This window comes from Strongylocentrotus purpuratus, unplaced genomic scaffold (assembly GCF_000002235.5).
Source record: "Strongylocentrotus purpuratus isolate Spur 01 unplaced genomic scaffold, Spur_5.0 spur5_scaffold_1, whole genome shotgun sequence".
Taxonomy (NCBI): Eukaryota; Metazoa; Echinodermata; class Echinoidea; order Camarodonta; family Strongylocentrotidae; genus Strongylocentrotus; species Strongylocentrotus purpuratus.
The window spans coordinates 49079185-49151273 of NW_022145594.1; the positions used below are offsets into that span (position 1 = coordinate 49079185).

Here is a 72089-nt window from a genome sequence, read left to right on the forward strand (position 1 = left end):
GTAGGGTAGTGGACTTTGCATTTAATGAACCTAGAAGAGGTCTTTCCGGCGTCGGCGTCGGAGCTTCCTGGAGTTAGTGTATTACAAGCTTCTGAAGGGAGTAGGACTCACCTCTGATGTTTGTTTTGTAATTTAACGCCATGTTTAGGTACTGAAGTTCAAGTAAAAATCGGAGAAGTTATCAAGAATATTGACAAAATATTAATTATCTTCTATTATAGTTTCACATTATGTGATTATTGCATGTTAATTTTAGGTCAGTCACATGCAAAGTATCTTTAAAAAACAAAGAAAATGCAATCAATTATCATTAATTCATTGCATTTTACCCCGGTCCCCGTTCATTTTTTTTTTTTTTTCAATTAAAAAAAAAAAAAAAATACCAAAGGGGGGGGGGGGGGTTGAACCCCCCCCCCCCCCCCCCTGCGTACGTCCCTGAAACGATGTCTTAAGTTTCTTAAGTCTAAACCTGGGCAAGAATAAGGCATTTTGGCTCTGGTAACGTATGGAACATCATCTTCTTCGAAGCGGCTCCCTAAAGATGTCCGGTAGGGTAGTGGACTTTGCATTTAATGAACCTAGAAGAGGTCTTTCCGGCGTCGGCGTCGGAGCTTCCTGGAGTTAGTGTATTACAAGCTTCTGAAGGGAGTAGGACTCACCTCTGATGTTTGTTTTGTAATTTAACGCCATGTTTAGGTACTGAAGTTCAAGTAAAAATCGGAGAAGTTATCAAGAATATTGACAAAATATTAATTATCTTCTATTATAGTTTCACATTATGTGATTATTGCATGTTAATTTTAGGTCAGTCACATGCAAAGTATCTTTAAAAAACAAAGAAAATGCAATCAATTATCATTAATTCATTGCATTTTACCCCGGTCCCCGTTCAATTTTTTTTTTTTTCATAATTAAAAAAAAAAAAAAAAATACCAAAGGGGGGGGGGGGTCGAACCCCCCCCCCTGTGTACGTCCCTGAAACGATGTCTTAAGTTTCTTAAGTCTAAACCTGGGCAAGAATAAGGCATTTTGGCTCTGGTAACGTATGGAACATCATCTTCTTCGAAGCGGCTCCCTAAAGATGTCCGGTAGGGTAGTGGACTTTGCATTTAATGAACCTAGAAGAGGTCTTTCCGGCGTCGGCGTCGGAGCTTCCTGGAGTTAGTGTATTACAAGCTTCTGAAGGGAGTAGGACTCACCTCTGATGTTTGTTTTGTAATTTAACGCCATGTTTAGGTACTGAAGTTCAAGTAAAAATCGGAGAAGTTATCAAGAATATTGACAAAATATTAATTATCTTCTATTATAGTTTCACATTATGTGATTATTGCATGTTAATTTTAGGTCAGTCACATGCAAAGTATCTTTAAAAAACAAAGAAAATGCAATCAATTATCATTAATTCATTGCATTTTACCCCGGTCCCCGTTCAGAAAAAAAAAAAATCCTCTGTAGGGCCATGCATTATGGTTCAAGGCATGCCCACATAGAGGATTTGTTTATGTTGGGGGTAGGGGCAAAATGCAATGAATTATTGATAATTGTTTGCATTTTATTTTTTTATTTTTTTACTTGTGGGAACTGCCCCCTACCCTAGCCTCCGCTGCGTACAGTCATGGTATAGTGGCATAGCAATGGCCTCACGATCAACACCGTGTCGATGTGCTATATTAGTGCCCTTTTGGGGGGCATTAAGATACAAGATACAAGATATTTTATTTGGTCTTTGCAAACAAGTTACATAGAAAATTGTTTTCCACTGGCGTTACAGTCATATTCAACAAAATACATAATTACAAGAAATAAATACATCACGTTTATAGAATGAAATAGATGAAATAAGGAACAAATACATGCAAAAGATAATGAAGCGACAAAAATGGTCATTGGTACATGTACTTCAAATCATGAGTTTCAGAATTAAGCCTTGGTCATTGGTATTTCAAATCATACAATTAATTTCCGACGCAGAAGTTTAACGTTTAACCTGTGAGTTGAATTTATGAACAGAGTCGGGTACAAATGAATATCTGAATCGTGAAAGCCGGGTTGGGGTGGGGCGAAGTCGGATACCAGAACGATTAAATGAATAAAATAAATGAAGTGGATGGGTATTGTTTTATGCTTTTGTTTGACTCTACATAATAGGCAATAAAGTCTGTTTAAAGTTTACAACTTCAACTGGTTAGTGCTTTATTCTAGTAATCTTCATTCTGGTTGTCAAGTCAGTACATAACACAAGAGGGCGCACTGCCACTCTAAACCATATATAACAGGTATTGTCTTTCATGATTGCACAGACCTTATCAACAATTTGCTCAGTACAAAGAGACTCGACAGAAGCTAATTCTACCCCAATTATGCGTTGTGCTATTTTACGTGGCCTTTCCAATTTCCTCTTGTCCTGTTTTGAGAGATTGCCAAATGAACAAATAATATTGAAAAGCATATTGAATTGTAGAACAGGGTCAGGATAGTTGCATCTATATGGAAACTTTTCAACTTACGCAGAAAAAAACAACCTCTTGTTAGCTTTCTTATACACCGATTGTGTGTTATCCCTTTAATCCTCTTTACTGTCATTTATGACTTAATGGCGTAGGTCCCCTAGTTGATAAGCATAGTAGCATACACATGCTTTAGCAGTCACGCGAAACAAACACTGGCAAATTATTATTCAATAAAATCTGTGAATGTATACTTTTATCTAGATCTATTAGGAATAAATCATTGTCAAAATAATTCCATAAATTGGGGTAAAAAAAAATATTCCAAATTTAAAAGCAACAGAGTATTTCGTATCGAGGACGGAAGAATGTAATCTGACCATTTCAAATGGCAAAAAGTGAAGTATTGAAATATGGACCCATGTGTTTTCACCGTATACATAGTATCTATGCCTCGATTTACTTTGTCTACATTTGATATTCCTTTAATTATGTACAACGCTGCATAAAGAAATGTTTCTATAAAATTCAGGTTTTCCCAGTCTATTCAACATCAGCTTAACGGTTAAAAGCCCTCTTAGGTTAAGGTATAGCATGCCATACATAAATACATAAATGTAGTTCCAATCGGCACTTACGTTTTAGGGTTTTCACTTGTTTCCTGAATTACATTATGATACATATATGTATATGCGAAATCTTGTTAAGGGTGGTGGTCCTGAACATAAAGGTACTATGTCCCATTTGCAGGCCAACAAAATGAAAAGGTTAAAATCCAACGGCTTTTGAAAGACAATAATAATTTAGAACTTCCCTCAAAACTAAAGGGCTTGAAAATTGCTATTAGTGGGGAAAAATGACCCTTTAATAGTTGTCGAATCGACTTAAGTGATTACAATCACCTGAGTAATAATACGATTTTTAGACCCTATTACTGAATAGTTGTAAGTTTTGTGCTGCACACAGATTCAATCAGTTTAATTTTGACCATTACAAGTAGTGGGTTATTGACAAATGCTCATGTACCAAGTATGTACCTGTTACAGCTCATGTTATATATGTTATTACCAAAAATAAAATATGTCAGTCAGTCACTCAATAATAGGGACTTTTAGATTTGCACGAAGACAATGTGGATTGCTACGGTCGACGTCCTTTTAATGCACTGCCTTGAATGGACGTCACACGTATCAGTCCATGCAAATCTAAAAGTCCCTAGTGTCTGACAGTGAAGTCTAGAAGGTAAACGGGCTTCCTTGCATAATTTGAATACTAGGACAATGTAATGTTTAAATTTCACAGACATACATGACATATTCACAATTCCTGCAAAGTTCTACAGAATTTGACGTTGGTTACAAAAGGGACATAGTACCTTTAAGTGTCATAAAAAGAAACCAAAATATTGTTTCCATTTTCCAGTATTATAATGTCTGTTTTAGTTTTCTCGTATATTATTCAGCAAAGAATGTTTGTATCAAATTGGAACGAAGTAATACCAAATTTGGACATGCTTACACTTCAAATAGTTTTCTATTGTAATTTTGCTCTAAAGAATCTATTCGACAAACCTGTTTTGAGCTTCTAGGAACCCACGCGCCTGACGTCACAATCAGTGATCATAAAATGATTTTATTTTTAAATTAAAAAAACCTACCAGCGTGAACATCATTACAAATGATTTCAATCAAGGTACGTTTCCTTTCAGAATATTCCTTTCAAATGCGGTTTTCTTTCTTCTTTTACCAGGCAAAGTCCATCTTCTTTCTCTCTCTCTCTCTCTCTCTCTCTCTCTCTTAAAAAAAGAATCCAGGGTCCATACGCAAATCTATATCCTTTACAAAATATATACAAAGAAGAAGAAAAAACACACTACACTCAAAATCAGTAACAGAACACAATGGCCCGAATTCACAAAGGAGGTTTGTCGACAAACCAAGGTTTGTTTCGCCAAACCTCCTTTTGTTCTTTACAAACAAGGTTTGTGAAATACGCGTGAAAACGCGTCATATATGACGTACGAAAACCAAGGGGTGTCGACAAACCTCCTTTGTGAATTCTGGCCTATGTTTTTAACTTAGGGAAGAAAATTCGTAATGCTGCGAGCAAGGTTACTTGTAGAATCGTCAAATGTAGGGTGATGATTTTGTCTTCAACTTGACATAGAGATCCTCCTTCCTACATGATGTTATACTTTAATAATTATTACATGGCTATAGTAATTTATAAATAATATTAAAATCATCCCTCTTACACGTCAACGTGGTCAATCGCCCCATGTTGTTCATTCCAATGATCTACTTTAAGCACAATGTTAAGTTGATTCACCCTCCCGCCACAAGTCAGGAAAGTAATTGCACACAATGTCATTGGCAGACTAAAATATAATAATAATGAGTCCTGCAGGAATTTCCATCTTGAAAACAAATGTCAAAAGGACGTCAGGATTCGCTGATTGTTTGCTTGGTGTATCACTACACAGGCACCAACCCACACATTCTCATTTTTGCTATTCCGTAACGTTTATTACAAAATTATTAAATATTGGAACAATACAAATAATTCTTCGAAATACATTTTTGTTCATCATAATAACATAATTCGATTCCCTCAATACAGGTACAATTTACAAATAACAATCGATTTTTGTGTGGAATGAAATCAGCTATGATAAGAAAGAAACTATAACCCCTGCCCTTACTACCTAACCCTAACAAAACACCACCCCACAAATGCAAAAGAACACATACACAAACACACGCACACGCACACAAACACACCCACACACACACACCACAGCAATGCGTTCCCAGTCATGCACACTCACTACCACCATCGCTGGGGACAAAAATGAAGGGAAAAAAGTAAGGCAAGGGCTACATTACGCTTCGATATATATTTTATCTGCTTCATTCGAATTTCATGAATGAGTTCTCCAACATTGTGGGTCAATTATCGTTTGGTTTAAGCTCCTAATTTTAGTATAAATTTCCTTATATTAACAACATTAACAATTATAATAAAACGAAACTCAGATTCAAAATTTAAAAAAAAAATTAGATAGTGACTGGGAAACCAAAGCTTATATTCTCAATCACGTGAGTAGATTTGAGGTCACAAAGTCACGGTCAAAGGTCATTTCAGGTCAACAAACTAAGACTATGTATGGGGAGGGGGGGGGGCTAAAGTATTTACGCTCAGGAAGAGCGAGTAGAGAATAAATTGGCGTGGGCTCCAGGGGCAAAGCCCAGGTGGGGATCAAAGGATGGAGCCCCCGAAAGCTCAGGGGTTTTAGGCATTTAATTACGGTCAGATGGGCATATTTTGATACCTTATTTGTGACACCTACTAGTCACTAATTGGCTTGGGGTACAGGGGCGGAGCCCCCAGAAGCTCAGGGATTTTAGGCAATACATTACGGTCCTAGATGAGCATTTTTGATATCTCATTATTTTGTGACACTGGCAGGTCGCTATTCCTTCTTTCTTTCTTTTCATTTCTCTTTTTCAAAAAAGTGAGAGGAGGGGGGCTCTAGCCCCCCCCCCCCGATTACCGCCGTTCCGCATGTCCTAACATGTAGGCTTCTTAATAAGCATATTTTTTGCCCGACTGTATACTTGGGAATGAGTCATTGTCCATCAAACGCATACAAAAGTATACATTATAAAAAAGTGAGAAAAAAAATCCGGAAAATCATGTCATTTCAGCAACATTTGTAAATCACGGGTATCGAATTAGAAGTAAACCACGTTTGAATTTCATTTGGGGAGTCAACTGCCCCCTCCCTTCAGCCCCCCCCCCCTCCTTATCAGTGCGCCAGTGCCCTAAACCTAACCCTCACCTTCACGGCTTGAACCTAAACCTAACACTAACAATGCGTAACTATTATCTTTCCTGGCCTTTTCTCTACTTTGGGCAGAATCCGGAGAATTACCAAAGATTGGATTGTGATTATTCTGGCCATGTATAATGAATTTTGATAATCGTTTTCATTAAGTTTTTACAATAAATTCTAACTTTGAGACGGGGTGAGAGTGGTTGTAAATCTCTATATCCCTATCCCCCGCCCCGCCCCCAGTCAGTGTTATTTAGGGTACGCATATGCGTGTTCCAAGCAACCCCCCCCCCCCTTACAGCATAAGTCCGGTGTGTAAATTCAATACGGATAGACCTTTTTCTTTTGTTATACGAGCCTTTTCAGCACCCCCCTCCCTTTCAGCATATACATAATATATTCCTTTCCTTCTCTCGCGCGCTCTAGCGTATCAGCCTCTGCCATTTACATTACCCCTGTACCCCCTTTTCTCTCTCTCTCTCTCTCTCGATTCCCTTATAATCGACACCCCATCTTCTTTTACGTTTTCTTATTTTTCTCATTCCTTTCCAGTCTATTCTGCCTCTCCTCTCCTTTATTCTACACATTCCAGGAGAGAAAGAGAAAGAGAGAGAGAAAGAGAGAGAGAGGGGAGGTGCGGTCATTTACATTCTATGTCCTTCTGTATCATTTCTCTCTCTCTCTCTCTCTCTCTCTCTCGCTTTCCCTCTCTCCCCCCTCATCCGACTATATATCCCAAACTCTCTCTATGTTTTATCTCTGTCTCTCTCTCGATCAACAACATTAGAAAGAATGATAATAATACTAATATGGTACAACTTTTGATCACAGTCTCAAATTTGATTTAATTTTGATTTGATTTTAAAAGGAAGTTCAGATGATGCCTATATGTTTTGTCAATACATCAATAAAAACAAATAAGGCGGTGTCAGACAGAGGCCAATTATCTAGAAAATAGCTATCTTAGCAGAGAGGTACAGGTGACGGCGGCCTGCGGTAATGAGTTCCAGAGCCTGGTGGCATCTGGAAAGAAGCTCCTTTGAAGAACTTGTGTCCGAGCATATGGCACTTGGAGTTTCTGGTCGTGGCCTCTTAGCAAAGCAGGTAGTGATGGAGTCAGAACTGTCTGGGGGATGGATATCAGCGAGTTCTTGAAACAGAACATCATCGCTACCTTCGCCTGGGCTTTCCTTTCTTGCAGAGATGGCCATTGTAGTTGGTCGAGCATGGCTGTGACACTGGTTGTTCTGCGATGTTCATTGCAAACAAAGCGTGCATATCTTCTCTGGATCATCTCTAGCTTCCTGGTATTGGCTTGGGTAAAGGGATCCCAGATGATGCTTCCATATTCTATGACCGGTCTTAGTAGGGTGAGGTAGCAGAGTACTTTGACTTTTCGTGGGCATGACCTGATGTTCCTCTGGAGGAAGGCTCGGGTGGAGTTAGCCTTCCTTGTTACTTGGTCGATGTGGTGGTTCCAACTCAGCTTCTTGTGCAGATGAATTCCAAGATATTTCGCTGTATCTGCATGCTCCAGAGTTTGTCCATGAACGATGTAGTATTTGATGATAGGCTTGCGTTTTTTTGACACATGGAGGACCTGGCATTTCTTCGGGTTGAACTCCATTAGCCAGTCGGCTTCCCATTGCTCCAGTGAATTGATGTCTTCCTGGAGTTGTGCACTGTCAGCTTCTGACCCGATGCTGCGATAAACTAGGCAGTCATCTGCAAAGAGTCTAACAGTGGTGTCAGGAGACAGGTACTCTGGTAGGTCATTAATGAACAGCAGGAATAACATTGGGCCGATGATGCTACCCTGCGAAACTCCAGATGTTACTTGGGTCTTGGTAGAGACGGTTCTTTCAAAGATTACCTGCTGCATACGATCACAAAGAAAGTCAGCTATCCATGCATGGGTGCAATTACGTATGCCGTAGAAGTTCAGTTTGTGAAGAAGCCTTCCATGTGGCACCTTGTCAAAGGCCTTGGCAAAATCTAGGAGGATGACATCAAGTTGTTCCCTGTTATCTGATCCATATTATCCTGATTATCTTTTGCAAAACGTCTAGACGATAAACTCATGACAATTGACAATTTGTCATGAATCATTGTCTTTAAGCTTACCATTATATGAATCTGGCTCGAATTTTGCTTAGATCTTTGGTACTGGATGATATAAATGGTTAAAAATGAACTTGTGTCCTATTCATTCTAGTCTTATTGATTTGCATTATGTTTTATTCATTCAAGTTTGAATGCTTCTGACTGTTTTCAAGACAATATCTTTTTTGTCGATCATAGTTCTATGTACATGTAGTTTGATATCTCATGGTAATATTGATAGAAAACCAATCCAAGCATCGATTTCTGAATTGCAGCGACAATCGTTCGCCTTTGCTGCTCTTCAATAAAAACTATAACAAGCAGTATTAATTAATTTTTCAAGGATAAATTTGTTTAACAGTTGATTACCCTCGGTTGATTCTTTTGTTCGGATTATTCGGCTGGGAGAAATAAAAGTGAACGGTCTCAAACTTAACGACGTTGTATTATTATTCTTATTTGTTCATCGTCTCAACGATGCTCTTTGAATCAAAAACAGATTTTATTGTTAGGCTTCCTGAAAGAAATTTCAATTGTTGTTAAGAAATTTTTGGTTGCACTCTGTAGATTATGATGATGTGTTTGATCTATTTTTCAATAACAAGATCTAACACATGATGAAAATCTACTGGGTGCAAGCTAATAAGTTCTTTACAACAATAAACAAAATTGAGGTGATATTCGGTGTGGCGTAAACATGGCAATCACATGGTAGATAAAATTATGACCATCAGTACTGGGTCTAATAAATTAAAAAGAATTGAATTTATACCCGGGTCATAGGCTAACCCCCCCCCCTCTTTCTCTTTTGTCATTGCCCTCTCCCTCGCTTATTTCCTTTTTGCCACGGAGTATGTACATGTGCATGTGCAGGCGCGTACACGAAGGGAGGGGGGGGGGGGTAACCCCCCCCCCCTCTTCATCAATTTTTGTTTTCTTTTTTGTCCAAGGGGGGATGTGACTCTAAGTGAGGCGAAACGCTGAATAATTACAACGAATCGGGTTTTTACGGGAGTGTCAGTTTATTTCAAGTCATAACCATCAAGGAGAATGCATTCTGTCTTTGATGAACGAATCTTTTATCCTTACTCATTCCACAGCTCTATTCCGTTCTTGTTTCCTACACTCTGTGAAAACTGTACATGATAAAGCATAACAGGAATGCATAACAAGTACGTGCTCATGAATATAAGTTTCACAATATTATAGCAGCTATTTTAAATAGCATTCTATAAATCAAAGGCATTGTCTGAATTCAGTGTCTAACTCCTTTCAATGTTTGCTTGTAAAGCTTATAATTATAAGTCAGACACTTGACCAATCTCTTTGAATTTCATATAGAATGTCACAGCTAACACACAATTAAACTTATATCATCTTTATCATGTCTAACTCAGATTTAACACGGTTTCAACTGAAAATGAGACCATATTTAGCGAGCTTGAATGACTTTGTCATAGTCAAGGAATACAATAACAAAGTCATAACCTTGACCTGTCATTCACACAAATTAATATGCTAACATTTCTCATCCATTTTCATCATAGAATGTTTTATTCTGCATCATACATTTTACTTGACTATTTCTCTCGACTTTAAGTAAAACTAAACATCAATTATAGATGTAATGACATGTTAGATATTCAATAGATATCTCCGGTAAGGTAATCATATGTGTGAGTACACAAGTTATACATTTGCTATACAAATTACTGCTGCTACTGTGAAGTTTCATACAATGTAAACAACTTAAAAACTACCTTTCTTACATCATCATCATCAACTTCAGGTGGCGCTGTAAAGCGCTGCTGTGGCCTTCACGAGAGCACGTCATGCAACTCTTTCACCTGCCATTTGTGCTGCACCTTTCATTCCTGGTCCAGACACTTTCTTGATATCATCAGTCCAAGATATTGGTGGACGACCTCTGCCCCGTTTTCCTTCTATCCTTGCAGTATTTGCTTCTCAATACCTTCAGATCTCCTAACAATGTGCCCAAAATAGTTAAGTTTTCTTTCCATGATTCCCCTTCTGATGGTCAAGTCTGTTCCAATCTTTTCCAGGACCCACACATTTGTCTTTTTATCTTTCCATGACACCTGCAACAGCCTCCTGTAGGACCACCTTTCTTACATTCATTTTCATAATGTTCAAATATGTGTTTTAACTATAACCTCTGTGCCTCCATAATACTGTAGAAACAGCTCTCAGGAACAAAGGATCCAGAAAACCACAGATTTTCCTCACAAAACAGAAATCATGTTGCAAACATGATCATTGTAAATCAGCCAACAACAGGTGGCTCCAAACCAGTTTTTGACCTTCAAACTAGAAAAACTTAAGAACTGTCAAAGTAATCTTTGACAAAACGCCCTCTGTAGTTTATAATGGCAATGTAAAGCTAAATCAATAAATACTAAATAAATTGACTTTAACTGGCAAATACAAACTTACAACTTTTACAGGGGGTGGGCTCAGTGGAAGAAAAAAAGAAGATTATCAGTTGATTCCCCTCAGTTGACTCTTTTTCGGATTATTTGGCGGGGAAAGATAGAAGTGAACGGTCTCAAGCTTAATGACGTTGTATTATTATTCTTATTTGTTCATTGTCTCTACGATGCTATTTGAATTTAAAAAAAAAGCTTTTAATGTTAGGCTTCCTGAAAGAAATTTCAATTGTTGTTAAGAAATTTTGGGTTGCACTCTGTAGATTATGATGATATGTTTGATCTTGTGTTAAATAAGAAGATCAAACATGGTGAAAATCTACTGGGTGCATGCCAATTTTAACACAAGATCAAACATATCATCATAATCTACAGAGTGCAACCCAACAATAAACAAATATGAGGTAAACATAAATTTAAAATATCAAATAATGCATACCAAACATATCATCATCAATCATCCTCAATACTACATTGCATTTTGAAACATACATTTAGGGTTTACAGTAGGCTTACGGATGCACCATGTGTGAGAGAGAGGGAGGATTGAGGAGTCACATGGTGCATCCGCAAGCCTACTGTATATCTACATTACCATGCAAGCCAATACTTACATGCAGCATTTAGGGTTTTGTGGAAAAGACTCATCAGGTATACATCCACGGAATACAAAGGTTATTTCAAACATTATACAGTACTTATAAATATGCTAAAATGTATTTATCTTTTGCATCATCTTCCTCATCATCTGCATAGATTGTTTACCTGAAGACAAAAGAGGTATACAAAACAGTACTATGTGGTATAGTCTCTTTCTTGCACGCCATTGTTATCATGTTCTAGCTGAAAGGTTTATATGTTGATCGTAACAAAACAAGGCAGGTTTTGAAGAAAAAAAAGGTGGTGGAGTTTTCAATGGAAAATATGACTAATATAATCATCAACGTTACTTTTTTGTTCATCTCTGTTTTTCATAAATGTTTTGTGAGTAGAGTATCAAAAGCAAGTCAGTTTACACAATCTCATTTTAGGGTATTTCAATAAAACTTAGTACACAGTCTCAAACGCTTCAAAGTTTACCAATGCTAACGAGTGACGAGTGACTGTACTTTCGCGCAAAGTTTAAATGTAATTTTGGACTTTGTCTCGGCAATGACACGCACATCCCCTCGGGCCTGTCTATAGTTATAAACGTAAAATATATATTGACCATGAAACCCGGCCCCCCACTCAGAGGTCGAAATGACCGCATTCGTGTTGCCAAAATGTACGGTAAAGGGGTACTTTTCGTGCGACAAAGTCCGGCCCGAGAATTGTAAAAAAAGGGGTGTATTTGACTTTTCACCCGGAGATTTCTTTAAAAAGGGGGTGTTTTTTCGTTTTTTCTCTCATCTCTTTGGACTCCTGAGAAATTATTCAGAATTTAAAGGGGGACCATGAGCATTTTTCCCGATTTAGGGGGGTCTCCAAGGCAGGAAAAGCCCGGGAAAAGCCCGCGAAAGGGGGGTTCGGAAATGTTGGCAGTCCTCAGATAGGGGGTGCTTTCAAAAAGAGGGAACAAGCATATACCCTTAATAACACTGAGTGGGGGGGGGGGGGGGCCGGGCCATGAAATTAATTTTTTTCAAGGCTCTTACAGACGGATTAGCCTAGAAGGAATCCCCAACTTTGGAGCTGGATATCTCCTATTTTATGACATTTCTGGAGTCAGCAGATGGGTTGTCGTAGTTAAGATAATTGCTTTCTTTTAAAAATAGTTCTAACGTTGAGAAATGAGTAATTAAAATGTTAGATTTTGGCATTGGACTCCCTACTTCTATTGTTAACACATTATTGTAAATTGTTGTTTGTTTTGTGTACATTTCATTTTACCTTTAAATTACCTGAGCATCTGGAAGAATGCTGTTGGGCTGAGCGTAGACCGAAATTTCCGTCTCTTTCGTTCGCTCGCCTCTGAATTGGGTAGGGTCGGCTCCTCTCTTTAGAGACAGAAGCCAACCATAGGCGCTCCTATGCAAACTCGGTGGAGCGGATCTGACCACCAAACTTGGCTATCAAGTTCCGTACCCCCACTAAAATTAAAAACAAATATATTGATATGTTTCAGAGTGATATACCTAATAATAATGTAATATATAACACATGGGAAACTAGGGTTAGACAATGAGAGATAGAAAGAAAGTGTAATAATATTTAGCGGGGTACATATGGAACTCTTTCCCCAAACTTATGCCCGAATACTATATTTTAGCGGATGCATATCAGACGCATTTATAGGCCTAGGCTAAACTACATCGGGTCCACTTACCAAAGTTCTTGACTGTATAATACGTTTAATGGTCCCTTTTCAGGATATGGGTCAAAATCGACATCCATGTTGAAAAACTTACAGCCGTATTATAAACTCTCGCTGCGCATGACGCCATCTAAATCTCATCCCTTCTAGTCTACGCGCAAGGCAAAATGATTATGAAGGAAAACTGTGATAAGTTGATTTTTTGGTATGTTTTAGTGGGGTATTTCCACGCTGAAGTCACTGGTCAAAAATGGATATGAAAGTACACGAGCGCCAGATCTTGTACACAACTTGCAACTTTCTCAAAAATATCTATGATATTCTAAGCAGTAATATAAATTGATCACTATATACATTTTTTTTTCGTGAAGCAATGTGTGATTCAAAATACCTTGTCTGTTTGTAACATACAGTGACCAGCGCACGTGAGTTAACAAAGTCTCTGAAAATTGAATCTAGAATTTTACGGATATACTGTATACATGTATATGCCCCAGGAAAACCATAAACCGCCATATAGTGTTCCCCATGTTTGTGATTATATTTCATATATGTATCTATATTTATATGTTGACATTTCTCCTCAGCCTGAATACCATTCACGATGGCAAAGAGGCTGCGAACAGAAGAGATGACTGAACCCCCGAGTGATGTCACAACAAGTAAAAGGTACAGACATGTTTAGCTGCACTTTAGCATTTCACTGTGCACTGTGATACATGTTTATTAAGGCCCCCCGCCCCGCCCCCCCCCCTCAAATTTGTTTTTTTGGTTGTCCTCGATTGCTTTTCTGGAGTAGGGGCGGGCGGGCTGATTTTTTATTTTTTTTTGTCTGCGGCAATGCGAAACCTTGTGCTTGGGTCATGAGAATGGTCAGCGCATTCTGCCTGGGAGCCTCTACGGGTAGTACCAGCACCACATCATCATCCACTCTGCCATGGTCACAGGAATCCTGTAACGTTGAGCCAATGTCAATACTCAGCGCACTTATGCTCTCCCCTACTGCTTACAATTACAATTTTTAGCTCATCTTTCTCCGGGAGATTCTCAATATTTAAATTGTACAAATCTGAAATTGTTGCAATTGCAATTAACACGGCAACTCGGTCGAATAAAATGTTTGTACCGAGCTTGCAATGGGTAGACACTGTATAAGTCGCCATTTTGTTTATTTTGCAGAGCAAAACAGCGTTGCGTTGAAGTGCAAGTTTGGTTAAAAATTTATACATGACAATGTTAGTAAACCCAATTTTCTTGTGCTGAATGCAGCAAACATGGCTTTAAATAATGTTTAACTTAATGTTTATGATGTTGTGAAATAATTTTGGAAAATACCAAACGTACATTGTAAGTGTTTTTTTATTTTTTTATCACGCCACTTTTTTAGTATGAATATAACATTCATTGTGTGTGCACTACTATTTTAGGGAAATTATAGGGAATAATTTAAATGACAAACAACCCAGCCTCCAAGATACACCAACCCCTTTATAGGTACACTCAAAACAGGAACAATTATATAGGCCCTACAATTGAACATTTTTTAAAGGTAAAATATTAATAATAATAATAATAATATTGGATTCTTACATGTATATAGCGCACATATCGACCTTGCAAGGTTCTCAAGGCGCTCCAACATTACCCGGCTATGCTAGGCTGCCGATTTCAACGCTCTCAGCATTTTAAGGCATTTTCTTCATACCGGTACCGATTTAACACCTAGGTAGAGAGTGGCAAATGTAGATCAATGTCTTGCCAAAGTACATTAGTGCCGCGGCGGGACTCAAACTGCGGACCTAGTGATCGACAGTCGGGCGACGTATCCACTCATCCACGACACCTCTTCATAAATTTTTCCTCCTTTCAAATTTTTCAAAGCTTTAGTATGTAAACATATTACTTACCGGTATTATTTTTTTCAATATCACTTTAATAACGAACATGCATGATTATTAAAACAATATTCACATTTTTCTTCAACACAATACCACTAAAAAAGATGCATGAACATGTACGTACTTTGCATTAATTGATGTGATATATGTTTTTAGGTCTTACTTCTTGTGCAAGTGGGATAGGGTTATGATATTTAATTTTTTTTTTTTTTACCCAGGGAAGCCTCTCATCAGCATTAATGCTGCTCTTCCTGAGGGCCCTGCAATTGTATTACCCTAGCAGTTGGTAGAGAGTGGCAAATGTGGATAAGGTCTTGGGGGAGGGGAATACAAAAGCAATCTGAAGAGCAGGCACACAAAACAAAGGAAAGAACAGTTACCCCATTCTCTTAATATTTTTGAAGGGGGAAATTTGTGGGTGGTTGTGTACTTAACGTATTCCACTTTGACTTAACTATGCGTATATTTCTTGCTCCCTCGACGAGATGACTCCACTCAACAACCCCCCTCTCTCTTACTCTTACCTTCTCTCTCTCCTCTCTTTTTAACCCCTTGTTTCCTTTGTTTTCCCCTTTCTTTTCCTTTCTTTCCTCTCCTTCCTTTTTTTCTTGTTCCCAATGGCAGTGCAATTTTACCGAAAATATCCTGACAGGTGGGGGGGGGGGGGTGTCAGCCCCACACCCCTTCTTTAGCGACGCCCCTGCTAGGAGTCCAGATTCCTGATATCAAACAGGCATTAGATAAAAATGGGGCTGGAGGTAGAAAGACAAGTAATGGTAACGTGATGATGCTTCAGAACTGGGCAGAGATATTCAAACCATCCAAGCAACTTCCAATTCTTAGAGCTGCTTTCAAAAAGGCTGGCTTACTAGAGGTGGAAGAGACATGTTCACAAGCAGCTGCAGTGACTTTTGCTGATGTTGTTGCTGTTGCAATTTAACTATGTCATGATTACATTTAATCAACACAGCTTTCTTTCCTACCTATACATATTCTAAATACAGAATGAGCTCAGTGGCCAATGTTGATTTTGATGACATCTTGAAGGAGATAGCCAAGGCCCTACACAGAGATTCAGACATCGATGATCTCGGAAAAGCCTTGGGATTTGGGCCCGGAGAAATCGGTCGCAAGATTGCACAAAACGAAAGGCAAGGAGGGAATTACATGGGAACATTGGATTTGCTCAGGATGTGGCAAAAGGGACAAACACCTACGACTGAAAAGGCGTCATTGAGGTCGGCACTATTAGAAGCTCGATTGGATAACCTGGCAGACCAATATCTAAGCACTCCCGTACCTGGTAAGAGATTCTTTGTATACGATGGTTTAATGATGCGTTTCATACAGAAACAAAAAGAGAATCCGAATTACAATAACAATAACATTTTTTTGACTACTCAAAAGTTTCAAAGCAGATCACGGACATGATAATGGGGCGGCATAACGTTGAATTTTTAGCCCAATTGTGCATCTTGTGATAAAAGCACCAACTTTGGCACATAGGTAGTCCAACATTTTCGAAGCAAAACTTGATGTTGAGACACCTCAAATTTGGCCCTTCGGGCTTGCTGTGCGTATTTTAAAAAATGACTCCTTCGGGGTACCTTTCCGTGTATTAAACATGCTTTGTTTTCAAAATCGTTATTGTCAGTTTCCAACCAAGAACGTTCCTCCATACTTACGGTAGCCATTCTCTCTAATAGGAAGAAAAAGGAAACGTGGAAGTCAATGGTAATTTGGAATGTACTGTCTCTGAACCTAGATTCTAATTCATACATCTTGAAAAATAAATGGCATATTGCTCTGTTAATCTATACCTCTGTGCCAAATAGGGTGCTTTAATCACAAAATACACAATTTAATTGCTTTGCCACCCCGCTTTTAGCGATGTCAAAAGACGAGCAATACATGTGTTGGTACATTTTTTTATTCAAAGCAGTAAGAAAATTAATTTGCCTAAAAACAAGAAATATATGCACGTCAGGATAAGTTGAATGAATCATATTTACACGGAATAATAATTTTTCGTTTTGTACTGAATGAAAAGTAAACAAGTGTAGTGTTGTCAGGGCTGGTAGTAGTTTTAATGTTTTGTTGTTGATTGTTTTAAAAAACAATCAACAACACAAAAATATCAAATTTTCCTTAGGATTCACAATATTAAACGCTGTTAGAAGATTCAGGTCAAAGTTCCAATGAATCTTTTTTGTGAAGCAGAGATACAAGAGAATTATAACATCAAGTACATGATAATAATATATTCAAACCTTTAATTTCCACAATAATTTTCCTTATGAAGTACTCATTACAAGACATTTCCTTTTACCGGTAATTTTTTGTTTACATCAGCAGAATCTGCACAATACACTGTACAACAAACAGAGGACTGTTCCAAAAATAAAGGTGAGATATCTTTCTTGTTTCATATGAATATTAAAAGAGGGAAAACATTTTCTCTTTGTATTTAAGTGTCTTTTTTAAAGCTCAAACTCAAGGCAGTCCAGAGAGGAGCACTCCGCTTGATTGCACATGCAATTATTACAAAAGAAACTGGCTTAAAACAAATCAACCTCTCTATCATCGAGTTAACATACAAAATTCTGTGAGGTAATATTGATAATATTAACAAAATTATCTTTGAACCAATCTAGCTTTATTTACTAAAGATAGTAAATGCGCAACTTATGAACGAGGCACTTCCGGAATTATTGTCAATGTTTTCCAGAACAATATTCATCTTCAAATACATGTTAGGGGTAAATCTTTGCAGAAGTGTGTGTTTTATGACATCCTCTTTCACATCATTATAGAGATTGAAGTGAAATTTTGCCATCAAGTTCACGTGTTCAAATTTTTGGAATTTTTGGCTCCCAACGCTTTAAATCTCTCATTATTGTTAAAAATCATCAATTGATAACACATATTAAATATAATGTAATGAACAATGTTCATATTTTGTGAACAGTTTCTGTCTTTGACACCTGTATTTGCTTAAATAAATGTACTTTTAACAGTATAATTGCCTTTACAGCGTTGTTGAGCAGGATACCTTTCATGATTTGACGTGTTTGAAATGTTTGTTTGGGGATTTAACAGATTTTCCCCATTTAATGTGTTTTCTCTGAATTCGCTAATTGAAACTAAAATTTAGGAATATATTAAATTGTGAGATGTACCCTTTTCAAACTCACTTGTTTAAGTAAGGTTTTTAAGTAACTTCCTACTGTCCTACTTTCACACTGCACGGTGAAACAAAAACAATGACACACCATTATTGATAATTTATCTCATAAGGGTCTCTTTACAAAGAGAGTATTGCCATAATGTGAGCTTTCAGAAACAATTTGCTGTTCAATTCTCACTAGAAACTGTTATTTCTGGTTTTCAGTTAATATCTGGTCAAAATGTCCATACACATGGCGTCTTGACAACCATTCTCTCACTCACACTGTCTTTGCATTTCTTTTCCTACCCCTCTGAAATTGCGCTTTTAAAAGCAAAGTCCCACAATCATTAACTTTTACACATATAAATCTGAGCCAGTGGCATATCCAACTGGAATTGATAAACCAAGAGAGAATCCCATCCGACTGAAAAACAGCCCTGCATATACCCACTGCAAATTGATTTCATTAATTTTAAGGGGAGGGGGTTCAAATGCGCGGATCTGCATCTGTATGCCGTGTTTATCCTTTGCCCAGTACTTAATATCAGCAGAACCTGTTTAAACAGAAACAGCAGTACGTTATCAACTTCCTCGGCAGTGATTTCAAAGTTCAAACCAAGTATCTAATTTTCTTATTTACATCATTATTTTGCAATAATGCTCTTCTCTTTTTCCTCAGGTGACGATGAGGCGATGCCAAGTGAAATAATGAAGTTAAGAGAACAACTGAAAAGAAGATATCGCAAGAAATTTGGTGAGATCAAAACATCGCCTGTGGACTCTCAGTCACGGACATGGCTTCAGCACATCTACGTCAATCTCGTCTTGATGTTGGGATTGGAAGGGGATAAGGAGGAGCCAATAGATTATGATGGATTGTTTAAATTCATAAAAACTGATACACCGAAAGGTTTTGTAACACGATTAGCTTTCATTGGAGAAGCTGGTGTAGGGAAGTCAACGCTGTTTGCTAAGATAGCTCTTGATTGGGCTGAGGGTAAAATTCTTCAAGAAATCAATCTGCTTTTTCTTGAATCATTTCGAGAGATTAAAGAGAGCGGATTCTTCGGTGATACTGTCATGGCGCATTTCCCAGATGACTCAAAAATAAAAGGGGAACGGGTGGATGCATATGTGAGGAAAAATCCGAGAAAAGTCCTAATCTTATTGGATGGACTAGATGAGGCACATATTGACATCAAAAAGCCAGACTGCAATGACGCTATCGTATCGATCGTAAGAGGAGAACGATTCATTGATACCCCAGTGGTCATCACAACCCGTCCTTTTGGAGCTGATCAGATCAAGAGCATCATGACGATTAATGAGCACTACACGTTTGGTAAGGTTAAGGGCTTCACAAAGAAAAACATGTCAACATACATCAAAAACTTTTTCAAAGATGATTCTCAGTCTGCTTCGACCCTCATTAACTTCATTAATACAAACCACGTGGTTTCTGAGTACATGGCAACCTTCCCGATATTCTGCTGTATGCTATGTTGCCTGTGGAAAACACCATCTGGGCGGGAAAATATTCAGACAATGGAAACATTCTCACAACTCTTGAAGTTTCTCGTCTTTTCACTTCAAGAGCAATACTCTTCCAAACGAAATGAATTAGAAGAGGGCTATGGAAGCCGCATGAACAAAGCTCATGAAAGTATGAAAGAGCTTGGTTGTATTGCATTTCAAGGTCTGTTGGTTAAACAGCTCATCTTCGATGAAAAGGCGCTCGACTCATGCATAGAGGCTGCAAGGACTGCATGCGAGGTCGGGATTCTTAGCATGGAAAAAAAGCAATTTATCCAGGAATTCTCTTTCCCTCATAAGTTACTGCAGGAGTACATAGCAAGTTTCTACCTTGCATCGCTGTTCCACGAAGATTGTCGAGAATTCAACAGAATCCTGGCAGACACTCTTTTAGTAGACTACAAGGAATTCAGATATGTCTTTTACTTCACTGCAGCTCATGGAGGCGAAGTAGGAAAGTCGGTTCTGGAAGCCCTATGCAATAAAGTTGATGACATGAAATTCATCATTCAGGTTGCTTTTGAATGTCATGATTCGGAAGCCATTGATCCCGTCAGGAATCTTTTGAAGACGAAGACATATCTTAGTTTTATAGATCATCCAATTCCTGCACTTATCTTCACACTGGAGTCAATAAAGCAAGAAATAGTAAGTTCCGTGAATAGAATTATAGACAGATCTCATTTGTATTTATCTAGTTGTGAAATGTTATCATGTTGAGGGAATACTAGCTGTCATCTGTTGAGCCTCCAGTGATTATATATGCAAATTGTGCTTTAAAAAAATACAAATACAAGAGACCTACACAATATATTGTCTGTTTTTCTGTTCTACTGACCGATAATCTTTTAGAACCTGCCATGTTCTCCTGTTGTTATTGGGTATTATAGCAGGCTGCAAGGTGTAATTATAGTCTCATACAAGAGCAAGAGTCATATCATTCGTTTACCTCTTCCTCTTGTAAGTGTAAAACTTGAGTTTCTTTTAAAAAAAGAAAGAAAAACAATATTACATGGCAATTTTAGAGCAATGAAACACACACACAGACACGCACCCATACTCACATCCTTCACAGGAAATAGGTCACCCAACCAAACAAACTAAATATCTGATGTAGGTCATGTTATATTTTGAATATGCCTTTATTATTGTTATTGGTCGTTCATGTACTTCTTACATTCACATTATGATTATATATAACTCAAATTTGATTCAATTTTTGATTCATTCTTTTCTTGGTCTTGGTATATTCATATCCTTGCCATCTGTCTGAGTGAAAATAATATATACCATGGTCTTATTTTTTTTTAAACTCTATACTGCAAATAGACACACGCAAAACTACTTTAAAGTTTAAACAAAAATTATATCGGAAATAAAATTTACAGATCGAATGCTAAAATTCTATTTGTTCTATTTGTTGTACAGGTAAGAAGAAGTTCTCCGATTCGTGAAACATTGGGTATTAGCAAGTCCTTCGAAGCTAACGCATCATCGTCACATGTACATGTAGCAGCAGCAGTAGGACTCTTCACATTGCCGAACTTACGAAGCTTGACCTTTCAAAACGTGCGCCTGGATGATGAATTCTACACAGGAATGTCTGCTGCAGCTTCACAGTCCAAGGTATCAGGGGCCTGTTTATTATATTACACTGATAAATCCTAAACCATAATTACAATTATTTCTTAATCGATGCATATTCATATTTGTTGCTTAATAAAATGAAATACAATCATGAACCAAAATCGGTTATTCACATTTATAATTTTGTTTACTGCTTTTCACAAAGGTGGGAAATCTAAGCATTTTGAAAGGCTTGAAAAAGGGTCTTGCTCGCCTCTTTTTCTTCCTTTTCCTTTTTACATATCACAAATATGTATCTTCCTTTGTCATTTTTCTCTTAATTTGTCACAATTTGGCGGTGCTTTGGACATCATGATGTGACTAGGCTAAATCCGCCCTTTCCTTCCATAAGAAGTCTATGCAGCTATTCTATTTCATAGGCATTTCACAGTAAATCAACTCCATGGGTAAATTACATATAAGTGTATTATTTTGAACATTTTAGAAAATTTTACGTTTGTACTTTGGACCATTTTAAACCACAGATATATCTTCAGGGAAGGAGCCCTCTCGAACTATGTTATAACAATGGATTACACTTCTTTTCTTTTTAAACTCAAATTATATTGCGAGAAAGTGTATCCAGAGAGAGAGAAGATCATTTTTCAATTGTGAAACTTTGCATTCTAGACGACCTCAGAATCTGAATAGTATGTCACATTGCTTTGTAAAACTTTAACTCGTTATTTATCATATAAATAATGATCATTTAAAAAAAAAATTATTATTCATCGGTAGGGAGACCACTTACAAAGACTTCCAGTGGATATATCCTGTAGTGTACCCAGAATTATCGCATCTTTTTGCAGTACTATTTCACCCGTCTTCCCTCAGTTTTGAAAGAAAAATCATGATATTGTATATAAACTTATTGTAAAGGCGGCTCGGTGGGGTATGAGAGGAGTTCCCCTTTCCTTATAAGGAAATTCTTCAAGACTGCCCTAAGAAGTTGCGAAGTTTGCTATATAATGATGGTTTTCATCAGGAAACTTGACTCACCTCTGATTAATTTGTGTTACAAAATTCCTCAGGACGAAAGGAAGTTCCAAGGTTCGCTAGATAAAAAAAGGTTTTAATCATGAAACTCGACTCACCTCTGATTCAGTTTTGCTTCACAATTCTTTAAATGGCACTAAAGAGGCAGAGGCAGAGCAACGAGCCCAGATCAGACTGGAGCATGATTTCTCGTAGGGGAGCAAGGGGACACACCGTCCTATGCACCTAAGTCAAGTCAAGTCAAGAAGTCGTGAAGTTTGTTAGATAAGGAAGGGTTTCTTCGTAAAAATCGTGATTCATTTTCGTATCAGAATTCTTCAAGATGAAATGAAGTACCGATGTCCATGAGATAAACGAGGGTTTAATCATGGAACTCGACTCAACTTTAATATGTTTTTGCTTTGAAATTCTTCAAGACAGCCCACAAAACAAAACGCAACAATAATAAATAATCACCAAGTTATCATTGTTACAATTTGTTTTTTCTGCATTTCCGCTGCGGCGTGCCGAGCCAGCAAGTCAGACGTTGGAGCATTGCATTACGTACACATCCTGCTAGGTCGCTAGTTTTCATCAGGTCGCGCCACATGTTTTGAATTCCTGAGCGAAGGGGACCTGTACAGGGGGCAGCAGCGCCAGGCCCCCCTCTCTCTGTCTCTTTCTCTCTCAGTCATTGTCAATATCCCCCATATTGCTTTATTTCCCTCATTTCTCTAATTGAAAGAAAATGCTAAGTAGGAACTATTGATTATCATACATCAGTTTGCTCTATTTTTCATATGGCATATGACAATAGAACAATTATGTAATGATTATCAATAAGTTCTCATCTTTTAGTTATATTTCATCGTATTGCACATTATTGTCTTATGTTATCGTAGATTTAATTAATATCTGTTTATATTATTGAGTTTTTATACTTGAATGGAAGAACACACTCTTTTATCTTTCTAATTTGATAAAGGTGAAAGAAAAATTCAAAAAGGATGCAATAAGTATTAAGACTTTAATTGAAGAAAAATAATGAAATTTTATGATCTATTTTACTCTCCTTTCCCTGTACACAATATTTGGTTTACTCATTCTGTGTGTTTCTTTCAATTTAGCTTAAAAAGCCCAGTATAGTCAAAGTATATATATATATTGATGACATAACATCATGATGTTAAAGTACTGAACATAAGTAATACTTCAATTAAACACATTGATATTACTATTCACTTTATTCAACCTGTCCTGTCACATCGCCAGACTGAGAAGCTAACGCACTACCTCTCAGATCTATAGGCTTGTTTAAAAGCACTTATCCTATAAATAGTATTTTGCACGTTTTTTGAAATGATTTATTGTCATGAGTCAGAAGCATGTTCATATCAATATGATAGTGTGAACTTGCTGACAACAAGAAAAATGAACTATGTGAATAATTATTCATATAAATGTGTGGTTTAGAAAATAATTTATAGTTTGTCATTAGTTTCGAGGAGATATTTCATGTACGCTGTAGATAGAAAAAATAACATCTTTATTCTGATTGAACAGAAACACTCTTTTTTTTTTTTAACTTTTCATAATCACATTCGATTTTCTTCATCTCGTGTTTTTTTTTCTTACCACACGGTGACACCCATTTCACTTTTGGCCTTTTTCTCTCTATCTCTGTCCCTCTTCTCTTTTTTTTTTCTCTCTCTCTCTCTCTCTCTTTCTCTTTCTCTTGCATTAAAAGACTAAGTGGAGGGTATAATGATGTAACATTAATGACAATGAAAAATATTTAAATTAGACATTTATACTTGATATAACTATTCACTCTATTCAACCTGTCGTGTCACATCACCAGATCGAGAAGCTACATCATTATTACTCGCAGGAAGATCTGGGTTCTGCTGCGTCCTCTCATTACGCGAGAGGTCTCTGCTCAATGCCTCATCTTCGATCACTGAATCTGATCAGTATAGAGCTGAGTGATGAGTTCTACTCAACGATGGCCTCTGAGGCATCAACATCAAAGATATACCCAAACACGATTTGTATTGGAAACATTTTTTTTCCCCCAATAGTTTTGCAATCTTCAAACTGAACATAATTATGTCGATAAATGCTTTTCACATTAAAACAAAAAGAAGAAATAATTAATTGTCATTAGTCACAATTATCCTCATATCAATATAAAACTTGTACAATACTGATAATAAGAAGCATGAGTGAATAGACTAGATTTTAATGTCATAATGATATAAATTCATGTAAATGTGTGTTTTTAAAGCATGTATCCTATAAATAGAATTTTGCATTTTGTTTTTAGAAATTATTTATAGTTTGTCAATAGTCTCAAAGAGATATTACATGTACACTGTAAATAGAAAGAAATAGCATCTTTATCATTCTGCTTGATCAGATACTCCATTTCTTTTCTAACTATTCATAATTAATCACATTTGTTTGTCTTTCTTCATCTCATCTTCATTGCTCTTACAACCCCCCATTTTCCTTGGGCTTTTTAACCCCTCTCTCTCTCTCTCTCTCCATCTCTCTCTCCCTTCTTTTCTTTTTCCCTTCTTTTCTTTTCCCCTTACTTTAAAAGTCTATTTAGAGGTTAATGATGTTACATTAATGACAATGACAAATATTTAAATAAGACATGTCGTCTTTTCTTGATAATACTATTCACTCTATTCAACCTGTCCTGTCACATCACCAGATTGAGGAGCTAAAGCACCGGGAAGCAGATCTGGGTTCTGCTGCATCCTCTCATTACGCGAGAGGTCTCTGCTTCATGCCTCATCTTCGATCACTGTGTCTGTACAGTGTAGAGCTGAGTGATGAGTTCTACTCAACGATGGCCTCTGAGGCATCAAAATCAAAGGTATACTCAAACACGATTAGTATTGGAATCATTTTTTTTCCCCGATAGTTTTGCAAACTTCAAACTGAACACATGTGGATAAATGTTTTTCACATTTAAAAAAAGAAATAGAAATCATTTTATTGTCAGTAGTCACTATTATGCTAATAACGATATAATTGACTTTCAATACTGATAATAAGAAGCATGAGTCATGTGAATATACTGGATTTTAATGTGATAATGATATCAATTCGTATAAATGCATATGTTTAAAGCAGGTTTCCTACAAATACTACTTCGCATTATATATTTTTAGAAATTATTTAAATTTTGTCGATAGTCGCCAGAAATTGATTTTAAATGTGCATATAAATAGACGGATATAAACGCATAATTTTAAGCGCATATGATATCCTGTAGATAGGCCTAGTATTCCGCTTTTTTGTGTGTGGATTATTCATTGTCCCAATAAGATATTACATGCACAGTAGATACACAGATATAACATTTTATTTTGCTTGACAAGACAAGGTCTCCTTTTCAACTATTTGAGACATTTATTTGTCTTTTTTTGCTCGTACCACAGCAATGTCCCTTGGTTGTTTTTTCTCTCTCTCTCTATCCCTCTCTGTCTCTCTTTCTCTCTCCCTGCTATTGAAAACGATTTCCTTCATAAGTTTATATATTGCATTCTCCAAACTAAACATAATATTAATTCATCCTTTTTTTCAAAATAATGTTTGGTTAATAGTCAAAACCACGCTCATTATAAAACAATAGTCTGACCATGCTTTTAATCATGTAAGTGAATCATTTGAATAGAATTGACTTCAGTGTCATGATTATATAAATTCAATCGATTCTCACATTCAGTCATTTGAGTCATTCTAGATTTTTTCTTTAGAACGACACATTATTTTCTTGTGATGATATTCATAGTTTGTAAATAGTCTCAAGGAGATATTACATGTACACTGTAGATGGAAAGAAATAACAATCTTTATTCTGCTTGAACAAACACTCTCTTTTTTTCTTCCAACTATTCTTAATTAATCACATTGGACTTTCTTCATCTCGTGTTTCTTTTCTCTTACCACACCCATTTCACTTTTGGACCTTTTCTCTCTATCTCTGACTCTGTCTGTTTGTCTATCCCTCTCTCTCTCTCTCCCTCTCTCATTTTCTCTTTCCCTTGCTTCAAAAGTCTAAGTAGAAGTTAATGATGTTACATTAAAGGTACTATTTCCCATTTGCAAGCCAAAAAAATGAAAAAGTTAAATTCCAACTGCATTTGAAAAATAATACTAATTTAGAACTTCCCTAAAAAAGGTGGGTGAAAATGTCTTCAAGTGGGAAAATAATGACTTTTAGTTGTCAAATCGACTTTAGGGCTATAGAGCCCAAAAGTAATAGTCTTGATTTTCAGACGATTGTACCGAATGGTCATACGTTTTATGCTGCGCAAAGATTCAATCAGTTTAATCTTGGCCATCACAAGAAGTGGGTTATTGATGTAGACGAATGCTCATGTACCCTTTACAAAACTCTTTTCATGTATGTTATTACCAAGGAAGAAAAAAAGCCAGCCAGTCACTCATTAGTGTCTGACATTGAAGTCTAGCAAGTAAACAGGTTTCCTTGCATAATTTTAATATGAGGACACTGCTAACGTTTAAATTTCACAGATAGGACATACATGACATATTCATAATTCCTGCAAAGTTTTACAGAATTTGAGGTTGGCTGCAAAAGGGACATAGTACCTTTAATGACATTAAAAAATATTTAAATTAGACATGTCGTCGATACGTGATAATACAATTCACTCTATTCAACCTGTCCTGTTACATCACTAGATTGAGAAGCTAACGCACAGTAAAGCAGATCTGGGTTCTGTTGCATCCTCTCATTACGCAAGAGGTCTCTGCTCCATGCCTCATCTTCGATCACTGAGACTGGACATTGTGGAGCTGAGTGATGAGTTCTACTCAACGATGGCCTCTGAGGCATCAAAATCAAAGGTATACCCAAACACGATTTTTATTGGAACAATATTTATCCCCCAATAGTTTTGCAATCTTCAAACTGAATATATTTGGATAAATGTTTTTTTTACTTTTAAAAAAGAAATAGACATTTAAAAAAGAAATAGACATCAATTTAGTATCATTAGTCACTATTTTGCTCATATCAACATAATACTCTTACAAAACTGATAATAAGAAGCATGAGTCATGTGAATAGACTGGATTTTAAAGTGATAATGATATCAATTCACATACATGCCTCTTTTTAAAGCACATATCATATTAACTTTTCAGAAATTATCTATAGTTGTCAAAAGTCTCAAGGAGATATTATATGTATGCTGTAAATAGAAAGAAATTTCATCTTTATTCTTCTTGAACAGACACTGTCTCTTTTTTCCAACTATTCATAATTAATCACATTTTTTTGTCTTTTTTCATCTCGTCGTTCATTGCTCTTACCACCCACATTTCTCTTGGGCTATTTAGCTCCTCTCTGTCTCTGTATCTTTCTCTCTCTCTTTCAATCTCTCTCTCTCTTTCTCTCTCTCTCTCTCTTCTCTTTCCCTTGCTTTAAAAGTCTAAGTAGAGGTTCATGATGTTACATTAATAACAATGACAAATAATTAAATTAGACATGTAGTCTATACTTGATATTACTATTAACTTTATTCAACCTGTCCTGTCACATCGCCAGACTGAGAAGCAAACGCACTACCTCTCAGATCTATAGGCGTGTTTAAAAGCACTTATCCTATAAATAGTATTTTGCACGTTTTTTGAAATGATTTATTGTCATGAGTCAGAAGCATGTTCATATCAATATGATAGTGTGAACATGCTGACAACAAGAAAAATGAACTATGTGAATAATTATTCATATAAATGTGTGGTTTAGAAAATAATTTATAGTTTGTCATTAGTTTCGAGGAGATATTTTATGTACGCTGTAGATAGAAAAAATAACATCTTTATTCTGATTGAACAGAAACACTCTTTTTTTTTTTAACTTTTCATAATCACATTCGATTTTCTTCATCTCGTGTTTTTTTTTCTTACCACACGGTGACACCCATTTCACTTTTGGCCTTTTTCTCTCTATCTCTGTCCCTCTTCTGTTTTTTTTGCTCTCTCTCTCTCTCTCTTTCTCTTTCTCTTGCATTAAAAGACTAAGTGGAGGGTATAATGATGTAACATTAATGACAATGAAAAATATTTAAATTAGACATTTATACTTGATATAACTATTCACTCTATTCAACCTGTCTTGTCACATCACCAGATCGAGAAGCTACATCATTATTACTCGCAGGAAGATCTGGGTTCTGCTGCGTCCTCTCATTACGCGAGAGGTCTCTGCTCAATGCCTCATCTTCGATCACTGAATCTGATCAGTATAGAGCTGAGTGATGAGTTCTACTTAACGATGGCCTCTGAGGCATCAAAATCAAAGGTATACCCAAACACGATTTGTATTGGAAACATTTTTCCCCCCCAATACTTTTGCAATCTTCAAACTGAACATAATTATGTCGATAAATGCTTTTCACATTAAAACAAAAAGAAGAAATAATTAATTGTCATTAGTCACAATTATCCTCATATCAATATAAAACTTGTACAATACTGATAATAAGAAGCATGAGTGAATAGACTAGTTTTAATGTCATAATGATATGAATTCATATAAATGTGTGTTTTTAAAGCATGTATCCTATAAATAGAATTTTGCATTTTGTTTTTAGAAATTATTTATAGTTTGTCAATAGTCTCAAAGAGATATTACATGTACACTGTAAATAGAAAGAAATAGCATCTTTATCATTCTGCTTGATCAGATACTCCATTTCTTTTCTAACTATTCATAATTAATCACATTTGTTTGTCTTTCTTCATCTCATCTTCATTGCTCTTACAACCCCCCATTTTCCTTCAGTGGGCTTTTCAACCCCTCTCTCTCTCCATCTCTCTCTCCCTTCTTTTCTTTTTCCCTTCTTTTCTTGTCCCCTTACTTTAAAAGTCTATTTAGAGGTTAATGATGTTACATTAATGACAATGACAAATATTTAAATAAGACATGTCGTCTTTTCTTGATAATACTATTCACTCTATTCAACCTGTCCTGTCACATCATCAGATTGAGAAGGTAACGCACCGGGAAGCAGATCTGGGTTCTGCTGCATCCTCTCATTACGCGAGAGGTCTCTGCTTCATGCCTCATCTTCGATCACTGTGTCTGTACAGTGTAGAGCTGAGTGATGAGTTCTACTTAACGATGGCCTCTGAGGCATCAAAATCAAAGGTATACTCAAACACGATTTGTATTGGAATCATTTTTTCCCCCAATAGTTTTGCAAACTTCAAACTGAACACATGTGGATAAATGTTTTTCACATTTAAAAAAGAAATAGAAATCATTTTATTGTCAATAGTCACTATTATGCTAATAACGATATAATTGACTTTCAATACTATTTAAGACATTTATTTGTCTTTTTTTGTTCGTACCACAGCAATGTCCCTTGTTTTTTTCTCTCTCTCTATCTCTCTCTCTCTCTATCTCTCTATCTCTTTCTCTCTCCCTGCTATTGGAAACGATTTCCTTCATAAGTTTCTATATTGCATTCTCCAAACTAAACATAATATTAATTCATCCTTTTTTTCAAAATAATGTTTGGTTAATAGTCGAAACCACGCTCATTTTAAAACAGTTATCTGACCATGCTTTTAATCATGAAGGTGAATCATTTGAATAGAATTGACTTCAGTGTCATGATTATATAAATTCAATCGATTCTCACATTCAGTCATTTGAGTCATTCTAAAAAAAATTCTTTAGAACTACACATTATTTTTCTTGTGATGATAGCTATATTTTTTAATTCACTTTAGATAACAATGGTCAAAGTGAAATCGGGTATAATGCAAAAACAAACACATCTTTTTTAAAATATATATATGGGAATAAAGAAATGTGTATCATTCCGACAGGGGTAGCGTGACCGGGGTCAGGTTATGATACATCATCCCACAATTTGCAAAATTGAGACATGTGTCCTTCCTCCGACAGGAAGTGCCTTCTTCGAAGTGAACAAATGCCCCTCCCACGATAGGAAAATTTGCCCTCTTTGCTATCTACGTGTCCCTGGTTCATAGCCGTTTGTAAAAAAAAAATTATAAAAAACATATCCAAAATAGAAACAACAACAAAACTACGGACAAAACTAAACAAAAATAGTAAGAGGACATTTTTCTTTTTTTAATTTTTTTTTTGGACAAACAAAAAAACAAAACAATTACAACTCATAAGGGTTTTTTTTTCTTCAAAAAACATACACGTAAAAACAAAACTGAAGGAGGGGGGGGGGTTTAAGCCCCCCCCCCCCCCCCTGCGTACGCCCCTGGCTGTCAATACAAGAGCGAAGGCCAGGATGAGCAGATTGGTAGGGTACGATGAGAGAGTTGAGATACACTGGAGCTTTGTTTTGGATGCACTTGTAGACAACCGTCAGGATCTTGAACACAATGCGTTGCTTGATTGGAAGCCAATGTAGTTCTTTTATCAACGGGGCGACATGATCGCGCTTACGGGCCAAGTTATCAGCTTTGCTGCAAGATTCTGAACCTTCTGGAGACGCGGTATTTGTAGTGATATGATCCCATAAGATATCATTTTGATGTAATATCTTCCCACCGATACAATAGCTTAAGTACCTCTTTTGAAATACATCATGCCATGCATATTGAAATGCTTTCTAGTTTATTATAATACCGGTACATTGTTTTATTTAAAGTGCAGCAGAAATTGAGACAACATAATCAGACTCAGTGAATGATAAAGTTACTGAGATGCAGATTCATCTGATATTAGCTATGATTTAAAATGGTGTTTATGTTAGTAAAGACAATAATTGGATCGCATCGGGGATTTCACTTTGGTGTAAACTGATTTTGGATAAATTGTCTTGGCACAGATCCAGACGCTGAGTGTTAAGGATGTTTCCATGATGACTCCACGGAGACTACTCTCCATTCTCTCGCTACCACGCCTCCAGTCACTCACCTTGAGGGATATCAGACAAGTTGACATAGACGATGGAGAGACACTGGTTTGTATCTTTACTGTTCCAATATTGAATTCAAAATCCTCTTTTTGCTCCAAGCTCAAAAGGAAGGCGTTCAGAAAAAACCTGAAGAGACTAAATATGAATGATGAAAGAATTGCCAAAAGGATAGTGTATTTTTGTTTTGAAATCAAGTTAAAACGACATACTATGGGTTGTTTAGAAAATCGATGGATGGTGTTATTTATCAAATATATATACGTGCACTGTTATAGTTTTTCTCATCTTGGGATGAAGTTTAACATTGCACATATTTTTAAAGCTTGTTAAATATCAATTGATAAATGATTGCCATTTGTTATTTACCATGGAGAATCCTGTTGCTTATTTTCTTCATTATCAAATTCAGTAAAGTGAAGTCATTTGATTGATTTTTTTCGTTAGTCTAGGTGACCTTATAAACACTGAACTAATATCACAATAAAAAAGATGATAATAAATACTAAAATCCCGTCATCTTCCACCGAAATGGAAGGATTAACCCTCGAATAATAATGTTGGTGGAAACAGACAAAATAAAGAAAAAATTTAACGAAGGTTTCAGAAAAAGCGGAAAAAGAATAAAAACATTAAGAAATTTTGGATGTCGATAATGGTAATGATATACAAAAACTCATATTGTCAATGCGATCATGATGTGTTATGCCATACAGAGAGAAATCCTCTTTTTATATTTTGTATCCAAAATACTGAAAAAAAGTCTCATGATAAACAAACCTCTATTTAAATGGAGGGCAATACACTTCAATATCATTTCTTACATCAGCATTAGTTTCCATTCATATCATACCCAATAAACAAAATCACGTGAAAATCACGTCAATATCAAGGTATCGACTTGAAGAGAGTTACGTTCTTCAAACACCGGACATTTACGTAAATGTGTTAATACGTTTTTTGCATTAGGTAACTTAAAACACACGAACACTAAATCACGCAATTGTCACTGCAATATCACCATTATAATAACGTGATTATCCCTACCTTGGAGACCATGGTTTGTAAACCTAATACTCCCGTGTTTGTTTGGTTATGAAATTACATCTTCATACACGAAATTATCGCGTCACAGAAACACGTGAAGCGTTAGTGATAGTTTTAGTCAGAATATCTGCGTGAAATTCACGTGAATATTACGAGGCTGACTTGAGATGAATTATGTTCTTCATTCACGTAAAATTTACGTCGAAGAGGAAGTATGTTACTGTATCCCGCGTTCAACCCAATAATTACGCAAATGTTACACAATAAATGAACCAAAATAATGACGTTCTCATCCCGTTTCTGAACATCGTGTCGTGGATCTTCCATAATTACGTCCAGGCGCGCCGGAAGCAGTTTGGGATTAGAGGGGGTTGGGTGGGGGGGGGGGTGCAAACATCCCAGAAGAGAAAGCTAGTTGCAACTGGTCCAGTTGATGAACCATTTAATACCAACTGGTAACCCTGGAAATTGAAATGGGCTAAATGATCCAGTTGATCCAGGCCAGTTATAATTCAACTGGTCTAGCTGAGCCATTAGAACCATTTGCTAAAACTTCCAACCAGTTGAACAGCAACAATACTTCAATGCTGGTACGTCTGTATGTCCAATGTAAGGGCATTGGTAATAAATAGACTTACATAATTGAATTAATCGAAATAAATTCGTATACTTGTACTTTATTGAAATTATTTTAGTTCACAGTTAATGTTTCCCTTATTCATGTTTAACTATTTATACGAAGTAGCGAAATGTCCTAATAACTGGTAATTTATATTTGTAGTATTTTCGAAATGAATTGCATATAACTAAATCATTAGTAATTAAGAAATATGCTGTAAATTCAGATAGATTGTTTAAAAAACATAGATCTGCACGCACCCCATATTCAATATGCAAATGAATTGGTGTCAGCTGGGTCAACTCGAAATATGCCAACGCTCAGTCATCAACTGGTGCAACTGGAAATATGCACACTCCAGTTATCAACTGGTGCAATGAAAATATGCCAACAGTCAGTTATCAACTGGTGAACATAGAAATATGCCAACAGTCACGGGATTATCACAACGGAACTTAAATGGTAACTGTGAAACCATCAAGACACCCAAGAATAACCCATTTTCACACATGGAAAACACGGAATACCCAGCTTATATTAATAATCCGTTTGAGTCACGAGATCATCACCGCGGAACTTATTGGCAACTTTGACTTCCATTTAAATAGGTGTTTTAATACACCTAATAATGACTAATTTTTCACACCTAAATATCACGGATTCACAGCTTAGATTAGTAATCAGTTTTAACTACGTGATCATCACCAAGAAAGTTATGGTAACTTTGAAACCATTTAAATAGATGTTTTAAGACACCTAATAATGACTAATTTTTCACACCTAAAAGTCACGTATGACAAGCTTAGATCAATAATCCGTTTGAGTCACGAGATCATCACCGCGGAACTTATGGCAACTTTGACTACCATTTAAAAAGGTGTTTTAAAACACTTAATAATTACTAATTTTCACACCTACATATCACGTTTTCACAGCTTAGATTAGTAATCAGCTTGAGCCACGTGATCATAACCAAGAAATTAATGGTAACTTTGAAACCTTTTAAAGAGGTGTGTAAGACACTTCAGAATGACTAGTTGAATATAACCAGAGATTCACGGACAGAACAATAAGACGATTAGCCGGTGTAAGTAACGTAATTATTACCATCAACCTTGGATAACCTGTGAAACCAATCAATAAAGGTGCTTACAAGACCAAATAATTACGTATTTATCGCCACCATCGGTTAACTGACAAAAAACTCGTTGCTTGGTCAAGTGGTTATTTGGTCATAAACACTTGATTTACAGAGGTAAGTGGAATCCCGTTACTCCAGTCGCGTGATAAACTGGTGGTTTTTAGGTTAGATGAAAACGTGAACAGGAGTACCTTTTTTGTTTAAATGAAGGCACGTGTCGATAACGTTTAAATCTAGTTCAAAAGGCACTATACTTTAGAATCACTTAAAATACACTCCCAAAAGAGGTTACTTTTTGGTGTTCTGTTTATTGGGTATATAGTGAGCCTTTTTGCATCGCTCTTTCTTGTAGACTCGTCCAACCTCAGTAGATGAGCTTACTGTGGATGGTAGGCATGTGATCAGCCTGTGGAATCTTGGACTTCATGCATCATGTCCCCAAGTGAAAAAACTCAAACTGAACTACCAGGACAAGGAGAATGTCTCATCAGACATCATCACAATGGCCTGCTCTCCATTCTATCATCTGACTCACCTTCAAATCAAGGGAGATAAGTATCGATTATCTACTACACTGAATGATCCTGTGTCATTTTGTGATGCGGTAAAAACATCATGTCCTCGACTCACCAAGCTGTCTGTTCTCTACATTACACTGAAGAACGAGAAGGCAGCCGAGGTCATCCAACTCATGAAGACTCATCCACACCTGACAAGCATAGAGTGAGTCTCATTTGATTTACCAGGGTAACGATTTCCACTGTATAATCAAACTCTTACTTGTATTTATTGTGGAATTTTTTCGGTTTACCTTTTGCTGTGAGTTTCTTATCTTCATTTGCTACCTCTATCTCTCTCTCTCTCTCTCCCTCTCTCTCGCCCACCCCCCCCTCCTTCCTCTCTCTATGTCCCTCTCGTTGAATTATTTTTCTTTCTCTTTTGTAAGTTCTCTTTGATTCCTGCCTTCCACTCTGTTTCCAGCATTTCCTCTCTTTCATTCTCCTTATCATTGCCTCTTTTGCTATCAAACAATATAACTCTCTAAAAAGAGATGGTTTTAAGTTTTTTTTACGGAACGATACAAACCTGTATTAAGCATATATCTTATGCCGTATGCTTTCATGGTAATTATAAAAATGGGATACCTGATTATGTTTGATCTCATAAGGGGAAAACTAGCGTTGATTTAACACATTTTGTTCTTGATATCAAAAGGAAATTTAATTGGCAAAATAATCTGCCCAACAAGCAACGTATCGTCATTGTCACTGAATTTGATTTTATGCGGGGTCACCGTCAGGGGTAGCTGTATTAAGGTTTTGAAATAAATCTCAGATGGTTAAGAAAGTGCATACATGAGTGGGTTGTCTAAAAGATTAGATGATGGGGTGCTGTATCAGGGATTTTACAATAGTTTACATAATCTGATGATCTCCTCATTTCAGGACTTATTCATATCACTATGATTTTCTTATTATAAATGTAAATCAATACTTTATCTTATTCATCATGATGTATCCTACATACAAATTTGTTATACCATAGTTATTTGCGGTCATGCAATATAAATTCAGAGCAATATTATGCAATGTTGGATGTGTAATTGTTATCTATTCTCACACCACATAGCATACATATCTAATGGCTTTTTAAGAGAGTATCGTACGTCAGGTTCGTTCAAAAGATCATACCCCCGAAATGTACTGTTTTATTACTATAGTTTGATTGGGTGTCATACCAAGGCGGATCTGGATCCACTGGTTTCTGAGGTGAACAGTGAAGGCAAGGTGACTGTCACCGTGATGCATGGTTCGGTAAGATATAACAATAGATTACATGGACATCTTCAGATTGATTCTTCTCCCTCTTTCTGGCATTCCATTGATTCAAAGTATGCTATTTTTTTAATTATCCATATTTAAATCCGCCCATCAGTAATCAAAAATATACAATGCACATAATTTAACCCTTACTGTACTGGGGGGGGGGGGTGGCCTGGGAGCCCCCCCCCCTCGACATTTTCGGAGATTGCGCCGCAACCGCTTGAAATTTTGAATCGTCGTTTCATGACTTTTTTCCCTCAAGTCTTACGCACATTTTGATACCATTTTCGTCGAAATCGAATATACCTGTTATTACCTGTTATTAGTATGCGCATGTCATCAAAAAGTGCTATAATTGCATATATTCATGTACTGTACAAGCAGAAATGTGAAAACAGGTTTAGATGTATTCCTTCCTAAGTGGGTGATATGAATTGATATCAAATTGCTTTTATATGTTTCTCAAAGTAACCTGATGTATTCCAAAACAAAAGAATACATAAGAAATAAAAACAATAGATATAATAAGAAATTAAAAAAACAATAAAATACATAAGAAAATAAATATTTGAAAATCGCATCAAATTTGCATAAATTATCATTATTAATTACATCAAAATAAATATTTTGTGTTAAAAAAGAAGTTTCATATGAATAATGAGTTTCAACATTCAAAAAGTGGAGTCTGACACGTTTTCTGTAAAATGCATAAAATTAGCATTTTGCATAATTAATTAGGCTATAACGACAATAATTTACATTTTCACAAAAAAACTAATTACACCATCTTGTTCGTTACGTGAATATCTACAAACATGTAAATTTTCGTGTCCATCCGACAATAATGCAATATTGATGAGTTCTATTTTTTTTTTTCTAGAACATCTTAAAGATGAATAATGTTTGTGGCCTGCATTTCTTTATAATCAAACGGCCTGTATATTCTCACTTCTGGAAATAAAAACAACAAATAACATTTCATGAAGCAATGATGTCATTAAGATGGGTGTTAGGTACGGAGTGTAGGACTATGTGTCTCCTCTTCCTCTGCCTGCTACCTTGGTCATGATAGAGACATTATAATATCAAATCTTCCCTGCCTAAAATGTTATGCTTGTAGTACCTTTCGGGAAAAAATACCCCACTAATGTCTTCAAATTATTAGGGCCTATATATGTAATCAATTTAAATCTAATTTTGGTTTTACTAAATGATATCCTAGCATTTGATCATCATCAATTTCTCTCCAATTTGAATATACATGTATGATTGAATCCATTAGGCCTAGAAATAAAAAAAATGTAGTATTGCCCTTTAGGTGCCAGCACCTGGGTTGGTTGGTCAATGTTTTTTTGGATTTTTTTTCTCCCTCTTTGGGCTGATATTTCTCAGTTTTGAATGCTTTAAAATATGTGTTTCAGCGACATAATTCCATTCATATCTTTTCACCTCATGATAAACCTTGGTTGACAATGTTGTCTTTAGACAACAATCTATGCTTCCCAGCTGACGAAGTTGGTTTTTAACTACCTGTAAAACTTGGTAGCAATCTGAAGATTGTTGACAAATTTTATAGATAGTCCCGGGCACAAAGTGGTCTCTTTACTAACCAAAGAAGGGACAGACACTGACACAGGAAAAGACAACCAGACACTTTTGCATGCAAGAGGTTCAAATCATAGGCTATTAAAAATGTTTGTATTTAAACTGGCCCACTTCATATAATATGCTCTTCTATCCTGGGTTCTTCCCAGTGTACGTTTTTGTAGTCTGAAATGAGTCAAACCTGACAAGAAACAATTCAAATACATGAATGTTTGAGCATTGCATTGTATATACACGTACACAAGGCCGGGGTCTACTTGTTTACGCTAGCAGGATTTCAAAACTAGGGCAGAAAACGAGTGAGAATTTGGGAATAATTTTATGATTGTATGCATTTATATCCCATTTAACTCTTTATGCGCCACTTAAAAAACCCCCCTGTGCCACATTCTTTTAGGGTCACACATTTCGAGGGAATCTTTATTGACTCTGCTGAATCAAGAGGCTATAACTCTTCACTGGATGATCATGATGAAAAATATTGTGCAGCAAAGTTGTAGACCGGAAAACGTGCTTTTCGATGAACCGTCATTTGTTATATTTTGAATTATCATTTTTATAATAATCATAATTATATAATGTTTAATTTTTCTTATTTACGGCAGTTTTTTATCCCTCTAGAATTTCTTATTTAGCAATGATAAGACATCTTCAAATCGAATCTATTAGAAAGGTGGACTTCTTACCTTTCTTTACATACCTTGCTCAAGTATTCTAACAATTCAGAAGGTTAGTATTTAGGTTGTTGAAGAAAAGAAGTTCAATAGGGAGAGACTTGAAAGTACCCCGCTCAGCCACCCTTGACAATGGGCTAATCTGCCCATTGAAATCCCTATTACCCCAGGTTATTGTCAATGTCCGGTTTAGCGGGGCATGAAAAGGGACGTCGTGGGGATGTTTTTCTTTGTTGTGCCATGATAAGTCAATAAGAAATAAGAGAATGTTATTGATTTTGCCCACTGGTATGAGCATGTAAAAATGGTATAGGCATAATATATTATATGTGATATACATGACATAATCAGCATCTTATTGAAATGTCTCATTATGAATGTTCACCGCATCTGTTCTCTCACCTTCTTTACCCCTCAATAAAATTGATTTCAAGTACATTTATCACAGCCATAGATATACAAAGAAAGAATGAATCAATCTTAAAATATAAACTATATTGCATTGTTTTCCATTTACTTTATTGTGAGAGAGCTTATTATCAGAAATGATTGACGAGTGGAGTATGCAATGAATAAAATATGGAGAACGGACGTGAGAGACATTATGAGAGAGAAATAGTGATATGAAATGAAAGGACTTTACTGTGAATAAAGATTATAAGAGAAAGAGATAAAGATGACGGCAAGACAGGATACATATTGATACGAAAATAACAATAATAATGAGATAGAGATGACGGAAAGAAAGAGAGTAAACACTGATAGCATAAGAATGAATGAAGATAATAAGAGAAAGATATAGAGATGACGGCAAGACATAGGGTACATATAGATAGGAAAATGATAATAATAATAAGATAGAGATGACGGAAAGAAAGAGAGTAAACACTGATAGCATAATAATGAATAAAGATAATAAGAGAAAGATATGGAGATGACGGCAAGACATAGGGTACATATAGATAGGAAAATGATAATAATAAAAAGATAGAGATGACGGAAAGAAAGAGAGTAAACACTGATAGCACAAGAATGAATAAAGATAATAAGAGAAATATATAGAGATGACGGCAAGTCATAGGATACATATTGATAGGAAAATAATAATAATAATAAGATAGAGATGACGGCAAGAAAGAGAGTAAACACTGATAGCATAAGAATGAATAAAGATAATAAGAGAAAGATATACAGATGACGGCAAGACATAGGGTACATATAGATAGGAAAATGATAATAATAATAAGATAGAGATGACGGCAAGAAAGAGAGTAAACACTGATAGCATAAGAATGAATAAAGATAATAAGAGAAAGATATAGAGATGACGGCAAGACATAGGGTACATAATTATAGATAGGAAAATGATAATAATAATAAGATAGAGATGACGGAAAGAAAGAGAGTAAACACTGATAGCATAAGAATGAATAAAGATAATAAGAGAAAGATATAGAGATGACGGCAAGACATAGGGTACATATAGATAGGAAAATGATAATAATAATGAGATAGAGATGACGGCAAGAAAGAGAGTATTACACTCATAGCATAATAATGAATAAAGATAATAAGAAAAAGATATACAGATGACGGCAAGACATAGGGTACATATAGATAGGAAAATGATAATAATAATAAGATAGAGATGACGGAAAGAAAGAGAGTAAACACTGATAGCATAAGAATGAATAAAGATAATAAAAGAAAGATATAAAGATGACGGCAAGACAGGATACATCTTTCTTTCATTAGTTTTATTCATTCTTATTCTATCACTGTCTACTCTCTTTCTTGCTGTCATCTCTAGCTCTTTCATTAATTTTTATTCATTCTTATTCTATCAGTCTACTCTCTTTCTTGCTGTCATCTCTATCTCTTTCTTTCATTATTTTTATTCATTCTTATTCTATCACTGTCTACTCTCTTTCTTGCTGTCATCTCTATCTCCTTCTTTCATTTTTTTTATTCATTCTTATTCTATCAGTCTACTCTCTTTCTTGCTGTCATCTCTAGCTCTTTCATTAATTTTTATTCATTCTTATTCTATCAGTCTACTCTCAGGGAACACTTTTATCACTAGAGTCTTCGTCACTGCTCGATTCGTCGGAATCAGAGTCCATGCTCCATGCTTCCATAGTAACAAGATCTCGAGCCTCCTCTACACTAAACACACGTTGACGTTTTCCAGCAGGTGCCATCGTAACATCAGTAAAAAAAATCCAAAGAAAACCGCTAAATACACGGTAATTTCGAATGTAACACTATGAAGAAAAACAGTTTACCGGAAAGTGTGCGATGTATACAATGTAAACAATAGTAAACGCAACGCGTGGCTACACACTGCGAGCGGTATTATGAATGTCTAATTGACTCGTATACATCTGTGCAAAAATGCGAAGTTGGCACGCCTACGTCCGTGCAAATCGGCGAACAAAGCAAACAAAGAGTTAAACAAACATAATACATATACCCGGTAATACATATTTTCTTATTCATAAAAAAAAAAATCTAAAAAAACGGAAAAAAAATAAAAAATTAATACAAAGCCAACAGACGATTTTTAAAAAATTTGGTCGGTCGCAAAGGGCAATACAACAATTTTTTTGTTGCGCCTTACCTTTTACTTAATGACTGAAGGTTAAATTAAATCAAACAAAACATCTCTATAAAAATGATCGTAAATGATCTATTCGTTAACACAAATATATGAAATCTGACAAACAAAAATTACAATCTCTGGAAGCTTAATTTTATTTTAAAAAATCCACAATATCATAGAAATTACAATTGCCAAATTTAACAGCAAATCATCCATTGTTTCTTTGAATGGTACTTTTTATATTCTTTTCATCACACCTAGTTTCTATATGTATAAATGATTTCTTGTATTCTTAGGAAATCTAAATCCATATGTATGTCAATTCCCTCAGACATACAGAGAAGGTAGCAGCAGTCAGAGCATACCTTTGAAGAGGCAAGCTCCTCATACTCAGTCAATTCCACAGGATGGACCTGAAATTCCAGAGAAGCAATCAAGGTATGAAGGCTACTTACTATAGTACCATTAGAGTAAGACAGTGTCCCACTGGTAACACTTCATATTGACTTTGTGTATGTATGATACAGGGCTCCACACTGACTCTTGTTTGGGGAAAAGAGGTTCAGATTGATCTTTTTACAGTCTGTATGCATGAGCCCTGGGTCAAAACTTCTCAAATAATGTTAGCAAACATGTGAATGAGTATGTATAGTTTACACATTAAAGGCCACTTTAATGTGTACACTTTTTTATTTTCAATAATGGGGCATATTTTGAAGATTTTTGGGGAGTCTAGTTTCATGTAAAATAGGGTGTTATTTTTTTTTACTCTACTATAGCAATCTACTATAGCAATCTACTATAGCAATCAAAGATCTACGCAGCAACCAGTCAATACACATTCTACAGGCAGACCAGGGCAACGCTACAGTAGTTCTGAACAAAGGGGACTACAATAAGATCGGTGCGCTACTCGAGACTCCGACTTACAAACAATGAAAGAAAGATCCCACACTAGCAACAGAAAGGAAACTCAACCAGCGACTCCTCTCTCTTCACAGAACAGAAGTCATATCCAAGCTACTCTACTTCAAACTTCGCTCATCTTCAGCTACCTGCCCCATCCTGTTTGGCCAGCCGAAGATACATAAACCTACCATTCCACTTCGCCCCATCATTTCAACCCGAGGATCACCTTGCTATGACACAGCCAAACACCTGACCACGATTCTCCAACCACTCGTAGGACAATTGCAGCACCACATCAATAACTCCAAGCATTTCGTCGATGTCATCTCCAAGACCACCATACACGATACAGACATCATGGTCAGTTTCGATGTTGAATCTCTCTTCACCAATGTTCCTGTCACCGAATCCTGCCGAATCCTCTAAGAACGCCTCGAAACTGACGACACTCTCCCCGACAGAACCCCCCTGACACCGGATGAAATACATGACCTCATGTACGTACTTCTGCCTCAACTCAACTTCCTTCAAATGGCGAGACAATTACTACCAGCAACTTCGAGGCGCAGCCATGGGATCGCCTCTTTCACCAGTTATAGCCAACATCTTCATGGAGCACTTCGAAACAACGGCACTCCAGACTCTCTTACAACACCCTTCTCTCTGGCTCCGATATGTCGACGACACATTCGTCATCTGGCCACATAGCAGACGTGACTTAGACCACTTTCTTGCCCACATCAACCAGCATCACCCGAGCATCAAATTCACCATGGAGACCGAGCAAAACAACAGCATCCCCTTCCTAGACGTTCTCGTTTCTAAATCACCATCCGGCAAGCGCGCTCATCATGTCTACAGGAAACCCACACACACCGATAGATATCTGCACTACAGATCCTTCCACCATCCATCCGTACTACGATCAGTCCCCAACGCCCTCATCCGCCGAGCCCATCAACTCAGCGATGCAGACCATCTAGACCAGGAAATCCAGCATGTCACCACAGCCCTAACCAGCATCAACAATTACCCAAGACATCAGATCAAATCCAAGACTCCCGCCAACAAGCCCGCAGCCAACACCACCCCTGAAGAGAACCAACCCGCAGCTACACCACCGAAGCAAACTATTGTTCTTCCCCATATCGGTCAAGCCTCTCACAAGATTCAACATATCCTTCAAGCAGCAGACATCCAAGTTCGACACAGTTCCTCCAACAAACTCCATTCGACATTCCACCCACACAAAGACAAGCATCCAAACCACAAGGAAACTGGAGTCTACAAAATACCATGCGAATGTGAAAAAGTCTACATTGGTGAAATGGGGAGAAATCTGGAAACAAGACTCAAGGAGCAAAGAACCAGCTTCAGACTCGGCGATTGGGATAAGTCCGCCATCGTCAAACACGCCCAGCAACACGAACACACCATCAAATGGGATAGCAGTCATCTCATCTCCATAATGAAGCACTGGCATACACGCCGAATCCGAGAAGCCATCGAAATTCACCGCCACAACACCGTGCCCCAAGACTCAGGACTATACATCAACGGCATCTGGAAACCCCTCATCAACAAGTACCCGGTCACTCCTCCTCCACCACCGCCTCCAGCACCGCCCTCACCACCCCGACAGACACCCGTACATCAACCACCGCCTCCCGCCGAACCCTCAAAGCAGCCGCCAGCCTCACAGCTACAATTCACAGCAGACGACAACAGACTACAACGCCGCCTACGTCGGGGACACACACAGCGTCTCGCCAACAGCACACCCCACTCATCGACTCGAAACTCTTTTAAGTCCGCACCCCGGTGACTTAAGCTCACGCACGCCAGCCATTCTCCACTCCTGACGACGGATAGTCAACCTGTTTGAAACGTCGAGCCACTCATCCTCTCCAAGCGCTATAGTTCTCCTTAGAACTATATGCTAAGAAAGATAACAAACAGTCCTTTTCAGGACTACCACACCCCCAAGAAAGATTACCGAGTCAGAGTCCTTTTCAGGATTCCTCAGCCCTCTCTCTCTCTCTCTCTCTCTCACATGGTGCACCCGCAAACCCACTGTATATAACAATCATGGATTAATATAATAACAATGTAATAATAACTGCTTAGATTGGTAATAACAACTTATGATAATGACATTAATAACACTGATAATGATGATAATAATAGTGGATTATAGAGTAGCACTCATGTCTGTCAAACTTACATCGTCACTGTCCAAACCGCTCCCAACAAGGTAGTTAGAAAAAACTGGCGTGCCATCGTTTAAAATGGTGGAGGAGCGGTTAGATTGATACTCAACATCTTTGTAGCCAATGTTATGTTGCTAACACAAGACTCAAAGGATAACGAGGGACTAATAGTTTAATGGCGATGTGTATGTTTTATTCACAGCCAAGAATCAAGAAGGCTGCACCTCGACACAACAGACGGTAAGTGTAAATTAATGACAAAAGTGTCAGATGTGGGGAGTCCAAGAGGGAATAGAAAACTTTTAGTTTAAAAGTGACTCAAAAACAAATAGACCTCTTAATTCTCCCTCAAAATATCAGCCGACTTGCATGCTAGCAATTTGCCAACTTGCAGAATAAATAATGCATGCTGGCAGCATCATTGAATTCTGTCATTTTGTTTTAACATATATGCCCCACACAAAGTCACGCATCCACCGTTCCCTCAGTTTTGTCTACTTGCACATGGGTGTATGATCTAAGGATGGAGATGAGGAAGATTGTGGTAGTGGTGGTAGTGATGATGATGGTTGTGGTGATCATCATACAAATCTTGAAAAATCCCAAATGTTGCGTGCGATTGCTTGAGTGAATTAACTCATTAATCTAGTATACTAATAGGTTACTTAACAACCTTGAATCTGAATAATAATAATAATACTAAAGGATTCCAGGAATATATGTTATTATTATATATATAAGGCTTCCAAGTGTTTCAATAAATCAGTGTATTCAATATCTTTAGCGCAGTACCCGGATGACTGACCAATATTATATATATTTAGTATTGCTCAGTCATCCAGGAACTTCAACTATCGATATTGATATCACACGAAAACAAAGCCATATTTGCCAAGGTAATTCAAATTTTGTTATTTGGCTAGTCAGACTATTAGATAATAATAATAACATTGTATGGCTTTGTTTTCTTGTGATACAAGAATATATTGCTCTCGCTATAAAGACAATATTAGAATTATCTTCGACTCATCCAATATTGTACATAGCTCGAGCAATATATTCTTGTATCGCACCCAAAGCCATCCAATATTATATAAGTATTCAATTTAATGTAACTCAAATAGGACACATCATCAGTGTCGTTTACAAAAGAACCAGTAACTGCAAATAGAATGCAGGCATTCCATACTCGACTTCAATATCGTGTAATAAAATCATGATATGACGTATAAATTAAATTTTGTCTTCTCAGAGTTTATGAGAGTATGAATCAAATGCTATGATTCTGTAGATTTAAAATTTACACTTCGACTTAGCCCAGAGTCCGAATACAAAGAAAGAATTCAAGGACTGAAGAGAAGCTATACGACGAACATCGACTGCGACGACAAATGAGCGCGAGGATGATCAAAGACGGCGAGTGACTGCCATGATGAACAGTTGAGAGATGCACCCCATTCATTTTGTTCACGATAAACAATGCAGAAGGTCTTCTAATTCCTGCAAATAGCTATGGGCACTGACGACCTATCTAACGACCTGCCAGTCATTCACCTTGAATGACCTTGAGTAACATGACTTTGACCTAGCTTGGCCGAGGTTGGCCTACTATAGGTAGGCCTAGGTTGTCATGTAGATCATGCAATCTTTAACACGATATATATATATATATATATAACTCTTGTAGATTACGCAATCTTTTACGTTTGAGAAATGAAAAAAAAATTGTATTCCTATATTTTAGATGGCAACCAAGTCCACTGGGTTTTTCTGACAGACGTTCCTGAAGAACTTCCCCTCCAAGATGATGAAGCAGTAATATCATGTGGTATCAGATTCTCAACGTCTGGAGCTGAGCTCAGCAAACCTATCAAGGTCACATTGGACCATAATGCACATTTCTCTAATCCAAGACTTGCAGAAATTGTCTTCTACACACGTACAAAAGGTTAGGAGGATTGGAAAATATAATAAAATAAATGTGTATATTGTGCTTAATGCTAATGATTCTTAGTGGGATTAAAGATAAAGACCAGTTCTGGTCATGTGATTGCATTGTGAAAGAAATGTTGTGGAATCGATCAGAAAAGGTTGATCATCTAGCATATAAGTATTGGTGTGTTCTGCAAGGTTCTTGAATCACCAAAATGATAAGAAATTTGGCCCAGTCTTTGTAAAGTTACAAGCACTGTACACAGAAAGATGTATATGGGACTACGCACACGTGCGCGACACGTGCGTTTATCTCTCACATGCCAATAGATAAACTAATTTATCAAATATATCAATTAGTAGGCGGTTTCCGGGCAAATTTTGTATCATCATGTATTAGTCAAAACATATTCTTTCACAAGATTGGTAATAAGAGCTTCCATTTCATTTTTTTTTTAAATTGGGGCGTTTCCAATACTGGTCTTTACCTTTAACCAAGCTACTCTGATAAAGCGTTGTGGCATGCAAGGTGTTTTTGCCTACCGGGTACCCATATACATCACCTGGATGAAGTGGTATGTAGATTAGTGTCTTGCCAAAGGAAACTAGTGAACTGCAAGCCATAAATGATCCACAACCTTCACTGCAGCTGAATTTTCTTTTCCAACTAACTAGTGCTGTAAGTCAGGCGCCATATTTGGATTCGATTCCGTTCGGCAGAGTTCAGCAATTTTTTACCCAAACTTAGGTTCGTGGTCCGGTAATATAATTTTTGCCTACCGGGTACCCATGCTGGAAAGACCTTTATCTTATTACGAGACGCAGTTGAAGTGCTTGTGAACTTGTCACAAATAATAGTAACAATGTTGTTTTTAATACTAAAGGTGACTGACAAATTTTTCTCCAAGTCCAAACAGAAATTTGGACAAGTGGTGAGTCAACATACCTTGTGTGAGTGAGCTGCAAGACACAGGTGTGTGAGCTGAAGACACGTGTGAGCGTCGGCCGGCACAGTGCATAAGACTTAATAGATTAAAAATATAAAAAATATAAAAAAATACTCTTCCCTTGAAATTAGGAACGTAGATTAACTTCAAATAATAGATCCTATTCTTTATTCGCATTATATCATTTTATTAGACACAGAGGTTATCGAAAACCACTAAAAAGTAGCATTTTGAGGACTCTAAATACCCTGTACCTGTTGAAAAAAGTGTGTCTTGTACAGTGTTTTATTTGCAATTGTACAAGAATCATGTTTTCAATTCGACAAATGATCATTTGTCGAGTGTTGTTGTCCAATGTTACGATACATGAAAGCTGCCATATTGATACTGATGTATACGATATAATACACCAGTTTACGATTATGGGTGCCATTTTAATTTACGGGTAAACAAACCATTGACCTCTAGAGGTCAGTGGTCTACGCGTAAATTAAGATAGCGCCCATGCAAATATGATGTGAGCGCACAGCGCAGGCAGTGATATCATCAATGTCTTCAGATGCGCCTGTATTGTTGCGTCACTGCCTGCGCCGTGCGCTCACACCATATTTGCATGCGCGGCGTCTTAATTTACGCGTAAACCACTGACCTCTAGAGGTCAGTGGTTGTTTACCCGTGAGTTAAAATGGCACCCATGTCTGCGCATGTGCACTGTTGTAACTGTACACTGGTGTATACACAGAGATAGTAGCCCAGGCTTGTTTCATTACTGTTCTTATAAATGTTTATTTTTTATTTTAAAAATCATATTTTTCCAGAATAAATAAATTAAAATACTATAATATATATTTATTTCATTATTTATATTGTAAAATTTGTTCGATATTTTTACAATTAACATATTCATTTTTGTATGGATTGGGTTTGAGCCGAACTTGTTTTGATCAGCGCCTAGTAGGCACGTGTGTTCATGTTTATAGCTTGCGATCATGACGTTGCAGAGGTCAGGATTTGGGATTTAAATGGTGTCAGTGAAGTGGCGCCCACCACTGGAGAGGCATAAATCACAAAGAAGGAAAATGGGGCAAAAAGCAAATATAGAATGAGCAATCATGAAATGAAAATTAGGTACACTTCAAATGGTACAGAAACTGGAAGATTGTCTACATGCCATTTGCTCCTGGTTGACTGAAAACTTTCTGCTCTTGAACAACAACAAGATGGAAGTGCTACACCTGTTTTGTCACCGAAGAAGAAATACAAAAGAACTCCCTCCAATTCAATTAACCAATGGTTCTATAGATTCTTCCAAATCAGTTGTTAACTTAGGTGTTACGTTTCATCAAAACCTTTCAATGCACCCCCATGTCAATAGTATCTGTCGTAAAGCATCCTTCGCCCTGAGAAAAATTGGTAAAATTCGTAAGTTTCTCTCCAAGTCATCTACTGAAATCCTCGTCCACGCATTTATCAGTTTACTACTTGACAGTTGTAATAGCCTGCTCCATGGAATTCCGTAAAAAGATATTGCCAAGCTGCAGAGAATCCAAAACTCTGCAGCACGTCTAGTTTCTCTCACCAAAAAACATGACCAAATTACACCAACCCTTAAACAATTGCATTGGCTCCCCATTCACTTTCGCGTCCAGTTCAAAGTTCTTCTTTTAACTTTCAAGTCTCTACATGGTCATGCCCCAAATTATCTTTCTGAACTGATTCAGTTATACACACCCAATAGGCCCCTTCGTTCTTCAAATCAAACTCTCTTGACCATTAAAAAAAAAGCAAAAAACAAATTACTTTGGTGATAGGTCCTTTTCATGCTCTGCTCCACGTTTGTGGAATTCTCTTCCAGACTCCATTCGTTCCATCTCTGATATTACTTTGTTAAGTTCAAAATTTAAAACCTACCTAATGAAAAATGCATATTCAACCTAGCTCTTAAATTGTTACCTTACCTTGTTATCTTATGTTTGCTAATTTCATTTTAAATTTGTTGTCTTGTCATTACTCTGTTTAGTTTTACTTGTATCAATATTGTAAAGCGCTTTGATATAAATGTCTTATGAAAAGCGCTATATAAGTAAAAGTTATTATTATTATTATTTTATTACAAAATGACAAGTTAATTAGCTTGCGAAAACAGTTACATTTTTCGTTCGGCTCGGCTCGGCTTGGTTTGCTTCGGAAGTGCCATGTTCGGTTCGGTAATTTGGCTACAGCACTATATCTAACAACACCATATTTTAACATAGAAATATACCAATGAATATAAGTAAAAGTATCGTTAAACCTAAAAAAATATGATAATACACATCACTTTCAGCTTCCTTTCATATTTAATTTGATTTAATTCAGTAAGCTTCATGATAACTGATATATGGACCAGTGGTTGATCCGATGGGGGCACCTAGGCGACATGACACCCTCCCTGGCTAAAAATAAGGGGATAGAATAGGTGGAAGAAAAGAAAGAGGAATGGGCTGATGACCTTGGTTCGTTTTTATTGTGAAAGATGAAGCAGAGATATTAATATGCTGTCTCTCAATAACTTGCAGGATTATATATATATATATATATCTTTTTTTCATAGATTTAATAATGATTTTGCAAATGGTAATACATGTAATGTGCAATTTTAATGTAGACTAAATATTTCTGTCATAAATCTTGTCTTTGTAGACTCAGAATCTTTTGTAAGAATTCCTGCATCCACCAGCCGTTACCCACGTTGCACTGTCAGAGCAAAAGACTTGGATCTCTACGTAGATCATTTTTGCGATTGGTGGATTGTGAGTGTATACAATTGGTACTTTGTTGGAAAGAGGGTCAACTGCTTGCCATATGTACGACCACCTGTCTGGAAAGAGTCCTACCACTTTGTTTATCTCTGCATCTATGACGATCTCTCAGGTTTTTTTGAGGTGAGGCAGAGATTAGGGCGTTGGGGTGTCAGTGGATAATTTTTGGATGGGGGGGGGGGGGGTAGGTATTGGAATCGAAAATTTACCAAGCACCCCCCCCCCCCCCCCATGATTACATTTGTTGGCAGATATTCTACAAGAATTTTAAAGGCAAAAAACAGATAATTAAACAAGAAAATTCAGAATGAGATTATAATTTTTTTCCCGAAATTCCCAGAAAATAAAGAAACCAAAGTCTTAATTGTAGTCTTAATTAGTAACAGGGGGCACAAATAATGACATATTTTCTCTATTTATCGGTACTCAATTTGTCCCCTGAATTCGCCACTGAAATTACAAAAAAAAATAATAATAATATATTTTTGTATACATCTGTCTACATAATATAAACACATGTATAGAGACAACAAATCAATTTTCCACATACTTAAACAACTCCATAGATTTTTAAGGGTATGAATATTTTATTTTTTAACTGTTAGAGAGAGATCGAGAGATCTTCTAGACCTTATATAATTTGTTTTTTCCTTCAACAGAAAATAGAAAAAGAAATGACAGGGGTCAAGATGATCTTTCCGTCCCAGCCAATGTTCGTAGAATGGAAGCATGGAGATATCGATATCAAGTTGTTCGAGGGCCCAAAGAAAAATGAAAAGAAAATTGATGAGCAGGTATCTGTATTTAAAAGCTAGAGGTGTGGATAAATAAATGAAATGTAAGGATCTCATTTATTGTATTGCCATTTCTACCCCCTCCCCCCGTAACATAGACACTTGCACACACACACGCACCAGCACACATGTGCTCCTTCACACTTTATTTGTTCTTCATAATTTTTATTTTTATTTCATTCAATATTACATGCCAATACACCTCAAATGCACCCACATCCTTTCTGTTAAGTCTGTTTTGTTCTTTATTAAAAAAAGGGAGGGTCTTCCTTTTCGATGCTTATAATAGTTTTTTATAAAAACAGTATATTTAGAGAACATTATGAAGTTTAAATAGTAAAATACAGTCTGTGCACAGCTACACTGGTTGAAAACTCTACTCTCATATCTTTTGTTATGTCCAGTGTATTTCAAGTATCTTCATTACATTTCTGCTTAATTCTTATCATCAGTGATTTCAATTTCATTTTCATAAAAGTGAGTAATTCACAATAACTTTGCATCCTTTAAATCACAGAACTAAGAAAATTTGATTCAAGAGGGACCAGCAGACAGGGCATTACGTACCAGCAGACAGGGCATTTTAATGCCTTTTGCCCTGTTGTCCCTCTCTATCTTTCTCACACCTTCTTATTTTTATTTTTTTATTCCCGTTTCTCCATGCATGATTATGTGATTTATACACAATTTGAAAATGATTGTTTTTATTCAAAGGCGTGATGGAGTTTTAACTACATGTTATACATTAAAAGTCGTTTTTTAATGGAAATGAATTTGTAAATAAACTAATTTCCTTGAATTCCCTTTTCTTTTAAAATAGACACTAGGTAGAAAGGATATCAACCTCGTTGGTAGGAAACAATTCGCCTTTGAACTGAAGCCACTTGAGTCAGGGGCAAGCCCAGAAATTCTCAAATTCACCTTGAATCAAAGAGAGTCTCTCTCTGACCCTACTTTGATTCAATTTATCTTGCCATATGGTGGTACGTATATGCTCTGTGTAGTTCTTTGTGTATCAAAATTATTATCATTATTATCATCATTATTGTCATTACCGGTAGTGCTTATAAGTACCGGTATGTAAAATCATTTTAGGTGAAAGTTATATAAATTATGAAGACGCCTTAAAACGATGCAAACTAGAACGATTACAAATAAGGCAAGACAAATTATGAGTTGTTTTGCTGTATTTCTAATTAAAAACCCAAAATGCAAAGGCTGGATTCCAATGAAAAATTGTTGGCATGTCATTACAAAATAAACAAAAGTATAGTCGATATAAATGCAGGTCCTCTCATTTTAAACAAAGTTCAATACCATATTTTATTCATCTTCTTAATAATCGCTGATTGTTCTAAGTTTTTATTTACGCACCCAGTATCTTTTTTATTTGTTTATTTGAACAGTTGCCTTTTAATCAGACCAGTATTTTAGCTTTCATGGTTTCATTGTACGACAATTATGTAGATATGTTTTGTCGAATGGATATTCTTTTCAATTTATGTGTATCCTCGATAGGTGTAAACATATGCATATCAGCTTTTCAGCTGCAGCATGTGCATTATTGTATTTTATACAACACCTACGTGGATCTTTGTCATTTGATTGGATGATTGTTGGTCGCATGATTTTCAATAGATGTTATATTGTAGAGGTGTTGTGGTCGAGTGGATACGTCGCCGGACTGTCGATCACAAGGTCAGCGATTCTCTTTAGAACTATAAGCTCAAGAAAGATTACCAACAGTTCTTTTTAGGACTACAAACACACTCACAAAAAAAGATTACCGACAGTCCTTTTCAGGACTCCCCAATCCTCTTCTATCTCACATGGTGCAACCGTAAGCCTACTGTATATTGTCATTGTTGTTTGTTGTGATCATTTTTGTTGTTGTGAATGTTGTCATTATTATTATTAATATTAATATTAATACTCATGCCTGGGATCTCGCTTCCCTGGTTAACTGATTGGGATGTGCAGGCGTCAACCCGTACCTGGGTTTCCCCTACCCTATTTAATACAGAGAAATATAATATGGAGCCCAAAAGTATCTTAAAAACAATTAATAAGCAATGAATATCAGCAGATATATTTTTTTTCCTATATTGTGTTCTACAATTAAGAATAATATTATGGGTATATATACATATTAGATGTCTCTAGGTGCCTTACAGAAATATTATTATGTCATGTCATTGAATCTGGACTAAATCTGATTATATATTGTGCTTTCATGACATAACCCATATTGGATTTGGCTTTTTATGAATTTACAATCTTCTATCTTTTCATATTTTCTTGTTTAAAAAAAGATACAACAAGAACAGCAGCAGCAGCAGCAACATGCTCTTCAATGCATGACGGTGCACAAACAGCATTGGTGTCAAGGCTACCACCGTATGTATTAACCAATATATGTCCAAGTGTTCAACACTACATGTACTCTTTTTGTTTTTTGTTTTGTTGTTGCTTCTATTGGATTTTTTAATCTGCATTACTTTTTCTTGTAATACGTGCCTTCGCGGTTGTTTCATCGCAAAGCATGCCGGGACATAATTCTAGTACGGAAGTAGACTTTCACCTTCGCCGTGATCAGCTGTTCCATTGCCAACAACAGTATTTTTATCCTGTCGAATCAACATCATAATCTTGTACAGGTTCCTTTATTCTGCAGTGATTTTTCTTTCATTCCAGTATCATTTTACGGTAAGACAGACCACCAAATAATAGTGGATTTTAGTGTAGCACTTTTGATTTCAAACTTGACTCGCGTTGCGCTCCACTCTTAGACCTATCCAAATAAAGTGACACCATCAGGTTGCAAAGGTTGTATTAATCATTCTTTTATTCCTCAGGACTGATCTGGAATCAGAAGGTAGCAGAAGTCGGAGCGGGCCTTGCAAGAGGAAAGCTCCTTCTACTCAGTCAAGAGCTCCACATGATGATTCTGAAATTTCAGAGAAGCAATCAAAGTATGAAGTCTAGTTGCTATGGTATCGGTAGAGTAAGACAGTGTCCCACTGGTAACACTTCATCTTGACTTTGTGTATGCATGATACAGGGCACCACACCAACTTTTATTTTATAAAGAGGTTCAGATATAACTTTTGTACAGTCGGTATGCATGAGTCCTGGGTCAAAATTTCCAAATGATGTTAGCAAACATGTGAATGAATATGTACCTGTGTTCATGAAAGTAGGCTACTTTGTGTGGGTTCTAGGACGAAAACCCCTGGACAATCACCCCCCAGCCAATTATCAGTCGAACAAGTACCCCCCCCCCCCACGACAATTAACCCACGAAAAAATTCTGCTTTAAAAAAAAACTTATCATCAGGGTTCACATCCCCATTAATGAAAGGGGGCCCCCATACATATAAAGTGACACCATCAGATTGCATCACTCGTTCTTTCATTCCTCAGGAATAATCTGGAATCAGATAGAAAACTTGACAAACTATCAAAACACCTGCCTCATGGGACTTACACAACGCTATGCACACATCTTGGCATTGGATACACTGAAGCCGACAGCTTCCTAGCCAGGTTTAACATGGACTACCAGAGAGCTACAAGGCATTGCTTGGCACAGTGGAAGACAAGGACTGGTGGTAATATGAACGAGCTTGAGAAATTCCTACAGGATGCAGAGGTTGGAGATTTAGCGAAGTATATAAAGTAATTATGCAAAGCTTCTAATTGGTGCAACATGAACTGTTGTTTCATTAATTTTTTCCCTCATTTTTTCGCACATTTTCATAATATTTTTGTCGAAATCAGTTATACCTTTAAGGTATTCATAACAATTAGAATGCGCATGTCATCAAAAAGTGCTATAATTGCATAGATTAACATACAAGCAGAAATGTGAATACAGATTTAGATGTATGTTGTCGTAAGTGGGAGATATGAATTGATATCAAATTGCTTTGATATGTAAAATCTCAAAGTGACTTTATGTATTCCAGAACATAAGAATACATTAGAAATAAAACAATACATATGATAAAAAAATTTAAAAAATACATCAGAAAACAAAATGATGAATTTCGAATTTTTTATTCAGATATAAGCAGTGATATGCAGATGGGTAGTGGAGAAATATCATTCTGCAGTGAGAAAGTGGCTGAAATTACTGTTTTAGGCTTTGCTCACAGTGCTAAACTACTTTCAACAAAAACAACAAAAACAACAAAAATCACTAAAATAAATATTTTGTGTAAGAAAAGAAGTTACATGTGAATAATGAGTTTCAACATTCAAAAAGTGGAGTCTGACAATTTTTGTCCCTGTATATATTTGCAGTTTTGACATTCATGAATGCGTAATTTGCGTATTCAAAATTGATGCAAATTAACCTATGCATTTTTAAACATAAAAATAATGAAACTTCATGAATTAGAAATGAACGAACCATTTATTCAATACATTTTCAAGATTCTTCACAAGTCTAGAGACATATACGGTATGTAGAGTTTTTTTTTAAATGCATAAAAATAGCATTTTGCGTAGTTAATTAGGCTATATACAAAAATTTGCATTTTTGGAACAAACTAATTATACCATCTTGTTCCACATGTGAATATCTACAAGCATGCAAATTTAATGTTAATCGGACATTTGACTGCCGAGATCACGGAGGTGCTCAGTACAGTAAGGGTTAACGCCGAACAAACCTTTTATTTTTACCCCTTACTTTTGGTTCGACTAATAACGTGTCGATTAATTTTTTTTTTCATATATAAATATAGCCAGGGTTCCGAGGATGAAAGTCTGGATGGACGTCCAAGGAAGAGAAAGAAAAAGACAAATCGAGTGACTCCACCTCCTTGATCTGCAGATGAAGATGATTGAACAAGAAGGGATAAACAATGAGCCATGTTTCTGAGGATGATGTTCTGGATGGACGTTCAAGGAAGAGAAAGAAGAAGACAAACCGTCAGACCCCACTTCCTTGATGGCTTTCAAATTCATTCTTTGACGTTTGCCAATTTATCATGTTAAATTATAGGTTGAGCTCTGGGAGAGGCCAAAAATAAATTCTGAGTCGTCTTCATTCTTCTTTTTGTTGGTGTGGAAGAAGACCACAAAAAGAAATATACCCAGAAAACATGGCTCAGTAAATGTTTACATAGTGGATATATGACAATTAATTTCCGTAATATCAGGACCAAATTTCATACCAAATGTTTGTGTAGTAATAAGAGAACATTCTATGTGGCTTTCAAGCAAGACTAAGTCAAAAATGTTCTTATTGAAATGATGACCCCATAACCTCACAATACACAGTTTTATGCAACATTACTTTTCTAATCACTTGCAATCAATTCCGTTGACTATTCAATCTTATGATACGAACCCAACTTTATTAAAGCGATTGAAGTAGGTTGACAAATATCATTATGTTAAAGAAAGAGAATGAAATGAAATATTTGTGATGTGTGAAATATCTATACAAGATATCTATAGTGCAATAAACAAGTCTTTCAGCAATGTATATGTGTGTATATATATATATATATATATATATATATAATGTTTTCTTTTCTGTTATACTGTTTTCTTTCCGTTTTGTTATTGTGTATTGTAATTGTTTTACCCTGCATGAGATGCGTCAAATGTAATTCAAATCTCTGACCTGGGTTTATGTAACATCTTTATTATTATGTTATATGCATTTTCTTTAATAAAGATGAATAAACAACATATTATAGACATAAATAATCATTGAGTATGGTTATTTCTAATCCGTTCTCCACTGGTAAATCTGTAGTTTGTGATATTCATGTTCAATTATGTTATTAATTTGATATTTTACCAGTTTAGCCTGTTTTCTCTCATGTTCTAAGGTCGCATGTCAGTGCCGTCTTATAGTTGTTTGTGATGTGATGGTTAAACCTGACTGCTAAGAAAGCATAAATGCTTGTAAGCAACCAGATTGCCGACAGCTTTCATGTATTGCTTGATTGCTGTTATTATAATATTGATGTTAACTCATGTACATGTATATTGGAAGCACAGGGTCATTTTCATAAATTTATATTATGGCGTTGCCTTTATACTATTGCATAATCATATTGTTTTACATTTTTTTAGTATTAATGATATGCTTATTTTTTTTGGTATTTTCATCTCAACATCATTTGTAGATATATGCATATTTTAATGTCTTTTATACTGCCATGTTGTGAAATCTGCTTCTATTTTTGTATTTTGTTGATTTGATATCCGTTTTTAATGTTTATGACCTGTTAGCTTATCATCTTCCGTCATATCGTGTTTGTATATTGGGTTCCGAATAATATGGTGCTATAAATTTTAGGACACCAATCTGAATTATTTTTGAGCCTCTAAATGTATTCGTTATTATACCTCCATATAAAAAGACATCTTACAGCATTTAGCTAGTATTTTACATGATGTATTTTACAGCTTCATCGTCTATCATGCTTCACCTGTATAACAAAAGAAAGAACGCCAGTCTATACATAACGATAACATGCCTATAAAAGGCTTGCTTTTTTGTCTCCCTTGAGTGGCCTTTATACACAGGTTCCACATAAATAGCTTTTTGGTAATAAAAAAGATACCGTAATAGGGATATTTTTTATTAAATTGCTTATGTTTTGAAATTATGTGATTATTACATTTCTGTCGTTTCCTAGTTGCTCGTTGTATATTTGTGATAAATAACATAAAAACATAAAAATAAAATGCAAAAAAAAAAAGTTGTACAGATGCATCAAATCTTTACAGGGAGTCATTTTAGGAAAGATTCATGAAAAATAATAGGATAAAAGGTTTTGCCATCTTTATATTATACATGTAGTTAAGAGGGAGTTACTAGCTCATATTCTCATATCATTGTGAGGCTCAGTCAGCTCGCAGCAAAACCGCGGCGGTATCTTATGACGTAAAGTGTAAGATGCATTACATTGCTCAATCTTATAATACAGAGCTCAGTGAATATGTGCAAGTACTTTGTTGCACGCAGTTTCCATTCATTTACACTTAAAGTATTTTTTGTTGATGTTTACCATGCCGTATCTGAGCAAGCCTATACACTACTTGTAAATGTACTTATGATATAAATACAGTGATGTATATGAAAGATCATTCTAGTTGATCAATTATAATAAGGTAAGGCCATATAAAAATATGCTGTACTAATATGATGATTCCATTTTTTTATATTTTTTTATTGATACTGCATGTACAAACATGCTATAAAGGGATAGTGCAATTCCATATTTCATCACAGTACTAAATGAAAATCTATGCAATGGCTGCCCGATATATTGTTCCAATTTGTTCTAGTCAATTGTATAGTACTATTATATTACAACATCATTACAACAAATATAGTGCCTTTAGTATTTTAAGATAACACTTTTATTTTTATATCGAGGATTATGTTATTTCTTGCATCTTGTTTAAGTTACCATCTGCTGTATATTCGTGTCACTCCTTTAACTTATCCTTCCCTTTTTCTCTCTCTACCCTCTCCTTTTTACTCTCTCTCTGTCTATCTCCATCTCTCTCCTCACACACACGTCTTTTCTTCTCTCTTCATGTCTTATTTTTTTAATCTCTTTCCTTCCCCTCTTGTTTCTCCTCGCTCTCCCTCTCTCCTTCATCATTGTTGGATGTTTCCTTTTCCCTCTATAGTCATATTTTACCTTATTTAATTCAGCATTTCTTATTGATTTTAATGCCCATTTCTTGATCATTCTATGCAGTTGCTTTTATTCTATTCATGATACTCTAATAATGTCTTTTTATTGTCAATGTTTTAATGTACATTTTGATATAACAATGTACTGTAATTGTAAACTTTCGCACTTCAGCCTTTTGGCGACAAGATAAGTATTTGAATAAACCATTTTGAATGAATGAATGTACTACATTAAAAATTGACTCTAAAATTTTCTTCAACTTTAGCTCTTTCTGTATATATTCCAATTCCTTACATTTTGAATCAAAGGATAATTAAAAAAAAATACTAATGCGGCTGTGTCTTCTATATGCCTCCACCCTAAATTCAGTATAGGAAATGGATAGAATTATTTGTGACATACAATGAAAACAAACAGCCAATAATCAAATGTCAATGGATGACTATGATCTTGACCTTCTAGCCCCAAAATGTATTTTTTAAATAGTAATATTGTCTTCAAGTTTTAACATTGCAATAGCATGGCTAAATACCTTTAATTTAATTCAGAAATTGACCTCTGTAACCTTCGACCTACTCTCCTATGGTGATACATACTATCACCAAGTGGGAGGCTAATAACTCTAATGGTTCTTAAAATATTGCTATTAGGGCAATTCCACGGTAACGGAAGGACACTCAGACAAGATTTTTGAACTTCAGGTTCATACTAAAAGAACTGTTTTATTAGTATAAGATGTGAAACAGTACAGATATAATACCTATATAAGTGCCTTTAATTCTCCCCCAAAAAATTGTCATTATAGTTAAGTAGTTTAAGAATGTGCATATTAATTATCTCGGTAACGGAAGGACATAAAAATGGACATGGTTTTTCCAGTTAATTAGTGTTTATCCAAACTTTGTGAAGTTGATGAAGCTTTCCACTTGACTGAAACACATTTTGTTCCCCATAGTTTAATACATACTAATAAAACATTTCTTTCAGTATGAACCTGAAGTTCAAAAATCTTGTCTGAGTGTCCTTCCGTTACCGTGGAAATGCCCATTACAAGGATAAAACCTTTAATTTCAGAAATGGGTCTCTATGATCTTTAACCATTGACCTACTCGCCAAAAATTTGAACCTCGTATCTCTAGTGGTTCTTGAGATATTGTGATAACAAGATTAGTGGGAAGGACGGACAGACAAACGGACAACCTGAAAACAAAATGCCTCCGACACCACTTTCAGTGGACGAAAGGCATGAAATTTCTTTAAAGGTGAAATTCAAAGAAAATCACAAATATGTCGACTAATGTAGCACCGGACAAGTTTTAGGTCAACTACATATCGGGTGATTCATAAAAATACAACCAACTCCATAGCAGCTGGGATATATATACGAGAGATTCGCCAGAAAAATAACGATGTTTTAATGACGTCACAATATGGACCAATACTGCCCAATGGCATCATGGTGAACACGGCTTCCAGTGCACCCGCTGCTCCTAAGAGGTGACCTGTTGCTCCCCTGGTGGAGGATACAGCTGGAAGATGATCGCTATGGGAACCAAAGAGCTTCTTCACCGCCATGTTCTCAATGACATCTCCTACGCAGATACATACAGAGATGGAATTAACAAAATCAGTGTTGGGTATCTCAAGATAATTAAAACAATGTGTGATCTCGATCGGTAGGAATTTATTCCTTCAAAAGCTAGAGCGCCGAATGGCAGCCGTGCTATAAAGCCAGGGTAATAATCGGGAGCGCTAGGAGGGTCAAATCTGACTGACATGAGCGATTAAGAACCCATTATTATCTTTATCTAAAGATCTGAATTAATGCTAAAGCTGGGATAATAATCTTAGAGCGCCACGAGTGTCAAGTCGGACAGACATGAGAGCTATACAAGAACCCATTGTTATTATGATTATTATTGAAGATGTTGATTTTGATCTAGAATTTGATCTTGGATACTGATCCAAATGCAGTGGAATGACGGTGAAATGGAAAAAGCATAACAGTTCATAACAGTCTAAAAATGGCAAATATATTAATGCGCAAGGATTTTTTTGGTGTTATGCAACACATATGTTTTAGCAACAGTTGCTGTTCCAAAATCCTACGCTCACCAAAATATGAACTTCAACTCTGAACCAAAAACTACTCCTAACCCTAACTCAAACCCTACCTGAAACCCAATCACAACGCAATCTATAAGCCATTACTGTATGAGCCAATATTTTCACATAAAGATAGGTTCGGGGGTCAAGGGTTCAAGGACAAATCTGTGAGTTGTTAAAGCCGCGTAAAGCCATGACCCCTCCGGATTATATACTTTTCAATAATAAATCCTTTTCCATGCATCAGGAACTCGTTACAATTATTACAATAATTATTTTGGGAGAAATAAATTAAAAATAATCTATTGATGCATGTGCCCGTTACGATCAGTGGTGTCTTAATCTGCGCTGCATGACCCTGCATGGGACGCCGTTTGCGACATGCAACGGGACTAACTTTAGTCAATTTGACATTTGACATTACTTGCTGGAATATTTTAGATTATTTTGTTGTAAATTCGCGATAAAACCCTTGTGACAAAAAAACTGCTCATAGTCATACAGTAGGGGAGGATGTGTTGTAATTTCTTCTTTTGACATTTACTTCCCTCTCTTCCCTTTTCCCCCTCCCCCTTTTTCTTTCTTTCTTCTTTTTCTCCAAAGTTGACGATTGATTACAGAGTTGGTGCCCCCATGCCACCTTTGACCCTCCCCCACAGCTACATCAATGATCTTGATGAACGTTTCCAACCCGTGGGTGTAGCGGTTGCGTGTGCGCATGCGTTGATGTATGTAACGTCCTCATACAGGGCCCAGCTTGGCATCGTAGAGAGCATTATGCATGCACAGCTCAGATCCAATGCCATACTCACTTGGGGAGGTCATGTGACTTGCATCACCTGACAGAGCAAAGATCACATAAGCTTTAAAATAAGTCACATGATAAAGTAGGGTGATACCAAAACTTTAAAATTCAGCTGCTATAAATTTGTTGAATATATGTTAAAGGTATAGACCAGTTTTGGAAACGCCCGCCTCTCAAAAAATGAAATGGAAGCTCTTATTACCAATCATGTGAAAAAATATATTTTGACTAATACGTGATGATACAAATTTTGCCAGGAAACTGCCTACTAATTTATATATTTGGTAAATTATCATATCAATCCGGCCTGGATAGATAATTTAGGTTGAAATATTTCTATCTAAACCTCTGAATGCAATATTTAAACAATATTGAATGGATATTTCCACCCAAAACCATTGAACCCCGATTTTACCACTACCGGTCTATATCTTTAACGCCTATGCTTGAAAACATAAATTAATGCCCTTTTGGCTTCAAACAGCCAATTTGTTGAATATTTTTACCGCCCAAAAAAGAAGAAGCTACATATGCCAGCTCATAACATACACGTCATGTCCTTTCTGCAATTGGTTTTCAGTTATCAACCGCTCTTCTAAAAAGCACTTTCTGAATACTGAAGGCATTAGTAAAATGGGACCTTGCTATAACAAAACTAAATGTACCCAAGAAAGTATCTTGTTAAATCAAATCTTGTTACATCAGCATGTAATTTTCTGCAAATGGGTTTTCAATTGTATTGGTTATATCGGGCTAAACTTTTATAATTCAAAGACATTTCCTTTATGTTCTTTATCATAAAGTTCCTGAAATCGTAGTTCCCATGTGTAAGTCTAGGTGTGTACTTGATAGATGTGTTTTAATATAACTGCTACGTAGTAAACCTGTCTATTGAGGCAAATGCAGACATGTGGCCTTACTGGACAGGTTCTACAATCAACACACGTTTAGTTCTTGAAGATGACAAAAATACATTGCCACTGTAGAAAGATGGCCTTTATAGAGAGGTGACCACTTTGTCTGTACATCTAAAATTATGTTTTTGTACTGGGGGGGGGGGTATTAAAGCATGTCAAATTTGTGAATACAAGATCAAATTTAATGGTTGAAGAAGATTAGTTTCAGATCAGGATTTGTTGAAAATAAGCAATTACATGTATGAATAATTAAGAAATCAAGGAAAAGAAATGAGTAACTTGATATTCATACTTTTACCCTCATAAGCTTAATTTTCATTATATGTATTACCTGATAAACCATAACCAAGGATTTCAGCCAGGATTGTGGCACCTCTTGATTTAGCGTGCTCCAATTCAAGTTAACATTTTAAAATACAAATAATAATATTACAAAATTAAAATTAGTATTCATATTCAGTGGCAAATCTACCATCATAAACTTTTAAAAAGGTATTTTCTCTCTGCTTGATTACGTTAAAAAGCATTAGGAATAGGGTTGCAATTCGGTTTTAGGTTTGGGTTAGGGACTAGCTAGCAAGAAACCTTGAGGAACACCAAACAACATATACCTTTGTTGAGAATCTTGATCATTTATACTATCATTTTAAGTTTAGGGTTGAAATTGAGAATATGACAGGTGATTTCCTCCGTGGACATTGCTCTCAGCTTGATCTCATGACAGATATAGGAATAGATTTATGGATGCGATTGAGTTTTAGGTAAGGGACCTAGCAAGTAACCTTGATGAACACCACAATACATCTTGACAACATTCATATCTGCTGATGATCTTGACCATCCCACTAACATTTCAAATTCAGGGCTCAAGTTAAAAATTGAATAGGTCTAAAGAAATAGACAATTGAGCAAGTGTTGTATGAGTCGTGAAAACTTACTTCCAGAACCACTACAGCAGCTCCTTCTGACATCACAAAGCCATCCCTCTCCATGTCAAACGGTCTCGATGCCTGTGCAGGTGTGTCGTTGAACTTTGTGCTCAATGCCCTTGCTCTGCAGTGTTAAGAAAATAAGAAAAAACACTAACATTGCACCATCTGTTAAATTATCAAAGTATTCTGAGATACACAGAGTATTTTAACCTGGCGTGGTAGCCGTGATAAGGAACTTAAGCATTTTAAAGGGATCGTTTAACAATGTTAGATCTGAGATGCACGACCCTACGTGTCAGTGTCTGTGTTACGGTGTTATATTGAAGCCCTACAAAAATTGCGCTTCAAAATGATCAAGGATCTAGTGCCTCAAAAAAGCAAAAACCTTTGAGTAACCGGTTTTAATACCATACTCGTATTCCCCAATAGACTGTAGTGTTATGAAAACCGTTTGGCAAACCCAAAATTTGATTTCGATTTTCAATCATAAATATCTTGATAATCAGACAGGCGATCAGCTTGTAAAAGTCATGGGGTTCCCGACTGACCTAAAGGTTTATAGTTATCATTGCAGCATGAGCTGAATCAAGGATTTTGTAAAGGATCTAAGACAAAGTTACCGGATGCCTTTATAAGGAACTTCTTCCCCAGGGTACCCATATACCTCACCTGGGTCAAGAGTGGCAAATGAAGATTAATGTCTTGCTAAAGGAAGCTAGTGGCAGGCAGGGACTTGCATGCTGTACCATTTGATCGACAGTGCTGTAAGACACTGACTGAACTCATACCAAATACTTCTTTTACCTGGCGAATTCCAGCCAATCCTAATGTCCCTCCGGCTTTCATGACGTTGGCATCCCCGTGACGAATGAACCGTGACGCATCACCCAGCGCATGAGCCCCTGTAGTGCAGGCTGTAGATACGCTATGGTTTGGACCCTGGGGGAGAGAGTTTATTGACAATAACAGTGGTGCGCTTTAGCCTCAAAGACTGAGCATAAACATATTCAGGTTTAAAATATTACATATTAATGTTAATTGTTCTATTCAGCATTTCAAATTGGTGTTAAGTGAATCTTCCCTAGGATGCTAGCTTGCAATATCTCTTTACAAAAGTAACATTCTATTTTGCTGAAATAAAATATTTACCTAGAACCCCCAAAATAAAGAGCAAAATACTTGTTAGGTCCCATTGACCTGACTCGATCTTTACAGACTCTTTATTTTTTGAAAATAAGATACTAAAGGTAATAGACTTATATTTATTATCCAACTAGGTCAATTTATGTATCATTATACAAATAATATGTGGCCATCTGTTTTTCAAGAAATGTTTTTTTTAAATAGCTCAGTTCATAATTACCACACAAGACATTTAGACGATTTTCACCTACCTCTCTTGCGGACCCTTTTAGCTAAAAGAATATTTATATATGAAGGTCCAAAGTTTTGGAATTCTTTAAGTAGTGAAATAAAAAAAAATGCTCCATCGATTAATACTTTTAAAGTTGATACTCTAAGCAAATAAATGTCCCTTAATTTGTTACCTACGGCAAGTATATGTTATTTTTAAGTTTTTCAATTACTTAGTATATCACAAAAAATTCTGTCTACTCGAAATCCTCAATTGAAATGTCTAAAATATCCGCCTCTCTTTGCATAGAAAATCAGTCACGGCGCTGGTCTACTATTTATGACCTCACGTCCGGGAGAGAGTATATTCACGTACCCGGATGTTCCATAGCAAACATGTGCAGAGTGATACGATTTTCTGCATATTTTTGTTTCAAAGGCTGAAAAGTCTAATAAATCATAATTCTATGTACAATTCTTTACCTTTCCCTAGTACTTCATAGTATTAATATCAATTCCCCTTTTTAAAATTATGACATATACATGCCAACGATGTGCTATTAGTCGATATTTTCACCATGTAATTTTTGTTTTGGTGTTGAAATCGGCCCAGGCACGGAGTGAACAGTAGCTGTCTACCCATGCACAGTTCATTACCATACACTAAAGCGATCTCCCGATGGTTTCTTCTTCCTTTTCCCCCATGTCTTTCGCCTTCCTTGGCCCTGAACATCCTTCATCTACCAATTCTGACACCGGTAGTCAGGAGCAAGTCTTTGTTAGTTGTTTTTCTTAGCTGGCAACGTCGCTTTCATTCTCTTGCAATTGCCGATAAACATATAACTAGCGCACGTACGTTCCATCACAAGCAAGCAGCGCCTAGAGCAGCGGCTTGGTCTTACCTCCCGATTCTGCTCGCTTCACGAACGTTCATGCAAGAGCCGCATCACTCGCCAAAATATTATAGAGGAAGCGCGCTTGCATGATCTCGTTCAAGTTTGATATTTTACAACATAAAATGTTTAACTGGTACTGTATCCTTTTTTGAGGCAGTCACACACATCTATGATAAGTACTATCATAGTTCTAGACCTATTAGTTTTACAAAACTGCTCATGTACATCTGATGACAATATAATGCATCCGCCTATTCATAAGTGCACGATTTAACTTTAATTCCTAAACTCGTCTTAAATCTCTACCAAATAGGTGAATATGAGGATATAAAAAGAAATCAGCGACTGGAAAATGTTGCTTCGTTATTCTTCATTCAAATGAAAACAGAAAATCCATCAAATATACTCCTTAACAACAACAAATCTAAGCTCTGACAGGATAGCATTTACGTAGGGATATCACTGCCATTCACTCTCACTGAGCCCATGACTCCCGTTCGTGACGTCACGGATAGAGGCCCGACTCTTCGTGCACTTCCGGGTTTCAGACTTAGATATTTTGGTAGAGTTTACTCGAATAAATTCATTATTCTAAACTTGTTTTGTCGGGTGGACACCATTTGGTGTTATTATGGGGGTTAAAAGCTTTCTATTTATGTAATTATCTCAGTATTTGGGATTGTCTTAGAGTATCAACTTTAAGAAAGAAAAAAAAAGTTTTTATTACAATATTATAAACCTCAATGAAGTATATGACATCGTCATTCTCCACTCACTGACTCAAAATGTAATTTGATATATTACATTGTGCCTTCTCATTCTTATCTCCTTTCTAATAAGCATTTCTCTTTCCTCATCTTCTTCTCAACCCCACATGCAGCTCATCATTTTGTATTACTTTCTGTACCCCCGATCTCTAACTTCTTTTAGGCAGTCTACTCTCTTTGTATTATGACCGTGCGTGTTCTTCTGTCCTTGTTATTTAAAGCATTTTCTTGTCCAATCCTCGTCTCTGTTGACATCCCCCTCCACCCCCCCCCCCCCCCGATGTTGTAGTTCCTTTTGTAGTTACGGACTTGTTAATTGAGTTACTAGTGGACCTTAGTGGACCCCTCTATTTCCAACATTTATTTCTACATTTGTTTTAAAAGCTTATAATTGATTTGTAATGTTTTGTTGGAAACATGAATAAATTGAAATTGAAATTGAAATTGAACATTTGCAATTTGTTTTATTCATTTTATATTTTTTTTCTCCATGTACAGTGCGTCCCAGAAAAAACGAAACCGAGAAGTATCGATGTTCTATCATAACTTAGTCACAACTATAATTAATGAATGATACATATTTGGAAAGCTTAGAGTCTCCTCTTTCATGTGATGCTACTCAGAATGATGCATATTTCACGCATGAGTGATTAAAAGCTATTTGAAGGAAGGAAACCAAAAAGACATTTGGCGGGCGGTATCTGAATTTCGAAGAAAAATTCACATTTCTAGAAAGTTGAGTTTCTGCCCTTTCATATGACACCTCAAACAGGAAAAATGAGCGAGGAATAACAAAGTTCTGTTTGTTTAAAGTAGTGCTTGCATTTCCATAATTTTATTAAACGAATTCGTTTTTACTGGCTGCCTGCCGTATCAATAAACGAAATTAACAAAAGACTTAACTCCGTTTCGTTGACAATCAGCCGTAGACGAGAGTCTTCATGCATGGCTGATTGTCAACGAAACGGAGTTAAGTCTTTTGTCAAATCTGCTTTTTGCTACCGCAGGCACCCAGTGAAAACGAATTCGTTTGTTAAAATTATGAAAATGTAAGGGCTACTTTAAACAAACAGAACTTTGTTATTCCTCGCTCATTTTTCCTGTTTGAGGTGTCATATGAAAGGGCAGAAACTCAACTTTCTAGAAATGTGAATTTTTCTTCGAAATTTAGATACCGCCCGCCAAATGTCTTTTTGGTTTCCTTCCTTCAAATTGCTTTTAATCGCTCATGCGTGAATATACATCACGTGAGTAGCATCAACTGAAAGAGGAGACTCTAAGCTTTCCAAATATGTATCATTCATTAATTATGGTTGTGATTAAGTTATGATAAAACATCGATACTTCTCGGTTTCGTTTTTTCTGGGACGCACTGTATATTGTTTTCAGATAAAACAGACTTGTTATTACAATACAGAACTAAAAGAAAACTATCATTGTTGCCATTTTAAAGAAGAAGAGGTCAAGTTAGTTCTTAATAATTCCAGTCTTCAAAAGGTTAAAAATAATGTTAAGTTCTGGTCATGCAATTGCAATGTGAAAGAAACTATGTGAAAGTGATTGGAAAGGTTGATCATGTACCACATAGATATTGGAATCATCAAAGTGTTAAGAATTTGGCTCGGTCTTGCTATGAGTCACAAGCACTGTACATAGAAATGTGTAAATGGGACTACACAAACATGTGGCATGAAAGTTGTGGTCCACAACCTTTAGCTGTGACTTGGCATATTTCGATTACGAGGGCATTTGAAGAGCCGTCCTTATCAGCGGACATTTTATTGCTATGATACTCTTCCAAACTAACATAAAAAGAATGAACAAAAAGCTCACAAATTATTTTTTTACCTTTTCCAGAACTCAACCTACTCTCCAAATCTAAATTAAGATAAGTATTAACTCACTCTCAGGTTGTGACCGGCGGCAAGGTTTGGAAGAACCTTCGGGACAAAGTATGGACTAATCTTCTTGTAGTCCTGCATGGGTAGAAATGATGTAAGAATAACAGTTATGTACCATGTCCAGCATCTTGCAGACCCCGTGCCCTGACCCGACATGGTGATCCTTTCCATCTACATCCGTGAAGCCTCCACCACACTACGTTTAAAAGATTTCTTAAAACTTTCTTTTTATTCAATCAGTATTAGTACCGGTACTAGTAGTTATGAACTTCTCGTAACGTTTATGATCTCTCTCTCTCTCTCTCATTCCTGTTATACATGTATTAATAAGCACTTAGAAACATGGTATTAAACGCTATATGAATGTTGCAAATTAGTACTATTATTATTATCATCTTAGATAGAACTAGGGCCTCTGGACTATCATCCTAGACCACAACCCCCCCCCCCTCCCCCCCCCCCAAAAAAAAAGAAGTACCAAATGAAAATTTACCCCTGGAAATAACACTTTCCCCTGTTTAGAAGGAAAAAAGTCAACTTATCAATTTAATTAGGAGATTGTGTATATTTCTAGACTTGTTTTAAATGTTCCTAGGGAACCTGCTAATTGGATTTTCAGTGGAAGAGCATTCCATAGACATTGTTGTTATTAATGTTAGTTATTTTAGTAGTAGTAGTAGTAGTAGTAGTAGTAGTAGCAGCATCATCATTCTTCTTGAATTATCATCACTATACTTGATATTAACAATACTATTATCATTAGTGCTGTCATCGTATCATCATCATTATTCATATTATTAACATTATCATTAATATCATTAGCGACAAACCTTTTCTCTGAGAGTCTGACCAGAGTTCACGATCTCTTCCAAGTCTGCCATACCCATCCCAACGGCCACACCCTGTCTGACACAAAACACAAACAAATAAATGAAATATATATGACACTGTTCATATTCATCTCATTGATTCAACTCTTCAAATGCAACACAAATGATTTCCCCGTGCCACATTGTATTTGTCTTGGAGTAGATAAACCAAAAGCTTCAAGATTACTTAACCTTTTCAGAGCAGGATTAATATATACTGGTCTTAGAAGGATTGTCATGGAGCTAATCAAGACCAGATATGGGTGATTTTTGTGTTGCACAAAGTATTTTTTCTGTCTTATTGGTGGCTACTGACTGTTTTGGCTAAAATTGCATGTGTTACAAATGCAACTGTTCAGGGAGTCAAAGAAAGCAGCCCTAAAACACATATAGAAACAAAAGAAGTAGGAAATTACACCAACTAGGGCCCGGGGATAGCCAGAAACCCAAGTCTTAATAGTAACCACATACATGTTTATCAACATAATGTAGCCGATGTTGGCATGTTGCTACCACCAGGGGCGTCGCTAGACCTTTTTCAGTGGGGGGGGGGGGTGTAGAGGCCAACGATAACCGACAAAACTAGCGACCAATTACCGACAAAAATAAATGTCCAATATCTCCAAAGTTAACACTATAAACCCGGGGCCGAAGGCTAAATTGTTTTTTTCCTATGGACTATCTATAGTTTATATATGCGCAAATGGTCATTTTCCTCGACGACATAAATATACGAATTATTTCGTCAACTAAGTCAGCATCGTATAGCTGATATATTTTAATGCAGGCGTGGAGCTAGGATTTTATTTTACAGAGGGCGGTAGCGAGCAAGCGAATCACTGAAAAAGCGCTCATTAGAGGGTGTGGGTGATAGGCCTCTAAATTATTAGGAAAAGAAGACAATTTATTGTACCTTTCTCAACTGTTAATCATTGTCTATATGAAGTCCCCCTACCCCTCCCGCGCGAAACGCGAAAGCTTTGACGTTTCATTAAATTAGTTTGAAAAGAAGACGATTTGCTGTACCGTTCTCTACTGTTAATCCTTGTCTGAATTCAGTTTTTCCCCCACCCGCGCGAAGCGCGGAAGTTTTGGCGTTTCATTATATTATTAGAGAAAGTAGACGATTCGTTGAACCTTGCTCGACTCTAAATCCTTGTCTGAATGAAGCTCCCCCCTTCGCGCGAAGCGCGAAAATTTTGACGTTTCATTAAATTATTACAGAAAGAAGACGATTCGTTGTACCGTTCTCGACTCGTCTAAATGAAGTTTTGTCCCTTCGCGCGAAGCGCGGAATTTTTGGCGTTTCATCACAATAAAGAGAAAGGAAGACGATTTGTCGTACCGTTTTCGACTCTCATTACTCCCTATTCATTTGAATTCAGTTCCCCCCCCCTCTCCCGCGAAGCGCGGAAGCTTTGACGTTTCATTAAATTATTAGAGAAGAAGACGATTCGTTTTTACCGTTTTCGACTTTTAATTCTTATCTGAATTCAGTTGTCCCACTTCCGCGCGAAGCTCGGAGGTTTTGACGTTTCAATAAATAATTAGAGAAAGAAGACGATTCGTTGTACCGTTTTGGACTCTTAATAAGCCCTAATTGTCTTAATTCAGTTTCCCACATTAGCGCGAAGCGCGAAAGCTTTGACGTTTCCTTAAAATATTAGAGAAAGAAGACGATTCGTTGTACCGTTCTCGACTCGTCTGAATGAAGTTTTCCCCTTCCGCGCAAAGCGCGGATTTTTTTGGGGGGCGTTTCATCACAATAATTATAGAGAAAGGAAGACGATTCGTCGTACCGTTGTTGACTCTTAAACCTTCTTTGAATTTAGTTTCCCCGAAAATTTTAAACCTCTGATTTCTTTAGCTGATATTATAGGAAAGTGAAACTTCGAGAAAATACAAGTATTGTAGTTGTGGACACTCTCGAAGTCGTCACAGCGGATAAAAAGTCACAGTTCGTAGGGAAAAAAAACTTGTCGGCCGACCGACAATATACATCTCACCGACTTCAAACTTCTGCATTGATATAGTACACGATAATCGAGCAAGAATACCGACACAGCTAACCCGACATAGCAACATATTTACCCGTGTCTTTCTTGCTCCCTCGACAAGACGACTCCACTCAACAACCCCCTTCTCTCTTTTACTCCCACTCCTCCTCTCTCAGGCTTTTACCTCTCCTCTCTCTCCTATCTTTCACCCCCGTTTCTTTTGTTTCCCTTTTACTCTTTTTTCCCCCTTTTTCCCCCCTTTTTTCCCCCTTTTCTTTCTTTTCCTTTTTTCCCTCTCCTCCTTCTTTTCTTTTTTTCTCTTTGTTTCTTCTCTTTTCTTTCCTTTCTTTTACTTTCTTTCCTTTCTTTCCTTTCTTTTCCTTTCTTTCTTCTCTTTTCCTTTTCTTTTTTCTTTTCTTTCCCTTTCCCTCTCCTCTTTCCCTCCCCCTTTTCTCTTTTTCCCGACGGCAGCGCAATTTTACCGACAATATCCTGACAGGTGGAGGGGTGTCGCACCCCCACACACCCCCCCCCCCCTTTGGCGACGCCCCTGGCTACCACTCTCATCTTGTTGTTGTTGATAATGGTGGTTCTTAAGAATTGAGGAAAGTATGGTGTGGTTCAAATTGTTATATCTCATCATACATAGATCATTGAGCACACATGAGCTATGGTTGCAGGCAATTGTTCTAATTTGCTACAACAAGACTAAAGAGGTCGGTACCGTTTTGTTTCTGTCTTCATCACTCTCTGGTTTCCATCCTGCTTGCAAGAGGGCTTCCTGTGCAGCAGCAAGAGCAAAGATGGTTGCCGGACTCATGCTCCGAAAGTCCTTTAAGAAAATATCAAAATATATGCCTGAATATATAACGCAGCCAACTGTTCAAAAGAGTTGAACATAAACCTTATTTCCATTTTCCTTTCTATTTTAATTCCTTCTTCATTATTTTCCCTTTCAAAACTTGCATTTCCTCAGTCAAATTTATTGTCTATTATGTTATACTGTACATATGTAGATGAATTACAATAAATATTACCTTCGATCCCAGATATTAGATTAAGACTAGAACCCTTTACCTATGCTGTCTTTTATTCAAAAGAAGGGGGGTAAAGAACAAAAATATTCCACCTTTATGAGCGAAATTGTATATACACTGTCGCTCATAACGGTGGAATATATTTTTTACCCCAATTTATGGAATGATTTTAAAAATAATTTTAGAATAATAGATCTAGATAATAGTATACATTCTCAGATTTTATTGAATAATAGTTTGCCATTGTGTGTTTTGCGTGACTGCTAAAGCATGTGTATGCTACTATGCTTATCAACTAGGGGACCTACGCCCTTAAGTCATAAATGACAGCAATTAGGATTAATGCCCTACAAAAGGGCACTAATATAGCACATCGACACGGTTTTTGTCCTGGGGCCTCACAGTTACGAGGCCATTGCTTTGTCACTAACCATGACTGTACG

The 72089-nt window shown here is 36.5% G+C and overlaps 2 protein-coding genes and 1 pseudogene across 2 annotated transcripts; 2 read left to right on the top strand and 1 right to left on the bottom strand.

The window, feature by feature from the left end:
* The first annotated feature begins 13633 nt into the window (after nt 1-13633).
* Nucleotides 13634-21182, top strand: LOC115921417 (NACHT, LRR and PYD domains-containing protein 3-like). Its single transcript, XM_030978886.1, has 5 exons — nt 13634-13797; nt 16031-16329; nt 17382-17432; nt 18875-20314; nt 21157-21182. The coding sequence occupies exons 1-5, from the start codon at nt 13733-13735 to the stop codon at nt 21180-21182; spliced, it is 1881 nt and encodes a 626-aa protein (XP_030834746.1). The 5' UTR covers nt 13634-13732.
* An 8120-nt stretch (nt 21183-29302) lies between these two features.
* On the top strand, nt 29303-51496 carry LOC115921418. The gene is made up of 9 exons (XM_030978887.1): nt 29303-29527; nt 31200-31334; nt 34446-34816; nt 35814-35907; nt 41129-41235; nt 44119-44156; nt 45661-45864; nt 50256-50390; nt 51211-51496. The coding sequence occupies exons 1-8, from the start codon at nt 29303-29305 to the stop codon at nt 50369-50371; spliced, it is 1290 nt and encodes a 429-aa protein (XP_030834747.1). The 3' UTR covers nt 50372-50390; nt 51211-51496.
* Nucleotides 51497-56834: 5338 nt separating this feature from the next.
* LOC576483 lies at nt 56835-71435 on the bottom strand (annotated as a pseudogene).
* Between the last annotated feature and the right edge of the window lie 654 nt (nt 71436-72089).

Bases quoted from the DNA above. Each gene is read 5' to 3' on its own strand.
- LOC115921417 (XM_030978886.1), top strand. From the start codon at position 13,733: ATGGCAAAGAGGCTGCGAACAGAAGAGATGACTGAACCCCCGAGTGAT. The intron at 13,798-16,030 runs GTACAGACATGT...TTCTAAATACAG, and splicing joins GATGTCACAACAAGTAAAAG to AATGAGCTCAGTGGCCAATG. The intron at 17,433-18,874 runs GTGAGATATCTT...CTTTTTCCTCAG, and splicing joins GGACTGTTCCAAAAATAAAG to GTGACGATGAGGCGATGCCA.
- LOC115921418 (XM_030978887.1), top strand. From the start codon at position 29,303: ATGTCGTCTTTTCTTGATAATACTATTCACTCTATTCAACCTGTCCTG. The intron at 31,335-34,445 runs GTTTGTATCTTT...TCTTTCTTGTAG, and splicing joins TAGACGATGGAGAGACACTG to ACTCGTCCAACCTCAGTAGA. The intron at 35,908-41,128 runs GTAAGATATAAC...CAATTCCCTCAG, and splicing joins TCACCGTGATGCATGGTTCG to ACATACAGAGAAGGTAGCAG.